General features: G+C 36.3%; 3 protein-coding genes across 10 annotated transcripts; 2 read left to right on the top strand and 1 right to left on the bottom strand.

The window, feature by feature from the left end:
- Positions 1-657: 657 nt before the first annotated feature.
- LOC309503084 (uncharacterized protein) lies at positions 658-12674 on the bottom strand. The gene is made up of 13 exons (XM_082175774.1): positions 12615-12674; positions 11244-11393; positions 10712-10872; positions 8761-8974; positions 8442-8542; positions 8038-8175; positions 7742-7828; positions 5499-5637; positions 5241-5401; positions 3407-3620; positions 2450-2553; positions 1454-1591; positions 658-1331 (listed from the first exon to the last, which is right to left on the bottom strand). The coding sequence occupies exons 1-13, from the start codon at positions 12657-12659 to the stop codon at positions 1238-1240; spliced, it is 1746 nt and encodes a 581-aa protein (XP_082031900.1). The 5' UTR covers positions 12660-12674; the 3' UTR covers positions 658-1237.
- Positions 12675-12745: 71 nt separating this feature from the next.
- On the top strand, positions 12746-17566 carry LOC309503645 (uncharacterized protein). Of its 2 annotated transcripts, none has more exons than XM_082176418.1 (8): positions 12746-13583; positions 13944-14180; positions 14378-14722; positions 14849-15151; positions 15301-15414; positions 16312-16395; positions 16477-16517; positions 16646-17566. In XM_082176418.1, exons 1-8 carry the CDS (start codon positions 13520-13522, stop codon positions 16694-16696), a joined length of 1239 nt encoding a protein of 412 aa, XP_082032544.1. In that variant the 5' UTR covers positions 12746-13519; the 3' UTR covers positions 16697-17566. The 2 variants fall into 2 exon arrangements, with proteins under 2 accessions (XP_082032544.1, XP_082032543.1); XM_082176417.1 differs by having other exon boundaries at positions 15298-15414.
- A 4562-nt stretch (positions 17567-22128) lies between these two features.
- LOC309503636 (uncharacterized protein) lies at positions 22129-40036 on the top strand. 7 transcript variants are annotated; one of them, XM_082176398.1, is made up of 10 exons: positions 22152-22236; positions 36493-36516; positions 36625-36861; positions 37083-37418; positions 37550-37876; positions 38159-38263; positions 38461-38526; positions 38690-38764; positions 38841-38869; positions 39010-40036. In XM_082176398.1, the coding sequence occupies exons 1-10, from the start codon at positions 22170-22172 to the stop codon at positions 39076-39078; spliced, it is 1335 nt and encodes a 444-aa protein (XP_082032524.1). In that variant the 5' UTR covers positions 22152-22169; the 3' UTR covers positions 39079-40036. The 7 variants fall into 7 exon arrangements, with proteins under 7 accessions (XP_082032527.1, XP_082032526.1, XP_082032524.1 ...); XM_082176396.1 differs by lacking the exon at positions 22152-22236 and adding an exon at positions 35027-35920 and having other exon boundaries at positions 38693-38764; XM_082176395.1 differs by lacking the exon at positions 22152-22236 and adding an exon at positions 35031-35920.
- The last annotated feature ends 20912 nt before the right edge of the window (positions 40037-60948 follow it).

Below are 60948 nucleotides of genomic sequence, written 5' to 3'. Positions count from 1 at the left end.
TCACGGGAATCAATAGCCTAATACAGCCCAGTTGTGCTAAAATAAATATCATGAGACGTCCATCATCAGATGAATGATATGGAAAAGTTAAGTTAGAGCCGCTAAAGCCAGTGCTACTACCCATGCGAACATGAACACTAAGCTTTTCCCTCCAAAAATATAGCTTAAAACTTATCTCCAAATGCAAAACTGACATTAACAAAATGCAGTAATGCAATAACAGCTGAAAAAGTACTTGGGTGTGTGTTTTATTTTATATTTACCGTTCAATAATGCAATCGCTGCTGTCTGTCCCATAGAAGAACATGACAGCCAGCGTACGTTTTGGAACTATTGGGGCTTACATGAACCACGTGACAGCCATAGCGGCGACATCAAAGAGTGTCGCAACTCTCTCTCTCTATGGCTCTGGTCCCAGGCAGGCAGCTGTACAGATGGATTGGGTAGACATGATGCTGCTTCTCTCTCAGCTACTGCTGCATGATCAAGTGAACACTGCACCCTGGTGGATGCTCTTTCAAATACACCTTGTACATGGACAATTACTGGACGATTTTTGTCTGAGTTCAGTAATTTATTCAAAAACATTAAATATACAATTCATAAAGAAAATGACTTGAATACACAATCTAATAGTATTAGATTTTTTTTAATTAAATTAAATTTCAAAATTCAAGATGAACCAAAATCATATCTACTTTTTAACTTGAAAAACATGTAAAATTTCGAAAATAATGATTAAAATCCCATGTGTATTGAAAGTGTAAAGAAATTACTGGTAACACTTATAGCCTTTATAATGCATTATAAAAGTATTTTTAATGCATTAATTATGCCTCGTAATGCATCTCATAATGCATTGTATGGTCTCATGAACAATTGTAACCGCAGGTATAATACATTATAATATTTATCTATTCATTGGTACACCTTTAGAAAGTATAACTCAATAAAACACATGACAAACGACCTATTTCAGATGTAATGAGAAATCTGCAAATATTGGTACAATTATTTATTAAAATATATAATGCATTATATAGATTATGAATACATTTATAATGCATTATACAGAGGCTTTAAGTTAAGTGTTACCATTAGTTTTTATTAGTTATGAAACCATCAGGTTTCAGTTAAATCAGTAATTAAATTAGCAGTTCATTGATCACGTTAGGAATATTAATGAATAACAAGGTGAAATCATACTAATCATATAATGAAGATTTAAAGAAAATCATTATTTTTCTGGCTTGCAGGCTAGAAAATAGAAGTATTTGACTCCCATGATAACTTCTGTCTCCGAGGATATCACGTCCATTGCACACAACAGTCTTTACAGGAAAATGAGAGTATGAGGGAAAAAGAAAGAAAGAGATGGTGTGATACACTCACAGTATATTACTGACATTTCAATCATGAATAGGTGTAGAGAACTCTACAGTATATATCATACCTTTTTTCAATGTCCTTTGAGATTCGTCTGGCCTCTTCTGGATCTTTTTTTAATAGTGCCTGGAAAGTGGAGAAAGACTCCACCATGCCGATGTAGTCAGAGAGAGGTACAGGCTTCCTCACCCAAAAAACCTCTTGCCTTGAGACAAAACACAGTTGCAGATCGGCTTCTGATTGGTCAATACAGCATTCCAGCCATGTTATAATCCACAATAAAGAAATAGCTTTGACATTATTTATTTATTTTTCTATTTATTTATGATCCTGCATAGCAACCGTCTGTTATGTCAGACACACATAATGAATTTGCTTAATAGCATTAAAATGAAAAATTGTGTCCTTAGTGTGACATCCATTTTATTGAAGCAATAAGGAACTCAAGGCAGAACAAGTCCTAACTGTGGATATAATCACAATATAACAGCTTCTCTTACATTATAGCTTAATAAAACCATCTCCAGTCACTAAACCTAAGACTGGTTGCACTTTGAACTGTCTTTACCTAACTACAAAATTGCCACAGTGACCAGAGTGCCCGTCATTGCCACCAGAGGGCAGTCCACCCCGGACTATTCCCTCTCAATCATGGACTTCATCCCCCATAATCCTCTGCCTGGACTCATCAACCATGATTACATCCACCTGTGTGTCATTACCTTGTTTAGCTCACTCTTTATAAGCCTGGTTTTCTCAGTCTTGAGACTTTCAAAGTCTTGTTTAGTGTTTCTACTGCAATTCTGAGCACTCTCTCTGGTGTTCCCATGTCCATGGTTTTGATCTCCGCCTGTCCTAGGATTTTCCTATTTTCCTGTGTCCCTGTGATTGTTTGGACTGCTTACTTTGTGTTTATGACCTCTTGCCTGTTTTCTGGATTACATCTTTGGATAACCCTCTGAACAATTTACTGCATTTGAATCCTCAACCTTCTTATCTCAGAGCAGTTCATAACAAAAATGAAAATTTTAACAGCTAGTTGGATAATGTAGAATTACATTACCATTCTTTAACTGGGTACTGGAGAGAGTCGTAGGTTTTCTTGTAAAGTTCGAGGGAGCTGGGACCCAGGTAAGGGTTCCGGAAAGGTTGTAGCACTGCATAAAACTGTAATAAGACATATATATATATAACTCTATAGTTGTTAGACAAAAATTGTAACACTTGTTTATGAGAGAAGATATCAAACAGCACATCAGGGTGGCCAAAATATATCAGATGCTACAGCACATCAGTGTGGCCTGTGAGTCACGCAACATGACAATGATTCAAAGCTCAGGAATAAACCAGTGGCTCAGACAGCAGTTTTTTTTTTTTTTTTACACTCTTAGAAGAAAAGGCTCTAGCTACATAGAACTGTAAAGGGTTCTGTCAGGTTCTTATGTATAGAACCTTTTAGAGGTTCCTATCATTTAATGGATTGTTTGAATTAATGTTTAATCAATTACATTTTATGAATTGATAATTAATTAGTAATAACATATTATGCAACAATTTAAGACCCTTCTTCTTATATAGAACATTTTTGGCATAAAGTCTTTAAAACTGAGTCAAGAATCCTATGGAACCCCATTGAATCTTTTTTTTAAGCGTGTAAAATGTAGAGAATAAGTCTGAGTTCTGACCCGTATTGAAATACTGTTTTAACATTTGGACTTTTCAGTGAAAATAATAGGCTTCATGAAAGTATAATGCTTACATAAATGATTATTTTGATCTTTGAACTAGTAGTTTAATCAGTCGTAGTGCTATAAAATAGGGTGGGCAATGTGTGTTGAGTAAATGTTTTATTGTTATGACTTAATAGAAGATCAGGTGTTCTTTATATTATTGGTCATGAACATTTTACATCATTTCAAAAAACTTCTAAAATGTCCTCAGTATATGTGGCACACACATAAATGTTCAGACAGTTGATAAGCATTTATAAGTCAGACATCTTAATTCTTATGATTCCTACCTCATTACAGATGTGGTTTAAAGTCTCTGAGCAGTCTCCATAGCTGAGCTCCATGTCCATGGTGTAGTTAAGAAGTGCGAGGCAGCCATGAGGCTTTAGCACTCTGTGAGCCTCCTGAAGAAAACGTGAATGGTCAAACCAATGGAACGCAGACATTGCCGTCACAAGATCTACAGAGCCATCTTCAAAAGGCAGTTCTTCAGCTGGACTCTCCCTTTGTGTTTCAAATAAGTGAAAACAGTAGCATGAATGACATGAAACTCATGAAGAGAACAAAATCAAGGGCATAATCATGATTTATTTCACCCCTTTTTTACAAAAACACTGAAATCAAATATTTTTAAATTGCAATGAATTACTTATTAATGATTCTCATTGCTGTAAAACAGTAAAGATAATCATCCTGTCTGGAATCCACTCTTTAATTAAAATTTAAAAAAATCATAAAGGCAGTACAACAAATATGATCATGATGTATAAATGCTTTGCAATTATATATATGTATGTGTATGTAAGTTATAATATATAATAATCTGCTAAAGAAATAAATTAATAAAATGTCATTTAAAAAAAAGAAGAAAAAAAAAAAACTCTAGATAAGCAAGTTTGATAATATTCCTCCTTGATTAGTTTGACATTTTTGTGCATATGCAGTGGCGTGTTTGATCCATTGTGACAGATATGCCATAGTGGCCCAGTTCCACAATGAATAGACAATAATTCCAAGCAATTTCTGAGGCTAAATTGCACAAATCCTCAGATTAACACTCCCTTTTGTAGTAAAACGACAGGATACTAAATGTTTCTGCATTAGTTTTAAAGCAAAGCAAGAAATACAAAAAACTGAAATACAGCACTCAATCACCTTAACTACTACTACTAATAACACAGAAAAACATGATTTGAGTCATGAAAATCCCTACATCAATATCCCTATCAGTATCACTCCAGTAATATTTCTGTGAATTGAATTAATCTAGCACTTGTTCATAGTTTTTGTATTATGTCTGAATATATTCAGTTGAATTTTGCCCATACTAATTGCCTTATCTGACCGTGTTTAAGTCCAAACTCAATGCCTCATATTATGGTCTTATTATTATTTATAAAGATTGCAAAACGTCAGAGATGACAGGTTTATGATATACAACTTTGTAAACAGTATACAAAATGTATTAACAATATGTTAAATGTCACCAAAATACACATGAGAAAAAGAGTTCCTCATATTATATATATATATATTTTTTATTTATTTTTTTTGAAAAGAAATAATCTGGATTGAATTGACAGATGGGGAAAAACTCGCTTCTAATAAAAAATAAAAAAATAATAGAAAAACGCTTAAATTTCGGTGTTGTTCGGTGCGTGCTGTGAGATTTTCAAATGCATGCTTGGTGCCGCCCCTCGAGCTGGCCGATTTTCATTGATCGACACCAGACCATTAATCTTTTAGATTTAGGTCTGGATTTCCAGGCTAGGTAACTGGGCCAACTACGCATGATTTGTAGTATGATTGCGTGCTGCAGCCACGTAAACAGAGTTTGCCCTTCCCCTACTGACTTTCACTTTCAGTGACCGAATGGAAGTGAATGAGGCTTTGCGATTTTTTTTTTATCTAGGCCTACGTGAAATTCTGCATCCATTGTACGATTTCTTTATTTTTCCCCTCGGAAGGGCAACGTGAGTCGAGAAGGGCATATGGGCAGTTGCCCGGCCAACCTGAGCAACCCCCCTGTGCACGTCCCTGAAAAAGTGTTTGTGTACTGTGTGGTTGATGGAAAGGTAACCGTGACAGCTGATTTATTTACAGAAAGGCAAGCTGTTTGCCTACCTGTAAGAGACATTTGGAATGTTGACATGTTTCCTCGCCATCTCCAGTTGAGCTGGGCTGATGTCTGTTCCCACCACACGAGTAAAATGTGGTGCTAAGAGCAACGTTCCCTGCCCTGACCCACAACCAACATCTACTGCCAGGTCATTGGATGCATTTTTCTGAGAAAATACAGTAAAGTGTACAATATGTCCAAACGTAAATATGGCATATATCGCAGGCAAATGAATAAATGAACAGTCATGACAAAAGTCTTACATTACTCGTGTGGAATTGTAGAACCTTGCTGATGAGCTCTTCATAAGGAGAAATTCTGTACTTCCAGTATGAGGTTGCATGTTCTTTACCCTCAAACAAACGTACAGACATTTTTGGAAAGCTGTACAGCCTCTCAAATCAGAAAGCTGGAGAGATTTGAACAGTCAGCATACCAACTTGAGGGAAAAGAAAATATAGGAAATGGGAGGAGCCATCTCAGGTTTCAGAGTCTACTTATTTCTTCACACGCTGACACAATATCAACTGTGACAAAAGCACAAAGCTGTTTAAAACATTCCTTTTGGCTAACCATTATGTGCTCAGTTTGCTAATGAGGACTTGTGGCTCACACACAGAGGTTTTAGCTCATTCACTGTGCAGTAGAATACTAAAAGTCCTTTCAAGGTTAATGAACATCTCCTTTTCAATGAGCAGAACGGGATCAAAGGTTTCCAGGCTAACTAGATGTCATGCTGGGAGGATGAAGTAAAATATTCACATCAGAGCAGGGAAAAACTTTACTCTCAAGTTTACCCTACAGTAATTTTGAAAGCCATCTCGGGTTAGTTTAAAATCATAAGATTGTTCGTAAAACAAGTGATGTAAGCAGGATAATATATATTTACAGAGATGCATAATGCTCAACCAACCTGTTGATGTTGATATTGATGATGAACAGGGAGTGTTGGGGAAAGTTACTTTTAAAAGTAATGCAGTACAATATTGCATCACTCCCTAAAAAGTAGGCTAACTAATTGCGTTACTTTTTATGGAAAGTAATTAATTATGTTACTTTTGCGATAGCTTTTCTCACCTGGGCTGGACTTTTTTGGAAAGAGATATTTTTAGCAAATGTTAAGGCATTTCACGCCAAAAGTGAAGTGACTCCGGAGAATATAGTTCAACACTATTCAGCAAAAAAATAAAATAATATATATATATATTATAATAATAATAATAATAATATATGACACTGTGACACCTGTCTTGGACTTTGTTTTGCCTTCTGTTTGTGCACCATGTGTTTTCTTGTTTATCAGTTTCACCTGTTACCTGTCATCATCCTCATCAGTCATCATCAGTCACCGTGTGCACCTGTTGTCACTTAATCTCGTCATTTGTCTGTGTTCTTCCTGGTCGGTTCTACGTCTTTACTGCTTGCTATGTTTGGTACGTGTCTTGTTCATAAATAATAAATAGAGTTTGATCGTTATCCGTCTTCCTGAACATGCCTCACACAGCCAAAGCGTGATATATATATATATATATATACACACAAACGTGTTTAACTAAAGTCATTTTTTGCTTTCAATATGGTTGAATTGGATCACCGAAGGTAAACAGCAAAGATATTGGTTAATAAAGCGAGATTAAATACATCAATAATGTATTATTTAACATTTAATTATTTCAGTTTTGTGTAATTTTGAGTTTGCATTTCAGTGTTTTTATTCATTTCGAGGAATACTGAACCTGTTTTTGTGCAGGTGAGATGAGTAAATGCATATCCACGTTTAGTCTAGAACTACAATAATCATCATGTTTACAGAGTGAACACAACACATTTGCCTCTTACTCCAGATTTCTCTCAACATGGGGACAGGAGAGGTGTCAGTCAATAAATGAGAAAGTCAATTGCGTTACTTATTTGAAAAAGTAACTCAGATATTTTGTTGTAAATTTAAAAGTAATGTGTTGCTTTACTCGTTACTTAAATAAAAAATTAAAAAGTAATCTGATTACCTAACTGATGTTACTTGTAATGTGTTACCCCCAGGCCCCAACACTGAGATAAAAAAAAAAAAGCTTAAGGTGAAGTGTGGGTGTTAAGAAAGATTAATTTACATTTTTACAAAACCTAGATTGGAGAAACATTTCTGTGACATCCAGGGAATGTTTACTGTTCATGTGAAAAAACTACACAACTGCAAAAAATGAAAATAAAACATTGATTTTATTGGGGTTTTTTTTAAACAACATTATATTAATGCATGTATGTTGTAGAGTAAATTACTTAAAAGTAACATTTTGCAACATCATAATACATAGTGAAAAACTAAGTGGTTTATATTTTCAGAATATTTCATGTGAAATTATAAAAAAATATTGTGTTTGTAGGCTCACAGATTTGTTAACAACTTGATTGATGAAGTAAGATTTAAACTTATGTATGAACTACATTAGATAAACACCTGGAATGACAACACAGGAGTGTTGGGTCATGTGACTGAGTCATGTGTCACTCAGGTTTACATGCAAGCACACAGAAGTACTCCATTATAAAGTCAACTTTGGCCTCTGTTGATGACTCTTTCAACTCATCTAGAATACTGGAACAGAATAAGTGACAGGTAAATATACCATCAATATCATATATCAAGGAAAAAAAGCATATTAGCGTAATCTAATATTTAGAAAAATGAATTAACATTGTTTTCTCAAAGAGAAACTTGCAGTACAATTTTGTGTTGCAAACAATAAATGCTGCATGACAGTAACATCCCTGAAGTGCTGAAGTTTTTGAGAAAGAAGTAATTACCGTGACGCTGTTTTCTCCAACAGCGCAGTTGCAGCATTTGGATCGGCTCTCAGATAGGCTTGGTACATGGAGAACGTCTGAATAAAACCAATTATGTTCTTGACGCTCAGCTGCAGCTTTATTGGAATTATTTCGATCCTTACAAAGACACAACAGAATATTACAAAGGTATCAGAAACCACAACTGCAACTCATATCACTTCAAAAATGGCATTATTTAAAATAAAATATGTAAAAAATTATGTTATTTTAACATAATAATGTATAGACAAAATATGTTTTATTTTAAACACAAATTGAGCTATACAAAAGAAAGCAAATGTGATAAGCAGATTTGTGTAGAGGCTCATTTTGACAAAGAAGGTTAATTATTCATTACAGTGCAGTGCTCTAGTTTACAGTACCTCTCTTTATCTGGGAAGGGTATGGCTTCAAATAAGTCCTTTAGCTTACTGTTGGCCCCAGTTACCCTAGTGCTTGTGTAGGGCAGCAGAATTTGCTTTACCTAGCAGGATAAATTAACATCAGAGTGCAGATATCACTATTCTGTGAGCACATTGCAGCAGTTAAATTTCAAATTTGATAAACATGCATTCAGGAAGCTGAAGCTTTGGTATTTAAATATTAAACAGTGTCAGTTTGTTACATAATTTACTATTAAATCAGCTCTGTGTACTCATATCCAATTCATATATACAGTACATAGTTCTGGTACATGCTTACTTCCTCATATATGTTATTAAGTCGATCACCACAGGACTCATGGTGCATTTTCATATTGTCTCCATAGCCAAAGAGAGCCAGGCAGCCATGAGGCTTTAGGACACGTACAGCCTCCTTTATAAAACCTTCAACGTCAAACCAATGAGCTGCAGAAGCAGCCGTCAGCAGATCCACCGAGCCATCTGGGAATGGCAGATCCTCTGCAGTGCCAACTCTGTCAATTAATGATAAACATGATAGGGCTAGACCACAGTAAACTGTTAGCAGTGGTGGAATGTAACCAAGTACAAATACTTCGTTACTTTACTTAAGTACATTTTTCACGTATCTGTACTTTACTTAAGTAGAATCAATAGTGCATACTTTTGACTTTTACTTCGTTACTTTTTGCAGCAATTATTATACTTTCTACTCCACTACATTTCTACAACGTTTCGTTACATTTTCGGATCAGTTTTTCCCCTGCCAAAACAGGGATTGAAAAAAATCTCCATGTTTTCGGTGCTGATCGCGTTGGTGGCGCTAACAATAAAGCACCTAAAAGCTATCACAAAGAACCAGCAAAAGTAATGAATATGTCAAATATAGCAAGAAGACATTTTAATTGTTTATTAATAAACAAGTGTTTTCTGTGTCGGCTGCAAAGATGAGGTTGACGATACTGATACGCGATCTTCGCAGTAGTGAACGCGCCAGAGAGAAATGCGCATTTCATACGGATTATAAGCAGAGAGCAGTCGGTTTTCTTTCGTTTTGAATTGTTCTGTTTAAAAGTACACATTTAAAGCTGTCTAAAGATATATTTATCAGGTCTGTGAGGCAAGTAGGATACCTTATAGCCTACGCTGAGTTTCGGTTCATTTATGAGACGAGCTCCAGTTCACTCGCCAGCGCCTACGTGTCGTGATTATCTATTTTCTACTTATTTATTAAATCCTGGCAATTGTTTGATGAAACATTGATTAAAATTGAGATACAATTAATACAAAACGAAATTCAAATTTAAAAAAGGCTTTGTGCTTTCTGTTTGAGGTCTCAGTGAAAGTTTTAAAGCAGTCTTTTAGTGCCTTTCAGAGCGGTCACGTCTGTAACATTGTTTTTTCCTCATAAATGGGAACACGAAAAATAAAATAAAATGAATATGTTATGTTCTGTGGAGAGCCAACCCTTCATCCGGTGGGTATTACTTTTGGTTTGCGCAGTGTAATTCACAGAATTAAAAAAAAAAAAATTTCGACCTAAAAGTTACATATTGTTTGTGTCCCGTAACGCATGTGTAGCCTAGATTTCCCATTAAATATAAAACGCATACTGATATTTTTCAATATGTATTAAATGCATTTTCTGAGAATTTATATTTCAAGTTTTTACTGCAAATGTCCCGTTTATAACGATGGAATTGCCAAATATTAAATAATTTATCCTCAACTAGTTTTGTGGTGTAGGTCTACGTATTGTATAATGTTAACTTCAAAAAAGGGGGGTGTCGCGATTCTGCCTTCTCCCTTCTCACACCGCGACACAGGTTCGTAGATCTGAGTGTAGCGATTTCGGATTCATATTGTTACAGCCCTAATTATTAGAATATAGACATTAAGAGAATAAATTGTTATGCAAGTACTTTTACTTTTAATACTTAAAGTACATTTAAAATCAGGTACTTTTTACTTAAGTAGGGTTTTCATTGTGGTACTTCTACTTTTACTAAAGTAAATATGTCTCTGGTTATTTGTACTTTTACTTAAGTACTGAGATTCAGTACTTCCTCCACCACTGACTGTTAGCATTGTATTGCACAATGCTGTGTCTCAAAGACCTAATTTCGTTCTTTCAAGGTTCTACAAAGGTATAAAGGTGCATTGTTCCATATCTTTTGCACAATCAGAGTCAAGAAGAGATGGGACAAGAATGAGTTGTTTGTTAAGGAAGAGTAGAAACATGCTTTACTGACCTGTAGCTGAGGTTAGGGAACCCTTGCACTGCTCTAGCTTCCTCCACCTGAGATTCACTGACATCAATGCCCACCACCTGCTGAAAATATGGTGTCAGCGAACGGGAGTTCTGCCCTGTTCCGCAGCCTAAATCCACAGCCAGCTGATGGGGCTTTCCTTTCTGTGAAGCATGTTTTAATATTTTATAAAAAAATTTATAACATTATATGAGAGAATAGAATTTTATAAATAAATGAGTAAATATGCATAGGTTATGTAACCTCAGTTACTGTATGACTTTGGATGGTATCTTATATCATATACATTTAGATAAGATAATATACTATTACAGCCACATAATAGTATGTGTTAATGAATAATTATTATTACTACTACTACAATAATGTATTATAATTGTATTATAGGCTTAATGTATTTTATGGATATTTTGTAAAGGACTTAGAGTTACCAAACAAACATTCAGCTGTCATGCACACAATAACGTGGACAAACATGTCAGATTGTTGCAGTCAAAATGTACAATAATATTACCTTTTTTTCCAGATACTGAAGAATAAGCTCCTTCAGCTCATCAGGTGGATCAAATCGATATTTTTGATATAGGGAGGCATGTTGTTTATCTTCAAACATTCTGAAAGTCATCTTCACTGTGAGTTCAGAGCAAATCTTCAGAGGAAAATTCTGCAAGAGAAGAGTTAATTATTACTGGACATTACAAGCAAGAGGCGGGACAAACCAATAGTGACCATGATAATAGTCTGAATAGAGTGGTGCAGGGAAGACGTCACAGCCGTTGTACACCAGGAGTGCCCAATCCTGTTCCTGGAGATCTAACTTCCAGCAAAGTTCAGCTCCAATCCTGATCTAACACAACTGAACCAGCTAATTAAGATCTTCATGAGCACTTGATAATTACAGACAGTGTGTTGGATCTGAACTCTGCAGACAGTAGATCTCCAGGAACAGGACTGGGCACCCTGATTTACACCAACACTGAAAAGATCATAAACTGATCATAAACCCATTCTTTGAACTATTTGTTTACATTAATTGATTCCATAGATTAATTTACGTCATCATTAAAAAGTGATAAGAAAACTATGGTACAAAGAAACGTCCAGAAAGCTTAATAGCTAGTTGAAACCATAGACTACCATATTCGGCATCAAAAGCGGATTTGTAAAGAAATCATATTACACAATGTCCGAATGTGCCGGAGTTTACTCATGATAAAAAGATAAAAAGATGTAGCCCAGTTTTCATTTAATGCCGTTGATGTATCTAGATGCGTAAAAACGAGGAGAGAGGGGCTAATATTTTGTATTAAACCTACATAAATTAATGAACATACTTAAAAAGCAAAAAAGGGAGTTACAAATCGAAATTTACAACATTATAATTTTTCGGCCGTCAGCAGATCCACCGATGAGCCATCTGGGAATGGCAGATCCTCTGCAGTGCCAACTCTGTCAATTAATGGTAAACATGATAGGGCTAGACCACAGTAAACTGTTAGCAGTGTATTGCACAATGCTGTGTCTCAAAGACCTAATTTCGTTCTTTCAAGGTTCTACAAAGGTATAAAGGTGCATTGTTCCATATCTTATGGAACAATGTATTTTAAATAAATAAATGTATTTAAAAACATTTTCAATAACATAACATTTCTTAATTTGTCTTTCACGTTGCGATATTCACACTTCTTGTCTCGTCCGTGACGTGTCTTCATGGGAACTCAGAGACAGAGATCATGCGAGCTGTGTGTCATCTATCAGCCGCTGTCTTTGTCTGTGCGTGCCGGTAAAATATCGCGCTAAACACTCCAAATCAAAGTTGCAGTCCGTTAATTCTTGTCTGACGAAAGAACTCTAGCCTCGACTGGACTCATTTGCTAAATAATACCATGTAAATTGTAATAAGACTGCGCAGTGCTATGGACGTCGCCATTGATATTTACTTTTTCAATTTCCAGTGTCAACAGCCAGATATCGCGAGAGTAGAAAATGGGTATATTTGTTCGTGCTCCAGGCGCTACTAAAATAATTTTAACTTTCTTAAATTTGATTAACTGTAGTTAAAACTGAGGAAAGTTTTAAATAATATCTTTACGTGTATTCTTAGAATATATTATTGTGAGTTCTATATATATTTATTATTATTAGACTGTATCATACAAAGCATCTTTATTCATTTTAGAATGTGAAGTGCTGTTCTCAATTTATTTTTATTTATTTATTTATTTTACTTTGATCACAGCACTGTAAAAAAAAATCACAGATGTGCTCGTTGAAAATGTGTTTATTAATACATCACCAGAGGGCAGCTGCAGTCAACACGCTGTGATGACCTAAAAGACGGAAGCACCTGAAGACACAGCAGCCGTGTGCAATGGTCATTCAATTATGGCTAAAGTGTGATATTATCTAAGCATTAGGAATGAAATACTACCACATCTGAAAGACACAAAAATAATTGTAAACTGAAATGTAAGCTAACTTTGGACTTGTGAACAACCCAGACTTAAACAATGTTACAACATTATCTAAAAATGTATAATTTTCAGTGATCCTGTTCTCAAATATCCAAAGTAGGCCTATGCCAAAAAGGTATGCCTACCTCAGCTGACCCAAACAGTCCATTTAAAACGTCAGTATTCTTTTGTTTATTTTAATATCTCTATTTGAAAATGTAAAGTCAAAAGTTATATATTAAAGGCAAAAAAGAAAAAAGAAAAGAAAGAACAGCACACTACATTCCCTTCCTACTTTCATTTCCCCTTGCTCTAAAATAAGACTGAACAAAACAGAATGCATATTATCTCCGTTTTAATTTTAATGTTGAGAAGTGGGTTTTGTTGCAAATCTCAAGAAGGTGAGTTTTACAAACCTGAACATAAATAAAAAATATTTTTTGTTTTATTTTATTATTGAATAAGTTGATTCTGTCCGGAAACTTGTCAGTTATGATTAGTTGAACAGGATATGTTAAGTTTTCTAAACCTGCCATTTTTATTTTAACAATACTCTGTGTTTGTAACATGATTAAGTTTACTTAAATCTAGCCAGGTAACTACAAAATGTATTATATTATTATTTAACATGTGAGTAAACATTATGCTTGTGACTATAATGATGTGATTGATTAACCCTATCCAAATCATAGGAATTCTAATATTTTGTTATAGGGACCCGCATATTTGTTCACTCTGTTTTAATTTAATTTCTCTAAAAGTTCAGCGTGGCGATGATGTGTCTTTGCGATGCGAGGTCTCTCTCCTGTCTGAATCCTCAACATTGCAGTGGGAGAGAGATGGAGAACCAACATCCAACACCACTCTACTGTACAACAACTCTGCTTACATCATTTTACACACCGTGGATGAACACAGTCAGGGGAAATATTACTGTAGATTAATGGAAGATGGAAGAGTAGAAACGGTTAGGAATCACACACTTAATGTCAGTTCACGTAAGTATATTATTTTATATTAAATATGTGGTGTATGCCTAAATAATAATATTTTCATTAAGAATACTAAATTAAACGTGCAGAAGTAATCTCAAAAAAAAAAAAAAAAAAAAATCTTTAGGCGTAAATACAGTGCTTTTTAAACCTAAAATGTACTGAGATGTATTCACTGACCATGTTACCTATTGTCTTTCCAGATTCTTATAATAGAAATAATAAAATGAATACCATTTACAGACAAAGCTCTGATAATAGTGACGTATCACTGATCTGCAAGTCTAAAAAGGAATACCATAGATGGAAATGGACCTGGGAGCCGAGGCCTAATTCACAGACTGATCTGATAGCAGTTGAAAAAGGAAGAGAAGTTCAAGTAAAAGGACCAATTAAACCAGGAAGACTTTCTTCAACCACATACAATAGTCAATCGTTTATCTTTCACATCTCACCTGTGAACTTCAATTATAGTGGGACATACAAGTGTATTACAAATGATAAAAAAAAAGATCCCTATACAACCACAATGCTTCGCACCATCAGAGGTTTGCAAATATCAATCAGTCAATCTATCAATAAAAATAAATACATTGATTTTTCTGCTACATTTTGCTCATCAGTACATTTGTTCAGTGCATTTAAAAAGTAATTGATGTTGTTGTTGATTTCAGTCTCAGTGGAGCCCCCTGATGGTGTGTTGAGGAATCAGTCAGTGATTCTTACCTGTGAAGTTTCTGAAGGGACTGATTCAGTGATGCTGGTCTGGCTCAGGATGGAGGGGAACAGAGGAGTGCTGGGAAAACAGCAAATTATGTATGAGAAAAACAAGAAGTTACAACTCGCAGTGAATCTGTCCAGCAGTGAAACAGAGCACTGGCAGTGTGCAGTCTTTACTGAGGATACACTCAGAGCTCTGGCTCCTATAACAATCAGTCTTTCCTCATCAACAGAAACCTCATCTGTACCAAACCAAGGTAATAAATTAACCATTAATTTACAGGGGTTTTTTTTCACCTTAACTCCATTTTAAGCGTACTAGCATACAAATAGTGAATTGTCACAGTGTAGTCATGACGCTGGGCAGTGTTGGTGTATTATCTGACTCCACATGTTTCTGCAGAAGATATGACACAGGAAAGTCATCTACAGATCGTGATCATCGTGGTGTGTGCTGTCACTGGCACTGTGCTGATTTTGCTGTTGGGACTTCTAGTTTCTAAACGTCAGCGAAAAACAGGTGAGCTAATCTCAGAGACAGTATGAGGAGGAGAAGATGCTCCATAGAAAAATAAACGGGACAAATTGTTACACTCAGTGTGGCAGCTGGATAATTGTCGTGACTTTCAGTTACAAAAGCGAATTGACTTTTTTAAAGAGACATTAGCCTGTTTTTTGTAGCCTACTCTATATGCATGCTTATTAACTCGATAAGCCTGAAAGAAACAGATTTTATCATGACTTGGGCTGTCTCCATTTAAGTAGATTGGAGCTGTACTTGAATACCTTTTTTTACATAAAAAAAAAAAAGTTACTAAAACAGCAGCCAAGCCAACTGATTTGCCTTAAAGGGACATTAGCTTATCTGCACATTAGCGTTGACACTGAGGCCGTTATCTTGATGAGGGTATAAGAGGGGGGTCGATTTTTGAGAACTTAAACGTGCTCTAAGTGATGTTGGGTGACGTCACTTCTTGTTGACGTTCGAAGTATGGCTGGAATATGACTGTTATTGGCTGGAACAGTCTTTGTTATGTTTCGTGGTCCAGGTTGGCCCAGTTTGTTTTTATTGCCGTTTGTGGAGCCTGGGCTGTCTACAGAGATCGAGTTTTTTTTCATTTTTTTTTTTTCATTGTGTTCAGGGGACAGGCAGCTAGCGGATAGTGAGGAGATGTTTGCTGTACGTGACAAAAAATGTTTCGGCCTAAAAAACGCGTCACATCGCTTAGAGCACCTTTAATGCCATTATACCTTTATGCCATTATAAATAACTAGAGGGCATGTTTCACATATAAACTTTAATTCATATCTTAAAATGTTTTGCATGTGTTATGTGTCTGTGTCCATGTTTATAATGCATGTTTTTATGATTGCAATGAGAATTGAAATGAGGGAAGTTGTTGTATTGTTTCGATAGATGAAGTTCATGTCACTGGATTAAAATCACAAGAAGATGAGGACATCCATTATGCTTCAGTGACGTTTGCAGGATCTAGTCAGGGTGAGGCAGGATGGAAGTTCACATTAACCTCTGTGTGCTCTTTATAGTGTGTTAAATCTATTACTTTGATTAATTTTCCAGGAGATGACAGCTGGTTTAAAACCGATCATGCAAGTTCAGAGGTCAGCTATGAAACCCCCTTTTTCATAAACATTTCAGAACATCATTTTGATTTGCTAATGATGTTCTATGTTTGTGATTTATGTAAAGATAATACACTCTTTAAGCTTGTATATCTCAATATCTACAGGTGTTGGACAGGAATTCTACAGTCATCTACTCAGCTGTTAAAGCACAGTGAACCATCACACTGGAAATGAATGTATAGAACTTTTTTCCATTGTTATATTACTAAATGGAAATGAAAACACCAAATTAATCCTGTATTAATACTAGCTGTCTAGTCATTCATTATTTTTGTATTTTAAAAATTAAAGAATTTATATTATTTTCTATGTTCAAGTGCATTTTGGGTTTGCTCTATCTGTAAGCAAAGGGTTTCATTTGTATCTCTGAGTATCAATCAATCTGTTTGCATGCCAGATCGAAACTTCATTGTGGTTTCATAACATAAAACTGTGTTAAAAATAGCACAGTATTTCCTGTAGTGGAAAACTGCAACAGATGTTTCAACTAGTCAAGTCAGATATAAAATGTGTGTATATATGTATATATGTATATATATATATATATATATATATGAGTTGCAACCTTTTTATACAGTGAAATATTAATTAAAGGAAGCCTGATGTCAGGCCTATTGTCGTTTTTTTTCTTCGGTTTTATTTAACAGTTTAGTCTCCATGTACTTGGTTGCTATGGTTTCTTATTGGTTGATCTGTCCCACAAATTGTTTTACCCCTCATTATCTTGTGTAATTATTGTTGTGTATTTTGTTAATGCTGCCAGTTTAACTTCATTTCCCATAATGCACAGTGTTACATGTGTTTCCGAAAAAACCCCCAAAAAACATGTACTGTTACATCTGTGAATACTGAAGTGAGTAAAAGAGCAGTCATGTTATGTCCATGTGTGTGTCGTACTTACCAGTCTAAGCGGTTGTATTCTTTGTATTCTCATCAGTTTTATATGGTTTGGTTTTCTGTTCTCCAGCATGTTCCTATTGGCCCTGACTATTTTGGTTTTTTAATAAATACACTTCTTGCTGTTAGATCCTCTACTCTCACTTTGTGGACTAACCTGTAACACTAGCAAAGTTTGTGGGTTTGTTATTTCCGTAATGGACCCTTTTCACATTTTCTGGGTTCTCAGAAGCAGAATTCATCATAGTTGGGTAAACTTTAATAGTGGTGAACAGGAGATGACAGCAAATAAGTTTTGTATTCAGATTTGCTCCAATAGCAAAAGAAACAATCCCTGATAGTATTTCCACAACTTTATAAAATAGGAAAAAAACATAGGCTACTACAGCAGTCTGGAGAGAGAATTATGTGAAATTTGCTGTCACTCCTTTGGCCATTAAAAACACTCTCGCAGCAGTTAATAAGATTTTGTTTTGTTTTTGTCATTTACTGCCAATGTAATACAACACATTGTATAGCATTATAAATGTATATTAAAAATGGAAATATGAAAAACTTGATACTAGATCTGCAATGTTGGTAACTGTGAGACAGTCAACACAGTCTGAGAGAAGTGTCCATTGTAACTGTTTTTCATTTCAAAATGGTTCAGACCCCAAATGAAGGTTGGCTGAGTTTTAGTATATTATTTTATTAGCATGCAACAGTAAAAAAAAAAGATATATATACAGTACCAGTCAAAAGTTTGGAAACATTATTTTTAATGTTTTTGAAAGAAGTCTCTTATGCTCATCAAGCCTGCAGTTAAAAAAAAAAAAAAAAACAGTAATATTATGAAATATTACAATTTAAAATAATGGTTCTCTTTTTTAATATATTTTAAAATGTAATTTATTTTTGTGATGCAAAGCTGAATTTTCATCAGCAAGTACTCCAGTCTTTGGTGTCTTATGATCCTTCAGAAATCATTCTAATATGATGATTTGATACTCAGTTATTATCAATGATGGAAACAGTTGTGCTGTTTAATGTATTTTTTTGGAATACTTTTTTCAGGATTCATTGATGAGTAAAACGTTAACAGCATTTATTCATAAAAACAGCATTTATTCAAAATAAAAACATTTCTAACAATATAAATCGTTACCATCACCTCTTACCAATTTAACGCATCCTTGTTGAATTAAAGTACTAATTTCTTTAGAAAAAAAATAGTTATTGTTCCCAAACTTTTGAACGGTAGTGTATATTGTTACAAAAGATTTCTATTCTAAATAAATACAGTTCTTTTTAACTTTTTATTCATCAAATAATCCTGAAAAAAGTATCTCAGGTTATAAAAAAAATATTAAGCAGCACAACTGTTTCCAACATTGATCATAAATCATCATATTAGAGTGATTTCTGAAGGATCATAAGACACCAAAGACTGGAGTACTTGCTGATGAAAATTCAGCTTTGCATCACAAAAATAAATTACATTTTAAAGTATATTAAAAAAGAGAACCATTATTTTAAATTGTAATAATATTTCATAATATTATTATTTTTATTTATTTTTTTTTTACTGCAGGCTTGATGAGCATAAGAGACTTCTTTCAAAAGCATTAAAAATAGTAATGTTTCCAAACTTTTGACTGGTAGTGTATATAGCCTATATAGGATATTACATTGCAGTGGGACAAAGACAGACAACAAAACTTGTTGTAGACTACTCTTCATATTTTACTGCAAATCCTAAAGAAGGCTTAATGGTAGGTTGTGACAAGGTCTTTGGGGCATGGGGGTTGTTGGGCAACAAAATGTCAGTTCAGATAAATTTCTTTGCACAATTTATAATGTTTTTCTTTTCACAATGCAAATGTATCGTGGTGGTGGGGGTAAACGATGGACCAATACCAGATCGTATAGTGGTAATTTAATATCACAAGCTGACTACGCCACCCCTTTCCAAAGAAAGGGGAAATACTACCCAATACAAATAGGGCACACAAGTTCGTTACCATGGAGGGCAAAAAGACGTGGATAATCAGTACAAAAGTTTGTTTATTAAGTTCACATCAATAGATAACACTCTCAGGTTAATGCAAGGCAGAATGTCACTCAAATGACTAGTACAGCACCGTTCATCTACACACACACACACACACACACACACACACACACACACACACACACACACACACACACACACACACACACACACACACAATAAAAGAAAATGATGATGGCTGAGGCTTACCCGTAGCGGGGTAGGCTAGCTAGGTATCGAATCCAAAAGCCACACGCACACACCAAGTGAGGTGCAAGGGGGTAGCCCAGAGCCATAGAGAGAGAAAAAGTGTAAAAGTGTTTTCTCTACCACTCTGGGGTAGCCTATAAGCGGCAAACCACACTCAGTGCTTGAAATACCACCACCAGAAGCCAAGAAAAGCTAGCCTCCCAGCCCGGGGTCCATCAGCCTAAAATAAACACAAAAAAAGGTTAATGAACACACGAATGATAGGACAAATAAAATTCTGATTGATGCAAAACCTTCACAAAGGGAGCACTAATTTGTAAACAAAACATAACAAATCACAGAGCAACAAAGTTGCAACTTAATGAATTACAAAATAATCAACAAACTAAAACAAAAACAAAGTAAAAAAAATTCTGAAACAAGACACAGGTGTTTGTCATTTGCACTTGACCCACTTACTCCCGACTTTCTCTCCCGTCACAGACCTCGCTGAGCCACTTCCGACGCATAAATTGTGATTTATAAAAACAAACTTGGCGGGAAAATTTGCGCACCTGCTCGCAAACTCTGACCCATGCGTACGAACATTTTGGAGACGGAGCAGTTTGGCGACACCGATGGTGAGCTGGAGTTAAATGTCTTTTTGGTCACTTTTAGACAGAACATTTTAAGAAAATTATAATTCAAGTTAAAGTTAAACATTCAAATTCATTGATTTAATTAAACCTATTAAGTTGCAAACGTTATTTTGAGTTCTGTTGACGTTATAATGTTGATCACTACATTTGGCCTACTTAATATTGTGTGTAATTTAAACAAAAATTAGTTTACACTATTATTATATTATAGAAACACTATTTACACAAGCAATGACTGGGCTAATGTCAGTGATAATAAGTAATATCTTTCTTGTTCATTAAATTCACATGCGAAATCAGTTACATTTGGCATGTGCTATGAAAGCAGTGTATTTTAAATAAAATAGGTAAGATTAATTGGTTCCAGGGCAACAACTCAAATAATTGGAACGACTTAAAGTAATTGAGTAATCACCTTAAAAATAATTGTGTTCATGCTACAAATTAAGTTCCTCTAATTCAATGCTGTTTGTTGGTTGAACAATTTCATTGGAAGTTGTCATAATAAAAATAAAAAAATTAATGCAAACTGTCACGTCAAATTATTATTTTATTTTTATTTTTTATTTTTTTTGAGCCAACACATTGTTTTAGTGTGTGGTCGGAATCTCCCAAAGAGAGCCTTTCAGGAAAGATGCAAGGTCCGAGAACCACACTTCAACTGGCCAAAAAGGAGCAACTAGCAATAGGCGAACTCCCTTTTGCCCGACTCTGGCCAGAACTCCCGGGAGCTGAGGGATTGAGGAAAAGGCATAAAATGAAGCCCTCGGCCACGTTTGTACCATGGAATCCAGTCCTAGTGGAGCTGGAGGTATGAGAGAAAACCAGAGGGGACAGTGGGTCGACTCCTCGGTGGCGAACAGATCCACTCTCTCTTTGCTGAACCTCTAGGTGGAGTCTCCAATCCCTGGGTCTCAGCACCTGCCTCGACAGATTGTCCTCTCCCACATTCAAATGCCCTGGAATATAAACTACTCTAAGTGATAGCAGTCTGCCTTGAGCCCAGAGTAACATCAGAATCATCAGCCTGAACAGGGAGAAAGAACACAGACAGACTACTGTAGAAGACTGCTGACATGTTGTCTGTCAGTATTAACGCATGTTAGCCTCTCAGATCTGGGAGAAAATATTTTAGAGCCAGAAATAAAACTTTCATCTCAAAGCAATTTAAGAGCCAAAGATTTTCCATGATCGCCCCCCAGCCAGTGAAGCAAGCATCTGTAGTCGACCATACCACCCCCAGAAAAATCTCAATGCCGAACCGCTACCTCTTCCAACTTGGTCATTACGAGCCAGTCGTCGATGTACTTGCGCATGTGAATGCCTTGGAGTCACCTGACCATCCTTTTGGCCAATCAAGATTGGCGTTTTTCACACATGCTTTAAACACCGGCTCACGCAAAAGCGTTCCAATAGCGTCAACGTCATGACGCAGCATCAAGTTTAATTTAAAAGGAAACTCATAGTTTAGTTTAGCAAATCATTTCCTGAACCGGAAATTAGCTAATCATGCAAACCAGACTAATCTAAAATAATATTTCTAAACATGCCTTCTTATATTGATACAAGATGACCTAAAATAGGTTTATTAGGGCTGTTTAAAGTCCTGTACAAACAGAAGATTTCAAAAAATTATATTTTCTTTCTTATGAGTTAGATCTTTAGGGCATTTGTTCATACAAATTAATTAGTTCTAGATAGTACTGTATCTCTCTGCATGGACATTTTGTTTAAAATTCATGTACTGGTTGTTTTCTATGACAGGCAGGTTTTGCACCGCCCATTAAAATGTACTGTCTAGCCGTTTCTTCAGAGTGCATTATTGTATCCGAGGCAGTGAAAAGAAGAATCATGTCACTTAAACCTTTTCAAATCTTTATATTGATGTGTGGATTTTGTTCCCGATTCCACGCCAACGGTGAGTCTCACTTTAACCAATTGATCATATCAAAAACTCTTCACTCTTTTGCTGTTTTTATTTTACTCACAACATACACTAATTAGAAATCGATAAATTATAAATTATGGAATGATTTAATAATGTTCAAACAATTAAAAAAAACATTTAAACATTATAATTTATACAGTGCAGTAATCTGTAGGTTTCGTAATCTCCATTGTCATCAAATTTAAATTAAATGTAAAGATAACGGTTTAATTCAAAACAAATTAACTAAAGTAAAAGATTTAAAAAAAAAAAAAGTTCAGAAATATCACTCATACACCCTCACAGGCACATAAACTACTGGAGTTGAACATTACATGACAGCAAATACTTAAACATGTCTGTGTGTCAATGTCAGCATACAGTATATAGGCCTACTGTAGCCGCTCTTTGTTTAAATGTTTTTAAAATTCTGATGAATACATACAGTACTGTGCAAAAGTCTTAGGCATGTTAATACCCCCCCCCCCCCCCCCCCCCCCAAAAAAATACGGTTTTAAGTCAGTTATTTATATCATTTGCTGTAGTGTGTCAGTAGGAAATATCAGTTTACATTTCCAAACATTCTTTTTGCCATTAATTGTAATAATCCAGTGAGATTTGTGTATGCACAAGGAGTCTGACAACAGCCGGTATGATCTGATCTCACCATCATCGAGTCCGTCTGTGATTACATGAAGAAACAGAAAAAACTGAGACAGACTAAATCCAGAAGAACTGCGGGAACGTCTCCAAGATGCTTGAAGAAACCTTCCTGCAAAGCCACCTGAAAAACTATGCGCAAGTGTACCTGGACAAAAGCCGTTTTAAACGCGAAGGGTCGTTACACCATATATTGATTTGAATTAGTTAATAGAAGTTAAATCATAAATAAATTATATTTATTTTTTATTCAAATTTTATTTTTGAAAGCATTCTCACTTTACAGCATTTTAACACAAGGGCCAGTACTTTTCACAGTACTGTAGCTTTGCAGGAAGGTTTCTTCTATTGTATATTAATATGGATATTAAGGGATATTAACATGCCTAAGACTTTTGCAAAGTACTGTATTTATGGAAAGTCCTCAGATGATGTATAGCACACTTTGTGTTTTGTCCAAGGTTTATTTTATGTAATTGTAATTGTTTTTTATCCTACTCAGCATTTCAAACTGCCCCAAAGGAATGTTAGTAGACAGCAAAAATATTTTAAAAGTAACAGTACATTTTGTTAAAAATGTAGGAAAGATACACAACATTTCTCACAGTCGGTTCTTCTAATACTCTATCTTCCAAAGTTCAGCGTGGCGTTGATGTGTCTTTGCGATGCAAGGTTTCTCTCCTGTCTGAATCCTCAACATTGCAGTGGGAGAGAGATGGAGAACCAACATCCAACACCACTCTACTGTACAAAAACTCTGCTTACATCATTTTACACACCGTTGATGAACACAGTCAGGGCAAATATTACTGTAGATTAATGGAAGATGGAAATGTATCAACGGTTAGGATTCACACGCTTAATGTCAGTTCAAGTAAGTATATTATTTTATATTAAATCTGTGGTGTATGCCTTTATAATAATGGTCTATAATATTTTCATAAAAAATATTAAGTTAAACGTGCAGAAGTCATCTAAAAAAAAAACAAAAAAACTTTAGGCCTACCCTAGTGAATTTTTTTTATACTTATGCACAATTTATTTGAATGTACTTTAGTTGAACTATTAAGTATTTGTGGCAGACTATAACTTAGTTTACTTAAAGGAACACTCCACCGTTTTTTGAAATAGGGCTTATTCACCTTCTTTCCTACATTTAGATAGGCAAATGCATTTTTGTCTCAGTGCATGCATTGTTTTAGTTTGACAGGGTCGGCGCTAGCTTAGCTTAGCATAATGAATGGAATCCTTTGTTGCCAGCTAGCATGTCCTGAGTAAAAGTGATATAATTTTTTTTTAAAACCCACCTAATTACTTCTTGTGGCCTGCGTATTCACAAGTACAAATAGCGATGCAGATTAACACTAGACGATTTCCTATGCAGATATTGACTTGGGACTATATTAGGGGGAAGCACAGGTGAAGCACTGCTACTTGGGCGCAGAGATATCACGCCCAAGTAGCAGTGCTTCGCCTGTGCTTCCCCCTAATATAGTCCTTAATATATAAATCAATATCTGCCTAGGAAATCGCCTAGTGTTAATCTGCATCGCTATTTGTACTTGTTGTGAATACGCAGGCCACAAGAAGTAATTAGGTGGGTTTTTAAAAAATTTTATATCACTTTTACTCAGGACATGCTAGCTGGCAACAAAGGATTCCATTCATTGTGCTAAGCTAAGCTAGCGCCGACCCTGTCAAACTAAAACAATGCATGCACTGAGACAAAAATGCATTTGCCCACCTATCTAAATGTAGGAAAGAAAGTGAATAAGCCCTATTTCAAAAAACGGTGGAGTGTTCCTTTAACGTCTGTTTAATTGGAAGCACTCATTTTGTATTCTAAATGCATTTTAGTTGTCCAAAAGCAGTGGTGAAGTTCAACGTAGTATGTATTAAATATACTTTTTTTGTGCTAAAGTGGAACAATTCCAAGTGTACTTAAGTACACTTTAAATATGTACTCCTATATTTAAGTTTTGAAATACAGAATTCACTCAGTATAAACTTCAAATGTATTTTGGTGACATTACAATTGTAATTCAATTACAAGGTCATACTTTTAGTGCTTTTAAAACACATTGCAATGGCATTCCAAATAAACTTGAAGAGTGCTACTAATGGTATTATTATTGTTTGCTTCAAACACAATAGCCTAAACTTTATAAATAATGAAATTTTACAGACACCCCAAAGTATACCAGTAAAGGCCCTTTCACACCGGATGCGTAACGAAAAAGCGAATAGTTCGTGTGCGAATAGTTCGCATCAAAACCATTCACATCAGCCGTCGCGGCTGATGTGAATGGTTTTGATGACGCGAATTTGCGACGTCTGTGACGTTCAGAGAGCTTCAACATTCCCAAACTTTCGCGCGAATCGCGCCGACAGCTGAGAAAACATGGACACTTCATCATCATCATCATCCAGTCATAGTCATAGCATCCAGTAAAGACGAGCTTTTCATTTTATTTAAAAGACAGAAAAGAAGGTTTTGGGTGCACCCAATCTTACAGAACAGAGAGAAGGGGAGTATGCTTATGTGCACTTTTTTTTTTTTTTTTTTGGCGTCTTCAACTAAACACAGTGCGTTTTGTAATGTAACTACACATTACATGTAACACACGAAGTAAGTTAAAAATCATTAGACTAGAAACTGTAGATATCACACAAAGAATGTATAGTAGCCTATACTAAAAGTAGCCCTAAATAGTCTCACTACATTTTGTTACGTGTTCAAAGTAAACACGGTCGACGATAATAGTGTTAGCTTTCTATCCCGAAATGTAGTTTGGCCTGCTAGCCTACACAGCACAGGACTGACTATGTGTGAAGTCGCTTGTTGGTAGTGCTGTCGCTCTAATGTTATTGGTAGACTGCTCGTCTGGCCACATCTATACAAAACGTATTTTAACTATATTATTTTAATTTGACTAGGAATTAGGCTCGAAAGAAACAGTATGCTGTTCGGGAGAGTGTTTTTATATTACCACACAGCAGTGTTCAGTGGATTAAATCATTTACTAGATTAACGATCGATCAATCTATAAATTAAACTCACTCATACTGTCATAAATTACTAAAACGTCATCCGAATTTGACAAATAATACATTTTCTTGTCCCTAATAGTCAACATAATGCAGGGGAAACTGTAAAATGAACTGCAGCAGTGCTAAACTTGCATCGTAAAACTACAACACTCGATCTATAAATGTATGAATTAAACTCACTGAGACTGTCGACAGTTTCTTTTCCATGCATCATTTTATTATATCCATGTTTGTGGTTAGTTACAGTCAAATCATATAAAACAGTGAAATCGCCCTTGAACTCTTCTGTCTTGCCTGCACTGCACTCGAGACGGTGACGGGAGCTGAGCGCCACTGAAAGGCTTCTTTCCTATTGGTTGTCGCTCGCAAAAATCGCTTCTCATTTGCATAAAGTTGAAATTTAGTTGCTGTGTGTGATTGTTAAATAAAGTGTCTTGTGTTTATGCTCAAGTGGGCTCAGTGATATGTTATTAACAATATTATGGTGTTTTCTGGCTCAAAGAGGGAAAACTCACTGTTGTAGGTCTCGAAAGAAACTAATGCATTTTGTGATGTAGATTACCTAGATATTAGCCTACACTTTTTTTAAATGAGACTCTATAAATCGAGGGGATGGGGGGCCTACAAAACCTCTCAGCCCCGGGGCCTAACATAGGTTAAGGCGGCTCTGGCTATAGATAAGCACTTTCACGAGAGTCTGGCAGAGTGGATCCTCATTTTCACCTCACGATGACGGTAAGATAATATTTCTTTCTTTTATGATTGTTTGGTAATTTACTGATCTGAATAGAATTTCGACATTAACGCTTGTCCGGGACACGTGCGTGTGTTTTTTAAGGGACAAGTGAAAGAGAATTGTACTTGCCCAACCGGACAAATGCCCTGATTAAAACAATTTTCAATATCAAAAAAATTTAATAAGAAATAACGTACTCGGTTACTAACGTATAACCTCAGTTCCCTGAGAGTAGGGAGAGAGTATAGAGAGTAAAAATTAGGGAAAGAAATGCCCTTTATAAAGCTAAAACATTATTATGATAAGAGTGTTTTCCAACAGTGATGTAATGAAACATTGACAATTTAAGTTTGAAGGGAGTAAAGCCTCTGTTTAGGCAGGAAATGTAATTTTGACAAAAGAAGAACTTTTATTTTAAATCAATCTTAATTTTAATCAGCCTACTTCAGTGTGATATTTTATCATATTATCATGCTTAACACTGAGAATTTGAATAATTGTAATGTGATGTGATGATGCAGATATCTAAATCAGAGAATATCATAGGTTCGGGAGGTTGGCGGGTGGATTATTTATTTTTAACAGCAGATTCGGGGGACTCAAAGTGCACCAGATTAATGAATTTATCTTTAAAATGTACAAAATTTTCTTCCGGGGGGGCATGCCCCCGGACCCCCCTAGAGGTACCGAGCACAACCCACAAAAATACTGTGGGAAACACAGTAGGCTATATGATGATCTACAAAAAATAGACATTTAATTATCTTATTAAAATACATGATCCGGATTTTAGCACCTACGCTTCATTTTGAGCCAGGAAAAACCCGGATTATTACATAGATTTTGAAAAGTCTTTGTTCATCAATTATGTAAGGAATAATTGACGACAGGCCGTTGAATTATTAGAAAAATAATGCACACCCGAGGTGGTAATGCGGTCACGACGCGAAGCGGAGTGGCCGTTACACCTCGGGTGGGCATTATTTTTCTAATAATTCAACGGCCTGAAGTCAATTATTCCGCTTATACTACAGTTACCACACCTCGAAACATTGTTCAGATTATGTATTTCAAGACGTTTGTAAAGTTTTTGTCATTAAAACGCTCTTGTATGTAGGACTAATTTCTTACGCATCTAATCCCATGCCTCCGTTGCTAATTCCAAAACGTCATTTCAGAGTTAGTAACGGAGGTTTGAGCCACTAAAGCCGCTTTTCCACCGACATTACCCGGAACAATTTGTCCCAGGAACTTTTTTCCCAGGAACTTTTTTTGCCCCAGACCGGTTGCTTTCTGCGTTTACACCGCGGTCTGAAGTACCGGGAAGGTAAACTGCGCGCAACTGCTCCTCCCAGTCTGCGACGGACAGTAATCAGTTTTGAGCGCCACATTTAAGTATGGAGGAGATTCAAACTGTGCTGCAGTTATGTATTGGTTTACTAACGAGGTAATTAACAAAACAAAATAGACGAGCACTGATACTAAAGCGTGTTCAGAAAGCTCGTATGCGTATAAAATTAGACAACGTATGTTATCAGTTATTGTGAGACGCCTGGGACGAACGCGCAAAAATTTCCTCTTTCGCAAATACGCTTAAAAAAAAGCCTGAACCCCGTCTATCAATCATAAATAGTGACAGTCTTGTAAATAGTTGTTTGTTACTAACCTCAAAGCGCTATTTCAATCCTGTTATGGTAAATTTGTAACATGGTTTGGAGTGCCTTGCAATAGATGACAATGTGTAAACATAATGACTTAATGATAAAAGCTGTGGCAGAAAAGAGACGAGCACTGATAAAGCGTGTTCAGTAAGCTCGTAATGCTAACGTTAGATATAACATTTGTATGTTATCAGCTATTGCGGACATTGACCGTGAGATGGCTGGGACGAACGCGCAGAAAGTTTCCTCTTCCACAAATACCCTTAATAAAGCCTGAAACTCGTCGCCAGTCCACTAGTTTTTTTATTAAATTCCATATTTGCAGACAGACAACTCTTACTGCATGAAGCCACGACACGAACCGCAATAGATTTTTTAAAAAGGGAGGTTAAAAATAAATAAAATGCTGCGTGGAATCATCCAACCAAAATGCGGCGTGAACACAATCAATCAGCTTGTGCAGCGCACAAGTCCCACCCCTGAAAGTTCCTGAACTTTGAAAAAGTACTACCTCGTGAGCAGGGACTATCGGAGGGGGAAATATTTACCCGGAACTTCATTTAGACCCTGGTTCCTGCGGTGTAAACACATCGAGTACCAGCCCAAAGTTCCTAGTTCCTGGGGAAAGTTCCTGCGGTGGAAACGCGGCTTAATGCTGGGGACACACGACTCGCTGACACATTCTCTGACTGGTTTCATCGACTGCAGCAGATTTTAAACACCGACTTTGAACACAGACTGAACGCGCTGAACACGCGTTTGGGCATGATCAGTCATAAGTATCAAATTACATTCATAACCGGCCTTAAAGTGTGTTCCCGGCTTTATGCAGTTATTAATGCAGTTATTAGAGAGAGATGTTGCAATAATGAGACAGAAAAGCATGTGCGTCATTATTATTATTTATTAATTAATTAATTCAATCGTTTTAATTAATTCGTTAATTCTTTTTTTTTCCTATTATTGACAGATGACAGTAGACTAGCCAAATAAATGAAACCCAAAGCCCTTTTAACAAGTAGGCCTATCAATAATTATTTATTTGTTAAATTATCTGCAATAAAAATCCGTGCTGCAGGACTATCCATTTATTTAGCCTATATTCAGTTTAATTTTCTATTGATTATAGATAGGACTTTATAGTTTATTTATTCAGATTAAACTGCATGTTTCTATTGATTGTGAAGCTAGACGTTGAAAATTGCAGATCAAGCGCATGGGGCGAAATGCTTTTTCTTGTTATGAATTGTATCCTATTTTCCGTTATTACAGTTGACTACGCGAAGTGATATGGAACTGTAATGCGGTCAAGACCTGCCTGGAACTACTTTAGCCGTGCGTTTCCCTGAAAATAATGCACACCTTAGAACGTTCGTCAACCAATCAGATTCAAGCATTCAACGGCCCTGTAGTATAAGCAGAGTTAATGCTCAGCTGGAAAAACATGTTCTGAAACACTAAAAGTTAAGTAAATGAAATTATAGTATTATATGAAATAAATAAATGAATATATGTATATTATTTGTATACAAGAGTATATGTATACAAGAGCTTTGACACAATTCGAACACTGACTAAAACTATCACACAACAAACTCACAGTCAAGATAACCGAGTTGGTTGGCAATGCTACGCCACACATTGTCTTTCAAATCGTTGTCCTTGTAGTATGTGATTGGCTGAAGTCTTATGTCGCCGCAAAAGTAAAAAAAAAAAAAAAATCGACATCGAAGCGAATAAAATAAAAGTCGTTTTTTCGCCGCTGCGCATTCGCGTTCGGTGTGGAAGCACTCATTGCACAAACAGCTGATCGAAAAATAAAACCATCGCGCGAATGATTCGAGCGTCAAAATCGCGTCCAGTGTGAAAGGGCCTTAACTCACTTATTTGGAGAACATTAGTCAGACAATGGGAACAGATATAAGTAAATTGAATGTAGGAAACATAAGCACACTCCGTTAACCAGTTGCGCCACCACGCAAAAACTGGGGTTACTTTGCGTTCTTTCTATACTGTTACAAGTACTGCTATAAGCAAACATATTTTTCCATCAATGACAGCACAAATTATATGGATTTAAAGACTGCGAATCGCCAAGAAAAGTCTCAATATAGGCGCAGTAGAAAATACTGGCATGAAAATAAACTTGAAACGGCCTGTATAGAACACGAAAGTGTATTAAACTTGAAACTGTTGAAGAAATAAAGCCAGCAGACACAACATTAAACTTTACCTTGTAACACCTGCTTTTAAAAACATGATGTTGCATAAAGAATTAAAGGACCAGAGACTTCCACGTTTCAATGAGCCATTAGCCTACACCACAAATCACCATACAGTCAGACATAGTCGTTCAGTTGCAAGGGGAACTTTTAGTTTTATAGTAGCATCTTTGGCTACCAAGAGCTCAGTCTTTAGAGTAATATAGGACCAAGATGAAACAGTACTTAAGTGCAACGTTGATAAATGCAATATGCAACGCTGAGAAGAGAGAACTGTTCTGGAGACCGGAGAGAGTTCAAACAGCCCGCATTCACTCAACCGTTGATTTGTAGTCACGTCGGAGGGTGGGGGAGGGGTGCATTGTCTTATTTCTTAAAGGAACAGTCCACCGTTTTTTGAAATAGGGCTTATTCACCTTCTTTCCTACATTTAGATAGGTGGGCAAATGCATTTTTGTCTCAGTGCATGCATTGTTTTAGTTTGACAGGGTTGGCGCTAGCTTAGCTTAGCATAATGAATGGAATCCTTTGTTGCCAGCTAGCATGTCCTGAGTAAAAGTAAAAAAAAAAAAAAAAAAAAACCACCTAATTACTTCTTGTAGCCTGCGTATTCACAACAAGTAAAAATAGCGATGCAGATTAACACTAGGCGATTTCCTATGCAGATATTGACTTGGGACTATATTAGGGGGAAGCACAGGTGAAGCACTGCTACTTGGGCGCAGAGATATCACGCCCAAGTAGCAGTGCTTCACCTGTGCTTCCCCCTAATATAGTCCTTAATATATAAGTCAATATCTGCCTAGGAAATCGCCTAGTGTTAATCTGCATCGCTATTTGTGCTTGTTGTGAATACGCAGGCCACAAGAAGTAATTAGGTAGGCCCTATTTCAAAAAACGGTGGAGTGTTCCTTTAAGAGTATGTTAAATATATTAATAATATTGATTTTAATTAAGTAATATTTGTGGTTCTTGAAACAGATCAGTTTTTATTCTCCATTCTCAAATATTTTGATAGAAATTTCACAAATATATTAAGTGTTTTATAAATAAATTATTTATTGCACAATACACATTTCTTAATATTAAAGCCTAAAATGTGTTTTAATATCACTATATAGGGATAGTATGATCTCTGTATAATGTCAGTCTTTAAATGCAAGATATTTAAAGTGTACCCAAAGTATACTTGCAATTGTTCCACTTTAGCACAATCAAATATAAGTATATAAATATAAATATATCTTTAGTTGGACCTCAGCACTATTTCTGGAAAACTACAGAGCATTAAGAACAAAATGAGTTATTCCAATTTAAGTATATAAATTTAGTATGCCAAAAGTACAATTGCAGGGTATTTATATTAAGTACATAAATATAAATGTATTTCAAATACATTTTAGTGTATTAATTTTCACTAGGGTATAAAGACAGTGCTTTTCAGAAATATGTTTAAAACTGAAATGTACTAACTGAGATGTATTCACTGAAATTCACCATGTTACCTATTGTCTTTCCAGCGTCATATAATGGAAATACTAAAATGAATACCATTTACAGACAAAGCTCTAATAATAGTGACGTATCACTGATCTGCAAGTCTAGAAAGGAATACGAGAGCTGGATGTGGACCTGGGAGCCGAGGCCTAATTCACAGACTGATCTGATAGCAGTTGAAAAAGGAAGAGAAGTTCAAGTTGAAGGACAAATTAAACCAGGAAGACTTTCTTCAACCACATACAATAATCAATCGTTTATCTTTCACATCTCACCTGTGAACTTCAATTATAGTGGGACATACAGGTGTATTACAAATACTGGTGTCTACACAACCACAATGCTACACACCATCAGAGGTTTGCAAATATTAATCAGTCAATCAATAATAAAAATAAATACATTGATTTTTCTGCTACATTTTGCTCATCAGTACATGTGTTCAGTGCATTTAAAAAGTAATTGATATTGTTGTTGATTTCAGTCTCAGTGGAGCCCCCTGATGGTGTGTTGAGGAATCAGTCAGTGATTCTTAACTGTGAAGTTTCTGAAGTGACTGATTCAGTGATGCTGGTCTGGCTCAGGATGGAGGGGAACAGAGGAGTGCTGGAAAAACAGCAAATTATGACTAAGAAAAACAACAAGTTACAACTCACAGTGAATCTATCCAGCAATGAAACAGAGCACTGGCAGTGTGCAGTCTTTACTGAGGATACACTCAGAGCTCTGGCTCCTATAACAATCAGTCTTTCCTCATTAACAGAAACCTCAACTGTACCAAACCAAGGTAATAAATTAACCATTAAGTTTACGTACTAGCATACAAATAGTGAATTGTCACAGTGTAGTCATGATGCTGGGCAGTGTTGGTGTATTATCTGACTCCACATGTTTCTGCAGAAGATATGACACAGGAAAGTCATCTCCAGATCGTGATCATCGTGGTGTGTGCTGTCACTGGCACTGTGCTGATTTTGCTGTTGGGACTTCTAGTTTTTAAACGTCAGCGAAAAACAGGTGAGCTAATCTCAGAGACCGTATGAGGAGGAGAAGATGCTCCATAGAAAAATAAACGGGACAAATTGTTACACTCAGTGTGGCAGCTGGATAATTGTTGTGACTTTCAGTTACAAAAGCGAATTGTTTTTTTTAAAGAGACATTAGCCTGTTTTTTGTAGCCTACTCTATATGCATGCTTATTAACTCGATAAGCCTGAAAGAAACAGATTTTATCATGACTTGGGCTGTCTCCATTCAAGTAGATTGGAGCTGTACTTGTATACCTTTTTTGCATACATAGCAAATATTTAATAAAATGGCTGCTAAATCAATTGGGCTTGTCTTAAAGGGACATTAGCTTATCTGCACATTATTATTGCACATTAACCTCTGTGTGTTCTTTACAATGACAAATATGCTAAATCCGTGACTATTTTCCAGGAGATGACAGCTGGTTTAAAACCAATTCTGCAAGTTCAGAGGTCAGCTGAAAACATGTTCTTTCATAAACATTTCAGATTGTCATTTTGATTTGCTAATGATACATGTGTTGTTTGTGATTTACAGTAAAAGTACACTCTTTAAGCTTGTATATCTCAATATCTACAGGATATGGACTGCAGTACTACAGTCATCTATTCAGCTACAGCACAATGAGTCTTCACTCTGGAAAAATCATGTACAGAACCTTGTTTTCCTTTTTTTTAAATTATCATCATTGAATGGAATTGAAGACATCAAATGATTCTTGTATTAATAATAACACGCTAGTCGTGCATTATTTTGGTATGATAGAAATTCATTAAGAGTAATAAAGCTTGTTCTGCTCAAGTGAGATTGTGAGTGTGCTCTATCTGTAAGTAAAGGGCTGTTGGGTTTATTTTCATAGAAGAAAACAAATGCCACAAACATCATCATCAGAGTATAATCAGACTTGTATCAATATGTTTGCATACCAGAAAGAAACCTCCATGTGGTTTCATGACACGCGATTCTGCTAAATGCTGCAACGTATTTCCTGGTATGGAAAAAAACGAAGATGTTTTGGTAACACTTTATTTTAAGGTGATGTAGTTACACGTACTACATGTACTTATTACTAAAGTAATAACAGTAAATTATGCATAACTGCAAGTAACTAACTCTAACCCAAACCCTAATCCTAACCGTAACTCTATATGTAGTTATTTAATATTACTCAGTAGCCTACTCATTTGAATAAGTACAATTTAACTACATCACCTTCATATAAAGTGTAACTGATTTTTATTTTTTTTTTTATTTTTTTTTTTTTGCTTTTAGCTCAACCAAAAGTAAGAATGCAAAAAGAAAATACTTAAGTGCAAGCATTTTAAACAAAGACATTCATAAAAATAAATGTAAAATGATTGCATTCCCTGTGTGAACTGAAGCCTATAAAAGTCATTTATATTGCTAATTTTGAGATATGAAATTTCATCAGGCACATTTGACTCTGTGAAGGCAAGGGATTTAATAAATAAAAAAACAGTAACACTTTAGTTTAGAATCCAATTCACACTAAAGTTGCTTATTAGCATACATATTACTAGGAGATTGGCTCTGTTTAGTAGCCTACTTATAAACCACATATTAATGCCTTATTCTGCATGACCATATTCTATGTCCCTAAATCCCATACCCATAAAATACCTAAACTTAACAACTACCTTACCATCTAATAAGCAGTACTTAGGAGTTGATTGAGGCAAAAGTCATAGTTAATAGTAAGTTAAAATTGAGAATCGGACCCTGAGTGTGACCTAAAAAAAAAACAATAGTAATGTTTCTTATGCCCCTTGTCTAACTATAACCACCTCAGACCAGCACTCAGAACTGGAACACGAAACACAAGTTCACATTTTTTTTTTAAATTCTTTTAATTTATTTCTGTTCTATTCAAATTCATTTTTGTACATTTTATTAAATTCATTTGTATTGCCAAAATCTATAGTTTGGTATTATTGTTTCCTTATATAAATATAGAATTTCATAATTTACTGTACTGTTCATTGAAAAGCCTATAAAGAAAGCTGTTTAATGGCAGGTTTTGACAAGGTTTTTGAGGCATGGGGGTTGTATATCAGTTCAGTTCAATTTATTTACACAATTTATAATGATTTTCACAATACATTGTTTATAGCTTAACAAAGGCTAGTGCCTTTAAAAAGCCCAGCAAAAAATAGACAGTGTTAATTTTTAATATTTTGTAGAGTTGTACTGCATGTGCCTTACAAATAAACTAAGTTCCAAAAATAGACCTCAAAAACGCTGGTTGTGAGTTTATATCACACTTTCGATCACAGATACGTGTGCCTGAGAGAAACCTCAAGTTAGTTCACTTTAGCAAATCATTTCCTGCACTGGAAATTAGATAATCGTGAAAACCAGACTACTCTAAAAAAATATATATGTGTTTCACGTGTCCAACTTGTTTTATTTTATTGATGCAAAAGAACCTAAAATGGGTTTATTAGAGCTGTTTAAACCATGTACAAACAGAAGATTTCAAAAAACATGATTTCTTTTTTATGAGTTAGATTTTTAGAAATTTGTTCAAACTTCTAAATGTAATTAATGATGCAAAATAAATGAGTGCTAGATAGTACAGTATCACTCTGCATGGACATTTTGTTTAAAATTCATGTGCTGGTTGTTTTCTATGACAGACAAATTTCTGAATATTGCACCGCCCATTAAAATGTACTGTCTAGCTGTTTCTTCAGAGTGCATCATTTTATCCGAGGCACTGACAAGAAGAATCATGTCACTTAAACCTTTTCAAATCTTTATATTGATGTTTGGATTTTTTTCCCGATTCCACGCCAACGGTGAGTCTCACTTTAACCAATTGATCATATCAAAAACTCTCTCTTTTGCTGTTCTTATTTTACTCACAACATACACTAATTAGAAATTGATAAATTATGGAATGATTTAATAATGTTCAAACTATTTAAAAAAACGTTTAAACATTATAATTTATACAGTACAGTAATCTGTAGGTTTCATAATCTCCATTGTAATCAAATTTAAATTAAATATCTATTTAAAGATAACGGTTTCATTCAAAACAAATTAACTAAGGTAAAAGATAAAAAAATATCACTCATACACTCTCACAGGCACATAAATCTACTGAAGTTGAACATTACTGTATGACAACAGATACTTAAACATGTCTGTGTGTCAACGTCAGTGATCAACAATCTGACAATCCAAAAAAAATATATATATATATTTATAAAGCATACATTCTGTAGCCTCTCTTTGTTCAAATGTTTTGAAAATGCTGGTGAACATATGTTGTATTTATGGAAAGTCCTCAGATGATGTATAGCACACTTTGTGTTTTGTCCAAGGTTTATTTTATGTAATTGTAATTGTTTTTTATCCTACTCAGCATTTCAAACTGCCCCAAAGGAAGGTTAGTAGACAGAAAAAATATTTTAAAAGTAACAGTAATTTTTGTTATAAATGTAGGAAAGATACACAACATTTCTCACAGTCGGTTCTAATACTCTATCTTCCAAAGTTCAGCGTGGCGATGATGTGTCTTTGCGATGCGAGGTCTCTCTCCTGTCTGAATCCTCAACATTGCAGTGGGAGAGAGATGGAGAACCAACATCCAACACCACTCTACTGTACAACAACTCTGCTTACATCATTTTACACACCGTGGATGAACACAGTCAGGGGAAATATTACTGTAGATTAATGGAAGATGGAAGAGTAGAAACGGTTAGGAATCACACGCTTAATGTCAGTTCACGTAAGTATATTATTTTATATTAAATATGTGGTGTATGCCTAAATAATAAAGATCTAAAATATTTTCATCAAGAATACTGCAAGTTAATAAATTAACTTATAATTAATAATGTGCAAAAGTCTTTGTCTTTATTGTAAAAGAAATGAAATATGTTTAAAACTGAAATGTACTAACTGAGATGTATTCACTGAAATTCACCGTGTTACCTATTGTCTTTCCAGATTCACATAATGGAAATACTAAAATGAATACCATTTACAGACAAAGCTCTGATAATAGTGACGTATCACTGATCTGCAAGTCTAGAAAGGAATACGAGAGCTGGAAGTGGACCTGGGAGCCGAGGCCTAATTCACAGACTGATCTGATAGCAGTTGAAAAAGGAAGAGAAGTTCAAGTAAAAGGACAAATTAAACCAGGAAGACTTTCTTCAACCACATACAATAGTCAATCGTTTATCTTTCACATCTCACCTGTGTACTTCAAATATAGTGGGAAATACAGGTGTATTACAAATACTGGTGTCTACACAACCACAATGCTACACACCATCAGAGGTTTGCAAATATCAATCAGTCAATCAATCAATAAAAATAAATACATTGATTTTTCAGCTACATTTTGCTCATCAGTACATGTGTTCATCGCATTTAAAAGTCAATGATGTTGATGTTGTTGTTGATTTCAGTCTCAGTGGAGCCCCCTGATGGTGTGTTGAGGAATCAGTCAGTGATTCTTACCTGTGAAGTTTCTGAAGGGACTGATTCAGTGATGCTGGTCTGGCTCAGGATGGAGGGGAACAGAGGAGTGCTGGGAAAACAGCAAATTATGAATGAGAAAAACAAGAAGTTACAACTCACAGTGAATCTGTCCAGCAATGAAACAGAGCACTGGCAGTGTGCAGTCTTTACTGAGGATACACTCAGAGCTCTGGCTCCTATAACAATCAGTCTTTCCTCATCAACTACTGATGCTCCAGTTACATCATCCGGAACCCCAACTGTAACAAACCAAAGTAATATATTTTAACCATTACTTTACAGTATTTTTTTTCACCCTTAACTCAGAGCTCTGGCTCCTATAACAATCAGTCTTTCCTCATCAACAGAAACCTCAACTGTACCAAACCAAGATAAAATCTTTAACCATTAATATACAGTACTTTTCACCTTATCGCAGAAAAAAAGTATGCTCAAAATGTACAATGTAACCTACAGCTCATTTTCAAATGATCCTGGTAAAGAAAAGTCAACAAATGAATTTAATTAATATAAATAAAGTCTCTATTTTCTTTTAGAATTCAACAAATATGCAAAGGCTACTGTATCCTCTGTTTTGGTTCTGTGTACTGGGATTCTGCTTGGAGCAATATTCTATTACCTTTACAGAAAACGAATGTCAGGTAAAAAACATCTGTGTATCTGTATTTTCTGTCTTTTCACAGTATATGAGGGAATCACTTCTTTCTTTCCTTCTTTCTTTCTTTCTTTCTTTCTTTCTTTCTTTCTTTCTTTCTTTCTTTCTTTCTTTCTTTCTTTCTTTCTTTCTTTCTTTCTTTCTTTCTTTCTTTCTAAACTATAACTCTTGCTGTATTTGCAGTGCACTCGGACCCTCAGGAGTCTGAACCAGTCTATATCAACATCAGCCAAATGAGGAAAGATAGAGGTATTCAAATCGGCTAAATATATTTCATTTCATATAGCCTATCCATTAGCTGCAAGCTATGTTTACTATTTTTCTGAAATAACTTAACATAAAAAAATTCACAATTACAACAACAACAAATTTCCCCCCAAAAAATGAAGGTCTGGTTTTCTTCTTTCTCCTGTAGAGTTCAGCAGCACACTGGGAAACAGAGAAAAGAGTCCTGAAATGTATCGCCATGTAAAAAGGAACAGATATGGTAAGATATTTTACATCCAAAAATTCCAAAATGCCATCTCAACTCAACATCATCTCATAAAGATCTTTTTCTGCAGAAAAAACAAACATAAATAAAAGAGATGAGGTAAGTGCAGATGTTTATTAATATGTTACAGTCCAAAACATTATATTATATAATGTTGTTCATTTAATGTGCTGCCAATTGTGATTGACATTTTCCCAAAATAATTTTCTTTGCTGTTAATTTGTCTCATCTCTCCACAGACACCAGCTACATCAGACAATGTGACATACGCAACCATTTATTTCAACAAATCCAGGTTCCAGACTTAAAGATATAATTTCCCCACGCTGTCATGAAAATCTAAACGAGAGAGAATTTTGTCATTTATTCATATACCCCCAGTTTCACAGACGAGGCTTCATCTTAAAGGAACACTCCACCTTATTTTATTTTTATTTTGTGTCACCATACTTGGTCGTGTAACTACTCGTGTAACTGTATTTAAATAGGGAAAACGTGGAGGTGTTTGGTCGCTTCTAACTTCATCTCTGTTTGGATCCTAATGAATGAACTGGGCTAAGCTAAGTGCTATCAAAGTGTCGCCGCGCACCAGAGCGATTGTATACGAGAGAGATATGTATCAACCCGTCTTAGTTAAGGGAATAACATAGTTTAATATGAAAAAACGGTGGAGTGTTCCTTTAAACAGTTTGAGCTGTTTTAACTGAAAGCAACTTGCACTGACATATCTTTAAATATGTCACTGCCATTGTTTTGTCTCAAGATGCACACCAGTAATGTTTTTTTCTAAGGCATGTTTATAAGCTAAATGTCCTAATTGAACTAAGGCCTAATCCTGTCTGTGAAACCAGGTCATGGTGTTTTATTTATACAAGCCTCAAACTATTGTCTCATGGAGAAAGTATGATCACTTTCTAAATTAAACAGCAGATGGCGCTGTCTGATTACAAACTATAATCTGAGACTGTTTCGTGGTGTTGTGAGAAACACACCTAACTGCCTAATGTACACTACACAAATAATAATCTGTCAGACTGAAACTGGATAGTTGCCTTTCTTGATTAATTTTGAGTGGAGTCACATTTTTACAAGCATCAACTAAATAGCCAACTATTATTATGACTTAGCATTTGTTAAAGCCTAATGTTATAGCATCTTTCATACAAGTGCATGTACGCTGGTGAAATGGCCATTTGATGGCACTGTTTGAAAACATACTTGAAATATAATGATAATAAAAAAAAGTGTAAGTACAAAAAAGGAAAATGCAGTTACACATCCTCTTCTCTCTCGCTCTCTCTGTCTGTCACTTTCATCCTCCTGGAATCCACCCAGAACATGCTGCTTCAATGTACTTCAATCTAAAACACAAAAGTGTGGGGGGAAAAAAGTAGTTTGAATAGGATGTCTTTATGGACGAGGGATAACGCTCCACACTAACTCAAGGTTGCTCTGCTTTGTATAAATGCGTGTCTTTATTTAAACGTGGGGGGATTTTTAAACGCTTCTCAAGGTCTGCTAAGTAGAACCATTGAGTGATGAATTACAGTATGACAGGATCAAAATGTTCATAAACGATGTTCTGTGGGGAGGGAAAGGCAGATGTTGACAGAATAGGCTGCGTTTAGAAAAAAAAATATATAACCAAGGTTAACACATGCTCTGACTCACATCTTTGTCACCAAAATGTAGGCGTCAGATAATCCCATTTTATTAAGGTCTTGACCACATCATGCAGTAAAGACGCATTACAAGGAGCACCATAAATACGGTCAAGATGGGTAGAATCTTATCCAAAGTCTTACTTTCAACTACTGACAATCACAGCACCTTTTTAGCTTTTCTGCTCGGCTTAATCTCCTTCACTTTGAATTAATATGTTCTAAAATCGCTTTATTCTGTCCATCACTCCAAACACTTCAGCTGTTTCTGCCCACACACACACACACACACACACACACACACACACACACACACACACACACACACACACACACACACACACACACACACACACACACACACACACACACACACACACACACACACACACGAATTGGTGGTAAACTACTCACCATTACCTGTCCTATCTAAAATATACTGTTTCTGCTGTGCTGAGCAACACTAGAAGAAATTCATAGCCACAAAGCACTGCTCACATCAAACATATTCCTCTGTTGTCCAACCCATCTGCGAATGCCCTGAAACTACATACACTACTATATTTTATGTCAGACTCACATTATGTTATAATGTTACAAAATCCTGCACCACTTCTAATTCTTTAAGCAGCACTTTGAGGAGTATACATACAAGTAAGTTAAATAAACAAACGATATTACTGACAGTAGTTCAGACAGATATTCCAGTGGCTCCATTTTTATGCGAGCTCACATTTTTCATTCATATGGTTGGGGATGAAGGATAACATACAAATGTCAGAATGTAGATTGTGAGGAAGAAAAAAAAAGAATAATATCCAGAATGTAACCCTCAATATTGAATCTGAGTTATATATTTCATTGCTTTATAGTCTCATTAGATCATAAAGCAATGAAATATATAACTGTTGCCTTTATAACTATAATTTGCCACATTATAAAATGTAAAAAAAAATTCAACATGAGTCATGATTGGATTTAGGTGATTTGAGCCAAAAATGATCAAAATCATGTCAATCTAAAACTCAATGGGAATCCTATAATATTGCTTGAGCAAGTGCATGCTTTTTATTTCATTAAAGCTAGCATTCTGTATTTCCAAGCCTGATAAAACCATTTTAGACAAGCATGAATTTACAAGCAGGTTAATGCTGGATACATGCTGGTGTGGACCAGTATAGCAATGCAAAAATGCTGGTCCAACTGTATGAGGCCGGTTGCCCAATGGAGACTTGCTGGTTAAGACGCTTGGTAGGGACACTAGCATCCAAAAAACTGTTTTTGTACTTTCCCCCCTTTTTTTTTTTCAAAATCTTGAGGTCACCCATGCTTTGCATAACAATGTGTGGTAGTCAGAAATGTAATGACAGAATATGAAAAACTGATATTCAGAAATTCTGAGCAAGTCACAAACTAGATTCTCAACAGCCGAAGAGGATTTAGCAGTGCTTGCATACGGCTGATAAGGTACGCCTTGGGATGTCTATGGCACCAGATGTCTGTTGTCTGGGTTTCTCACGTGCAGATACATTCCTGGGGCATGAATCTTGAGTATGTTGGAGGAAATGTGTCCTTGTGAATCTATTATTCTTTTGTAATGGAACAAGAGCCCTGTCGCTGAACGGCTGTTGTTACGGAGAACAAGCCTTTATTGTCGGAGCTTCGCTAATATGCTAATTAACGAGTGCAAAGAGAGCGGAAAACCAGTATGAACAGAGAGGACCGAACCTGATCTACGAGTTTAATCAGACGCGTTGCAGCATTTTATTAGTGTAAATAATGTCATGCAGCATTTCACCTGCTTTTTACGGCCACATAATATTTGCACGTTGCCTATATAAGTACTGATATAAAATGGTGAGTTTCAGGGGGGAAAACACAGTGTTTGAGCATGCAGTGAAGTGTAGCTCGCTGGCAGACAGTGAGAGAGTGAATGAGAGCACAGGGGATGCTGGGATACTGGGACTCAAGGCTGATGCGTTATGATGGACATGTCGCTGACTCTGTCTGCCCCCACTGAAAAGGAACTTCCAGGAACAGCACACCTCCTTTTGGAATAGAATGCTCCTGATAGTACATTCAGGCTACTTCCTATTCCTATAAGATAGAAAGGAGGGAATGTGGTCATAATCTTAATGTTAAACAGGGAATAGTAGTTTCACATCAGCACTAAAGGGCATGTTTGCTCTAATGTCTTGTGTTACTGAACATGGAAAGGTCAAAGAGGCTAGTGTGACATTTCATTAGCAGTTTTGTTTTTAGAATTCAGGATTTTAGGAACTAAGGTGTCTATACAGTGTTTCATAAGAGGAAAATGCTTCATTTTATCACATTTATATTAAGACCAGGTGTTTCTTCTTTAATAACCAGTTTCCATTTGACATAACTGAGACAAAAATCACTTTGAGATAATGAGAATTACACAGTAACTTGAGGTATACAATGTTACTGAAAATGTGAACATATATTTTAAAGATTCAGATATCATCATGTCCAGGGATCATATGTTCATCTTTAGAGACCAATGCCTGATATCCAACAGATTCAATAGTGTTAGTGAGATGCAGACAGACTAGCTCTCCTTGAGTAGCGGTTAAGCTAGGACACAGCAGGGTCGATGGCGTGGAGACGCCACTGCAACACATGTGTGAATAGCTTATGAGCCTGTTGTGTAACGGTGTCTCTGAGCTGCAGTCTCAAACACAGCAAGACAAACAGGGTTTCCATGTTTTATGGGGACTTCCATAGACATAATGATTTTTATACTGTACAAATTGTATATTCTATCTCCTAACCCTAACCGTAAACATACCCATCACAAAACGTAGGGTATACCTGTACCACACACACATTAGCCTTGGTACTTGAATTATTGCTGTGAGCCAGGAAGTGCATCGACACACTCTCTTTGAGTTCACTACATTCATTACAGAGGAAGCAGTTGATGTACTTTGCTGTATACTAATTACTTAAGAGTATGCTCAGAATATTAGACTACTTTAAAAAAAAAATGTTTTGTTGCATTATGCAGTATTATGGGATGTAGCATTTCCAGTAGCACATCTAGTGTACATAATGCATAAAATATATATGTTCAAAAAAATGTAACTTCACCTTGCATTTTAAGAATGACGACTGAAAAAGTGGCATCAGCCGCAAATCTGAACTTCTTCTTGATTTGAATATTTAATCTGACCAAATCTATTCAAAATTGGATTAAAGATGCAAAATGACACTTGTTTTCATAATAAATGGATGGCATTTACTTCATTAAAAATGCAATACGAAGTAATTGTGTGAAAATATAACACAGTTTAGTTTGAAATGATTATTACAGCATTGCATTAAATTAGGAAATGTGCAGTATATATTCTGTAGTATGCTATTTTCCCACTTCAAACACGCCCTGATTGAAGTTAATGAAGTTTATTTATTTATTCATTCATTTATTTTAGAAATATAAATGTGCATTACTAAGTTATACCTTGTAAGCCAAAGTTACACTGACATTGGATGTTAAAATTGGATATTTGATCAATCATAAGAGTCATTTTAACTAATTACAGCCAAAATGAGAGGCGTGTGAGACTATAATTATGATGAGCATATCCTAGCCTACTGTTAATATTGCTTTCCTCAATTCTAGTTCGCTCTATTACGAGCTCTCTTGCGGCGACAAAGGTTCATTCATTGTACAGATAAAGCGCTGGACAGAAAATCCTGTGCTAATTTTAGAGTCACTCCTCATCTTCCACATTCGCACTTTAATTTTAATTTAATGAGTTCACTTCCCTCCTTATCCAGCCCTTATGAAAAATATTTGCATACGGTCATCGGTTATTTCAAATGTGCCTCAGTTCTCATGATCTTTGAGAGTGATTTTGCATACATGGTACATGAAACACTGATCCGACTACCTCACTTAAAATGTTATTTAGTAGCTTTACTCTCTTTTGGGTTGTTTTACAGTTCAATGGCTGCAAAAAATGTGCCCGCTGGACAGAGCTGCAGTTACGCAAAAGGCCGGTGTTTAGATCCTAAAGTGGAAGCGTGCTCCTCATGGCTGCTGTCTCTCCAGTGTCCTGCCGCTGAGGCTGTTATAATGATCAACTGTCAAACTGATGACGCAGCTTACCGGCATCTCAAGAGGTGGAAATGAATATTTAATGCCCTCTGCTATGTGGCCGCATTGTGGAATGGAACTGTTTGCTGTTAAGTGTTACGGGCCTATTATGTGTCATTAGGTGCAGGACTCTCTCTCCTCATTGTGTTCTCGTCTCCCCAGAGAATTGCATTCTTTTCCTCCTCCCATCAATCTGAGCATCCTATCTGTGCCTTCAACATCTCAGAATGTCCCATTCGTCTGGCAGATCTGCGATTGATTGTTCTTTTCTCTGCTCCTTCTTCCTTCTCTGTGCGCCATCTTCTTTCTTGCGCTTGCTTGTTGATAAATGTTCAACATTTCAGTCTCTCTTTCTCTACCTTCCTTCTCTCCCTTTATCTATCCTCTCATCCCTGGCTTCTTTTCTCTCGTCGATGATTCCTTTTGCCTTGTTTTCTGTGTCTGGACATATCTCCTCCTCTCCCTCTCTCTCCGTAATGGATTTTTCTCTGTCGGTAGGGCCTCTGTTACTCCTGAAGAGACTGCAGCAGACATGCTCTGTGGAAATGACTGGAAATTGATTTTCAGTGCAGGCTTGAGCACAGCCAGCTATTAAACGGGAACAGGATCCCTCATTAACATGAAACCTGAGGAAGTTAATGTGGAGCGAACTCTACGCGAGCAGGCAAAGGCGAGCTGCTCTGCTCGGCGTGATTGCAGAATATTGTGTTTATGGCGCTGAGAGTGAGTTTAGCACGTCTGCTCGCGTTGAGCGGTTTGTGTCCGAACGAGAGGCTTTTACGCAAACATTTGCCTTCCGTGCTGTTAACCCTCACGGTCTGTGTGAGGCCTGAGAGACCCCACGGCCATTTTAACAGCTCGAAAAAATTACTTAACACCTAAGTATCAGGTTGACACTTTTCATGGCTTTTCTTAATCATACAATAAATTATTAGACAAAACTTAAAGGGATGGTTCTCCCCAAAAGGACAACTCTGTCATCATTTCCTCACCCTCATGTCGCCCCAAAGCTGTATCACTTTCTTTCTTCTGCAGAACATATAAGAAAATAGTTTGTTGGTAACCAGTTGGTTACCATCGCCTTTCCACTTTGTGGAAAAAGAAAAAAACTGAGACATTTCTATTCAATTATTTGTGTTCGACAAAAATAAAAGTAATACAGGTTTGGAATGACATGAGGATGAATAACATAATTTTCATTTCTGGGTGAACTATCCCTTTAACATTCATCATATGTCCTCTGACAAACTGACAAAGGAACAGAAACATCACTTTACTGGAGAACATTTCTAAAAAGTTTTTTTGAATAACATGGAGGTTTTCACAGCAGTCAAAGTTAATGGGTTCACATACTAATCAAATTATAATGTTAATAATTTTAATTTTACATTCAGCAAATTTGATAATACAACTAATTAAATTAGCTTTTCTTGAGATTAATGATATTAATTGTGTTTTATTCAATTAACAGCACTACATTTTAACAGTGCAAAATAAAACAAAATTAATTTGTATATTTTTCAGCTTATCTCAGGTATATTGTACATTTAGAATAATATTATTTTTAGTAAATATATATTAACAAGTTGCTTTAGTGATATTACAAATGTCAATTATGTAATTTTTTTAACAATTGTTATTTATTTTTTTGCTTTTATAATACCACAATATAAAACTGCACAGTACAAATGTTTTTTATACATTAAAACATATAACTGCCTTTGTATTTTAGTCTATCACAAGGGGACCATCATACAGTACTTGAGTACTTTTAAAACCCCTGATATAAATCTTCACTATATGCCTGGGTTTTGATTAGGTCAACGAAACATGCAGTATAAAAAGTATTCAAATGAGAAAATAAGTAGACATGCCATTATTATTGTCACACAAACAGCACTGAGATGTCTGACCCCCCCAAACATAAATAACATTGAGTAAATCTGAACAGTAAACAAGGTTTATAATAAACCAGGCAAAATTGACAGGGCAACATGAAAATGTCCACTAACATAAAGTGAGGAGGCGCATGAGGGAGAGAAAGCATGAGTGTGCTTGAAGTGCTTCCTTGCTTTTTGTGCGTTAATCAAATAACTAACCCTCTTGCTAATTTGATTTTGCCAAAGTAAAGCATCTGCATCGAGATAGACAGAGAGAGGGAGGGAGAGAGCGAGAGAGAGAGTGGTCAGGAGAGAGAGAGAGATGGAGAGACACAGAAGCATTTATAATTGGCACTATTCTTCCATCTGATAACATGCAGCCTGAATCAACAATAACAAACATAATGGCTTTTTGCGCACTGTTATTCTTGCCATCGTCTGAATTACATGCGATCGCCTTCTTCCCTCTTCCTCATGTACCTAATTTGTGTTTTTTTCTTTAATTTTGTGCCTAGCGGCTGAGTCATGATTAGACTGTGGCGAGGCTATTGTTAGCCGCAGGAGGGGCGCATGTACCACGCTGCTGTCACCATGCCAACACACACTCCACGGCAACAACAAGCAGCCGGGAGATCACTGTAGATGCTTTCTGATGATGAACCTCAGGGGCCCCCACCCCCTCCATGAGCTACATTAATGGACAAATTTCATCAAATGCCTTGCGTGTTTATGTTTTCCCTCACAGTGGCCCGGCATAAATCTGCAATGCTGATGTCTCGGCTCAGAGAGGGGAGCTCTGGGCGCACGGCGTCTCTTAAATACAACCCTGCTTAAGTATTCATTGCTGTGAAATATGCATATTGGAACGCAGTTTGCCAATTAGACCTGCGACTGTTCTTAGGGGGGTAATAAAACCTGCAGCTCATGTGCCTGTAGCTGGTGGCGTCCTGCGGTGCGCGGTTCGGCTGATTGAAGATCAGGTGGTGCTGGGGGTGTTGGGTTCAGGTTGTCAAGCTTTTATTTTGCCATCCGTCACTCGGCCACCGATCAATAGCCCTCTTTAGGCCTCTCCGCTCACAGCGTGGACATACTACAGGTTGTGCTTTTTCAGTTTTAAACCCCAAACATGGGGGTTCGTTGGGTTTGAGAGCGTGAGTCTGGGACGGAGGTGGTTTCGACAAAGCATGCATGTGATAAATATGTAATGGATTGGCTAAAGAAGAGTGATGCATCATGGGATGTGAAGTAATGTGCAATTGATGTGATTAGAATAGATCATCCGCACACAGGCACAGGGGGAGGAAGACGCATGGCCCCCACCGTCCGACAGATGAAGGGTCCCGCAGCCATCCTTCTCAGTAAATGAGAAGATATTATTGCTGTAGATTGATATCAGAGGGGGAGGCAGGGATGAGACAGAACAGCCTTATTCATTAAGCCCTCACAACAGACTTCATCTGTTTAGTGTGGCAGTTGATGCAAATTGTGTCACAGTCAAGTAGCAAAATGGTATGTTTGTATAACAGGAGCAGACAGGTTCACATCAGTAATTTAATATACGATCCTTGCGCATGTGAAAGTCACAGAAACATACCTCATCATTTATGTCCTGTTAGAAGATTGCAAGTGGTTGAATGTCGGTGAACAGAAAATTATGCACAGGCTTAACGGACAAAATCTAGAAAACAGGCTGAACATCTTAAAGGGACACCGCAACCAAAAATTGTAATTCTGTAATAATTTATTCATGCTGTATACTTATTTTAATGTAATTGGTAACACTCTACAATAAGGTCTCATTTGTTAACATTAGTTAGTGTATTATTAACTAACATGAACTAACCATGAGCAATATTTGTTACTGTATTTGTTCATCTTTGTTAGTGTTAGTTAATAAAAAGACAGCTGTTCATTGTTTGTTAATGTTAGTTCACAGTGCATTAACTGATGTTAACAAATACAACTTTTGATTTTTATAACGTATTAGTAAATGTTGAAATGTTAAATAAAGTGTAAAGTGTTACCATTACATTTATTTATTTTTGTCCAGGAAACACAAAGAACACCATAAACACACCATGAAATGGCCCATTTGGCTTTAGCACTATATTACAAGCGTAAGGAACTTTTCAGACATTACTGAAAATCATAAGTCATCTGAACTTTTGTGCTTTTATTATGTTTTTGTCCTTTCCATTGCTTGACAGACATAAATGGTAAATGGACTACATTTATATAGCGCTTTCAACAGACCCATGGCCACCAAAGCGCTTTACATATTGCCTCACATTCACCCATTCATTCACTCATTCATACACCGACGGCTGTGTCAGCCATGCAAGGCGCCATCCAGCTCGTCGGGAGCAGCTGGGGTTAGGTGTCTTGCTCATGGACACCTCGACACTTGGTCAAGTGGAACCGGGGATGGAACCACCAACCTTCCAGTTTGTAGACAACCTACATGAACCACTGAGCCACTGACATGGTTCCTATGAACTGGGACTGCGCTTAAGTGGGAAATAATTGCATAAATATATTGGTTTGAAACGACATGAAGGTGAATAAATGACAGAATAACATTTTTTTAAGTGAACTAATCCGATGTTGTTTTATAATTTTATAATTTTCAGGTGTTAAAAATGAAGCTGAAATAAAATAATATAAATGTAAACGAAAATTAGACAAATTGAAAGCTGAAATAAATAAAAAGCTAGGTTACACTTTATTTTACGGTGTCAGTATTACAGTGTAATTATATAATTATAATGATATAATATGTAATAATAATTCACTACATGTATTTACTATAGGATTAGGATTGGGGTTTGGTTTAGGGTTAGGGTTAGTTGCATGTAATTATGCATAATTTATAGAAGCTACATGTAACGTGTAACAAGGACACTGTAAAATAAAGTGTTACCAAAAGCTATATAGAAATATTATACTAACTAATTCAAAAAATTAATACTAAAATAGTATTAATTAATACTAAAATAACACTGAACTAATCCTATACAAAGCGTTGTGAACATTAGATGTGATTTTATAAACCTATGGAATCTGCTCAGTGGATTAAGACTCATATTTTTTATATCGTGTTGTGTTTCTCCAAATCATGGTGCATTTTCAAAAAGCATACCACTGCAAGGTGCTTATTGATGTAAAATAGATTATATATAATCAATAACAGTTCACTGCTGCATTGCGTTCATATCAACAGCAAACCATACTGCACACAATGAACCCCAATCTTCCCCTCTTTTGAACCCCCTCTTTTTAAAAAAACAACTTAAGCGCGGTTACTTGGTGCAAAACATGTTTTTCCATAGTATAGCCAGGAAGATCTCCTCCTGTTCTCACAGCTAGGCCATTATCATGTGGCCCTGGAGTCGCCCTCATGCAAAACTGAACGATGTCCTTCGCTGTAGCGTACAATGTCAACAGGATGTAAGAACCCACCCACTGCATTGCCAGCAAACCAATTCTAAAAAGGTTAATTAAATCAGAGTGCTTAATTTATTGTAATTAACCGGCTGGTTGGATTGACCGGAAAGTACTCGTCGTGTTTCATCAGAGGAGAAAAATTAGGGAACGGCGAAAAAGAGAAACACCTTAAGTGGGCACAAACTGGCCAAATCATTTGGTGGCGAGCAGCATGGCAGACTGTTGGCATGTCAGAGTTATGAAGAGAATGAAAGACGGCATGTTAAAGTGTTTGCGAATGTGTGTGTGGGTGGATGGGGGGAGGGGGGTGTAGAAGGGATAAATTGGTGCTTTTGAATGAGTTTGGTGTATTTTAGTATTATAGCGTTTCCTTTGTGCATACAAACATAATTACCTCCCTACAAAGCAGGGCAGCAAACAGGGAGTTTGTCTTCTTTCAAGACAACCACATTAAAAGGCAAAGCACATCGGCAGTAAAGTGAGCTCGCAACAGCAGCCCCCACAAAATGAACCCTGCCAGGGATCTCTCTCTCGTTCTCTATTTTTTTTTCTCCCCATCTATTCTACCCCAGCACCCCATTCCTCCCTCTCTTGCTCCTTTTTTCACGCTCTGCAGATTATCATAAGTCGCTGCAGTGGAGTTCTGGTGTGAACACACCACTTGACCTCCAAAGCCTTTCATCCTCTCTTGTAGTCCAAACATACCGTGCCCTTCTCTCATTCCCCGACATGCCGAGGCCTCCGACGTTCTCCGCCCATAAAAGGAAACAAAATCAGCAGCCGAGGACCAAGGAGGATTCAAACAAATCCGATTCAGCATACTTCAAGCTGTCATTTTTCCACCCCGACTATATAAGATATAGCAGACGTGACCGCACACGATGCAAGCTCTGAATTATGTGGAAATATTACAACAGTTTGATGTCTGATAGGTTCTTAGAATAGTATGGTTGCAATAAGGTTGCATGGTATTCCAGTACTAAAAATGTATAGTACAATATATGATACAATGTAGTTTTGAAAGATTTGGTACACTATCGTTCAAAATATTGGTGTCAGTAAGACCCCAAAGAAATACACAACAACAACAACAACAACAACAACATTTATTTATAAAGCACACTTAAACACAATATAGATTGATACAAAGTGCTGTACAGAGTATAAAGCAGGTCTACACAACAATAGCAAGACAGTATGGCACAAGAAGATCACTTATTGGTGCACGGCCAGACAACGCCTTATTACAAACATAAGGATTTTAACATCAACTTTATTGGGAAGCCAGTGACGGGATGCTAAAATAGGGGAGATATGGTCCCTCTTTTTAGACCCAGTCAAAAGCCTTCGAACAACTTGCAATCATGATAATGAAGATTGGGTGAGACCAGAGTAAAGAGAGTTGCAATAATCTAATCGTGATGTTACAAGTGCATGAATCAAAACTTCTACATTTTTGCTTGAAAGAAGATTCTTCAACTTCACAATAGATCTTAAATGGAAAAAGCTTCCTCTAATAACAGGACTAATTTTTTTTTTCCAAAAATAGTGAAGAGTCGAAGATCACTCCAAGGTTTTTGATTTTTTGTTTGCTTACATTGATTGAGAGAGGACCTAACTGGACTTCCAGAGCAGGAATTTGCAGGACAACCTAGAAATAAAACCTCTGTTTTATCATTTAGCTGCAGAAAATTATTTGACATCCACCTCTTGATATCATTTACACATTTCAATAGCAGTGGTGTCAAGCCTTACTAAATGTTGTATTTCTGAAAAATGTGGGCTAAGGGAAGCATATGAAGAGAAAATAATAAAGTTCCCAAAATGGATCCCTGGGGCTCACCACACAATTTTTCTGCCTAAATTTACAGAAAAAGTTCTATTCTCAAGGTAAGAAGCAAACCATAGTAATACAGTGCCTCTGACACCATCCATACGTTGAAGAAGAATGTTATGGTCAATGGTATCAAATGTATACTTTTATTGAGCAAGGAAGCATTAAATTGATCAAATTTAGTGACAGTACAAGACAAAATGCTGTTCTTTTGAACTTTTTATTAATCAAAGAACACTTACAAATAAAAAAAATATTAAGCACAACAACTGTTTTCAACATTGATAATAATGCGAAAAATATCTTGAGCTGCAAATCAGCATATTAGAATAATTTCTGAAGGATCATGTGACACTGAAGACTGGAGTAATGATGCTGCAAATTCAGTTTTCCATCACAGGAATAAATGACATTTTAATATATATTTAAACAGAAAACAGTTATTCTAAATTGTAATAACATTTTACAGTTTTACTGTTTTGATCAAATAAATACAGCTTTGGTGAGCACAAGATACTTTCTAAAAACAAAAAAAGCTCCAAACTTCTGAACAGTATTGTACCTGACCTGGACTACAAAGTACATCACACAGCGATCTGGACTGTGACAAGTAGAAGAAAAAACAACAACAAAAAAAAAAACCATGCGAGATTCATTAAATATGTTTAAATACTATGAATAATAATACTGTTTAACTATTTTGGTAATTTAGCTCAAATCAAGGTAGGACATGTAGCTTAAGTAAAATATTTTTTTTATTTTGTATGACCTTAGTTAGTTTAATTATCACCATAATTAAAGAGAGCCAATTATCACCATAAGCTATAAGTAAGAAATGTCGTATTTATTTGTACATTAATAAGAAGACCATCAGTTGACAAAAAAGCTACCTCTATAGTGTCCATTTATGTATGCACATACATTTCATTCCATACAGTACAGTGCATGAATTGCTGAATAAAAACATAAAAATGCATATATACTGACCTTATTAATCTATTGAAAACTCTCATCAGTAACCTAAGGTATCGGATTCATATCAGTACCAAAGTACCAGAGCCTGATACTCAGTTGTTCATTCTAGAGAGCAATGAAAGAACGAAGAAAGATCAAAAAGAGACTTTTCTTGTCTCCTGTCTCCTCTTGTCTCCTGAGAAAAAGACCCTTGTTTTTCTTCTAGGGTTTTTCTAGAAGAGATCTCAACAATATTAAACTGTGCTCCGATTTGACAAGATAAGTCTGTATTTAAAATTCAATATGAATTAAAACTTTTTTCCCCTGCAAATTCTTCCAAGATCAATCATCTGAGCTAAAAAATGCTGTTGTTAAGACATTATTGTCTACTCTAAGACTTTCTTAGTCTTAAATCATTGCTTGAAGCTTTAAAGGTTCAGCATTGATATGTACAACCATCTACAGCTATACACCATATTTTAATACATGGGATTTAGATTGAAATCAAAGAGGGCAAATTTCAGTACTCTTGATTGCTCAATTGTAGCAAAATGAGCTGAACCCATGTGCTCTGCTGTCCTTCAAGATGACCTTGTTAACATATCAAAGGAAGAGGGTCCTGACCTCGTTAGACACATGGATTCAATTAAAGCTGTGCTTTTTCAAATGGACATCAGAGAAGAACTAAATAGTCTTCAACATGACCTGAGACAATGTCATGCAGAGGTCCTTCTAAAATAAGCAAGCAAAAGGTTTTTTTTGTGATTGAGGGCCTTGTTGGGAAGCAGCTCAGTGAGGAAGCATTGTGCATAACTTCACACGTTCCAGACAGCGAATAGACTCGTTCCTTCAGTGTTGCCATCAATCTTTGTAATAGCTTATCTGTTTTTATTTCTCCCCCACACATTCAGTACATGGCTCGGAAGTCTTTTTAATGCATTTCTATTAGGGCACTATTTCAACATACAGTGCCTACTTTAAAGAGAGACAGAGGGAGAAAAAGAGCAGGAGAGTGAGCTTGGTGAGCCATGCGTGCCGCTCCAGCTGTGGGAAATAAGGAAAATTGATCTGACATTGATTTTCCATGCCTGGCTCACACTTTATTCTGGCACGGAGGTAAGGTGCGTTCCTGTGTGTGTGTATGTGAAGGGTTTCCCTTGGGACATAAGGCTGGCTGCTGAATCAGTATCCCAGTATTCACGTTCATAACGGCCGGTAATGGGGTTAAACGTATTTATACAGAAGCACTGACCTGCATCCCGTCTCACTTGTTAAAGGCAGATTGAAACCCCAGCCACCTCTGTCTTCAACGGGAATACGGGGGAATGGAAAATAAAAGATTCCTAACCAGACCTGATGAGTGCTTTTCCTCTCCGTCTCCCTCACGCTTCGGTTTTCACTTCTAGGGGTAGAAAACAAGGCACAGCCGTGCGAGTTAATACCGGCATCACTATTAATAATGGTGGCCATTATACAACCAAATGGACTGGCCCATTGCTATTTACTCAGAGGAGATGGCGGCCTGATATTTTGTGCTGATAAACTGGCAGTGGAACACTGATTAGAAGCCGTGTGCCTTCTTTATCGCTTAATGAGAAAAGACTGGCGACTTTCTCCATTCTCTGCCTGTCTCTCTCTTTCATATTTCTTTGCATTCTGTCCTGCTCTGCCTCCCCCATTCACCCCCCCCCCCCCCCAGCCCGTCTGGGTTGCCATGACAATGGTGCGTCGCTACGGCAACGGTGAGAGCTGACAGGTTGGTGTAAAAAGAGATACAGCGATCTGAGCAACCCAGGCTACATACAGTAGGTATAGAAAACAGGAGAGAGAGAGAGAGAGGGGGGGGGGGGGGGGGGGGGGATGTTGAGGGTAAGATGGTGCTAGTAGTTGTAAAAGACAGAAGAGGAGACAGAAAAAGAGATGAAGGGGAAGATAACTGACATCTGAAAAGGGGTAGTGTGGTCCCTTTTGAAGTGGAGAGAATCTGAGAGCACAGAACACACTGAAACATTCTGTCCAGCAACATCAGACAAGAGCTGCTTCTTCACTTTCACAGCTCTGTCCTGTCATGCAAACCCAGCAGAACATTTCTGAGGTTGCTCTTATGGCCTAGTATTATATGAAACAGAATCAGAACTACAAAAAATTCTGTCATAATTGAATTGCCATCATGTCATTCATTCTAAACCTGTGTGACTTTCTTTCTTCTGTGGAACATAAAATACATACAATGGAAGTCAGTGAGGACAAAACAACATTGGACAGAAGTGACGTTCATATGGACTAAAACATTGAGAAAATGTTCAAAATATCTTCTTTTGTGTTCTTCAGAAGACAAAAAGTCATACAGGTTTGAAACGACATGAGAGTGAGTAAATGATGGCATGAGTGAACTATCTTCAACTATCTGATGAATTTGAGTTCATATTGCAACATCTGACGTTTGACTGCAAACTTTGGTATCTGGGTAAATCCGAGCACAGTTTGAGACAGTGTTGAGATTATCAGGGCCTTTTCCTCAGGAGATGAATCTGGGAAGCAGGACACAAAAGTTTACACTGTCACAAAACAACTTGGTTTCACTTTATTTTGATGTTCCCTTTAACACATTCTGTTGACTATATGTAACTCTGCACCTACATGTCTACTAACTCTCATTAGAGTGTTATTAGTAGACTGGCAGGGTTAGGGTTACAATAAGTTGACAGTAGTTAGCAGATATTAAGCAGACAGTCTAATACTAATACTCTAATGAGAGTTATTTGACATGTAGTTGCAAAGTTACTTATAGTCAACAGAATGTTCAAAGAGACGTTATCGACAACTCTGCAAAAATAGTTAGCTACACTGCAAGCTACTAGCAAAAAAGTAGCTAACTTCATTGAAGCTACTTATAAGGGGGCAATATCTTCTTATTATCCTATTACATAACTTCATAATTTTTTGGGGGGTATAAAAACATTTTGAATGAATAAACTCAACTTGAATTGGTAAATATACACTAAATACATCTAGAAAGCACCCTAATTTATGTGACTGAAACTTAGAAAGCATAGTAATGGACAAAAGCGGTTAACTGAATGTTCCTCTATATAAAATAAGCAACATATAAGAGAGAGGACCATTTAGGATAAATCAATTCATTTACATTCATGCATATGAGAGATGATTTTATCCAAAGCACTATTCTTTACTGTTTAAGCTATATGAACACACTGATTCACTGTGAGCCACTGCAATTCAACGCTACAATGATTCATACATTTCAATCCTACATATATACAGAGAGACGATTGATTATTCCCTCAGCTCGCTCGACTGTACACCACAATGTGACTTTAAAAACCCCATTGTAGCATTTGCTCATGGAACACTTATTCGGAAAAGTTAGTCCCTAGGAAAATGAAACTACCGTCACGCTACTGAAAAATGTAGTTTGTATAAGTCGATACTTTTAGTTAATTACTCCTCCAACTTCGGCTCAGCCCTTTCAAATATTGCTTTCCAGCCATTTCAGCCACTGCTCTCATCTCTTTCAGATTTTGAGAGGACGGCTCACTGCTTTTTCTGCAGTGTAGGGTGAGAAGGAGCCATGATTCGATTACACAACAGACGCACAGCAAGGTTATAGTGCTAAAGAAAGAAAAATCCGGGTATGTAGCCTTTGTCAGCCCTTTCCTCTAAGTATCAGAGAAAGGCACCACAGCACTCAAATTTGGCAAGCACACACTCATTCATACAGACACAACACACACTTATTGTAAAAAAAATTGCTGCCTTAAAGTTTTAAGTATACAATCAACTTGGATGTTTAAGTCATTTCAAATTAAATTACATTAAACTGACTTAAATTAGTTGAATCTTGTATAACATAAAAAAGTAGAAAATTGCTTAACTTATTTTGATGAGTTGAAGCAATGTAAAAAAATTTTTTTTTTTAAATAGCAATGTAATATCTTGTCTTAACTTATTGATCATATAATTTTTTACAATGTATGGTTTCTTTACACCTTCACTCCAAGTGCTTTTCCCTTAGGGAAGAATAATTTGTAAGAAGGTAGTAACTTGGCAAGCTACTGTTTCAAACACTGCGATGGTCAAGAAAAAGAGAGGATGTGAGAAGAAAAGAAGGCAGTAGGAGAGGATTATGAGTCGGAAACTTAGCTAGGACAGTAAGAAGTTGCAAAGAGGCAAAGGAGAGAGGAATGAGAGTGAGAGAAATGCTGAGAGAGTAACAGGAGAAAAGAGGGATGTGAGAGGAAGAGAGGTTTTCTCTCCTCCGTTTGAAAGCTTTCAGCTCTGTCCTGTGTCTTGACCTTGAGCACAGTGCTGAAACCCCAGGGGTAGACGCTAATGTGGCCCGTGCGGATCAGCAATTCCCACATCACATCACTTAAAATCTGCTTCACGCTGACCCCAGCACAGTCCAAGCAGCACCGATTCCCATAGCGCTCTGCTTCATACCACTCCGTCTCACTGACTTGAGTGCAGTGTGGCCCATCAGGTCAAAACACACAGCGCTAAACAGATTTCTGTCTCAATGAACCCAGAACAGCCCAAATGACAGAAGAATATAGTACAATTTTTGTTAGTAAATTTACAATGTACTATCTTTTAATATATTAAAAGTATATTAGCATCATGCTTTTACCTATTTTTACAATACAACTTTTAACACACTTTAAAATAATTGTACTTTCGTATATTTTCTAACAATATATTTAAAAAATATATATACTTGAAGTGAAAATTCAGTTTATTTTTTAAAAGTGTATTTATTTGCACTTTAACATTTTAACTGTGTGCTGGAAATGATCATTGTAACAATGCATTGAAATTATACTTTCAAAATACATTATAATATAAAATAGTATTTTGTACAAAGTATAGCTAAGTATTATTTGTCTATTAATGTGCATTTGTTAATGAAGACAAAGTGTACAATTTGTAGTATGCACTTCGGTCGGCGTCGATGGCCTCGTGGGCAAGTGCACCAACATGTAGCGCCATTGTGCTTCGGGCGACCTGAGTTCGAGTCCCGGCTCGTGGTCCTTTCACGATTCTGTCCCCCCTCTCTCTCTCCCACCTCACTTACAGTCCTATCCTAATAAAAGGCAAAAACGATAAATCTTTTAAAAATAAAAATATACATATAGAAATACACTTACGGTATATTGCTTATATGTTTCGAAGACACTCGTAATGAATTTGTAATATACTTGTAACACAAATAAAGTACACTTTAATATCACTAATCAAGCATGTAAGTAGTCCCTACACAGACATAGGCTACTTAACTTGAAGTAGTTCCAATTTAGTACACAAAAGTACACTAAATACACTTAAAGTTATGCTTTACTACAATTTAATTACAACTAAAATATACTTTGTACAAAATTTGTTGTTTCAATATAGCACACTTCAGGTTAACTAATCATTAACACACTTGAAGTATACTGAATTAGTCTTGCTGCAAGTATACTTACAATATATAAAAATACAATGTAACAGAATATGTGACATTAAAAAAGGGGGAAAACAAGATACCAAAAAAGATACCAAAGATACCAAGATTTGTCTGGTTAGCCTTAGCCCCTGCTGGTAGATGCCATAACTACACTGTCTGGCAACAAAAAGCATATTTTTCCTGATTAATATTGACATGCTTATTTGGTAACTGAGGAAGCAGACTTGATGGAACATTATATCTTCAAGGAACCCTAATATGTCTTCTACATAACGAGTAATTGCTGAATTTGTTAACTTTAAAGGGTTAGTTCACCCAAAAATAAAAATTCTGTCATTAATTACTCACCCTCATGTCGTTGGAGACCTTCACCCTCAAACCTGTAAGACCTTCGTTCATCTTCGGAACAAAAATGAAGATATTTACGATGAAATCTGAGAGATTTCTCACCCCCCATAGACTGCAACATTATTACCACTTTCAAGGCCCAGAAAGGTAGTAAAGACATTGTTAAAATAGTCTGTGTGACTACAGTGGTTCAACCTTGTTATGAAGTGACGGGAATACTTTTTGTACGCAAAACCCCCCAAAATGGCAACTTTATTCAACAATTTCTTCTCTTCCGTGTCTCTGACGCTGATCACGTGAGCACCACGGCGCATGCGTGTGATGCTGACGCAGGAGTCAGTCAATACTGAGTCTGCATTTTGACATAGAACCTGGAAGCGCTGCAGTGTGTTTACAACGTGAACAGCGTCAGAGACTGACACGGAAGAAAATAAATTGTTGAATAAAGTCTTTTTTTTTTTGGTGCACAAAAAGTATTCTCGTCGCTTCATATTAAGGTTGAACCACTGTAGTCACATGGACTATTTTAACAATGTATTATACCTTTCTGGGCCTTGAAAGTGGTAACAACGTTGCAGTGTGGGGTAAGAAAGCTCTCAGATTTCATCAAAATATCTTTATTTGTGTTCCAAAGATGGGTAAGTAATTGATGAAATAATTTAAATTTCTGAGTAAACTATCCTTTTAAGAGGGGGTGTACTCATTTATGCTAAGTACTGTATATCCAGGTATTATAAACCTCCTTGATTACAATCAATGACACTCTCATTATAATCAACTTAACTGTCTACAATACATTATAATCAATGTTGCACACTTTTTTTCATTTCTTCAAGGATATTTGACTCCTTTTGCACTCAACAGAAGTGTAAAAAAAAAAAAAAAGATTTGCTATGTTCGGGAGAACTGTTCCATTAAAACAAAGCAGCATTTGCAGAGACGAGATCGGTTTTAGTTTACCAATAACAGCGAGCAAATTCCATGTTGGGAGATGTTTTTCAAAATGTGCAGATCAAAGATGATTTTTGTTTGGTTGGAATGCTGTAAGCCATGAATCAGCCTCACTGATGGTAGAAAAACTTGAAATTCATCAATATTCAGAGGAGCTGAAGGGCAGAGTTTAGTAAGTTGAATCACACACGCTGTGGTTTACACACCGCGTTGAGAGGAAAAAACAGTGTGAGAAAACATATGACTACAGGCCTTCAATCTATTGTTCTCACTCCGTTTCTCTCACAATCTCTCTCGCTTTGTCTGATTTTTGCAAAAATCCAACTGTTTAAAGAAATAAACAACTGAAAACAAAAGCTATCTTCACTCTCACTCTTCATCACTGCCATCGCTCATCATTAAATCTCTATTTCTCTCAGAGCTCTGTTTTTATCTTTATCACTCTTTTCTTCACTCAATTTCTTTTTTCCCTCATATATCTGTTTTGGTATATTGTAGTTGCTTTATTTGTTATGATGCATGGTGTCACCGGGCGTACGGATATGATGAATGCTACATAAAGACTAAGAGCCCGGGGCTGTCCATGAGTAGTTTGCCACGTGCTTGCTCCCAAACGGAAACCATTTCCTCATGCCCCCTGGGGTCTCGCAAAATCATGTTACCAACCTAAAATGGCTCCCCCTGAAGCTTTCAACCACCCCCCACAATACATCTAGTTCGCCAGCAAAGCGCTAATAAAACAGCTCTCCATCACAGAGCGAATCGTTACCTGTGAAAATATGAGACGGCTTATCTAATGTAAGTCTATGGAAGTGTGTTTGGATGGTTTTTGAACTTAATTTTACAGAAATTACTGAGAAATATGATAAAATTGCAAGGGCTCTTGAAATAGTGTCACAAGAAACCCAGGGAGAATTTAGCTTTTTGCTGTATATATATATATATATATATATAAAAACATTTTTAAATTCACAGCATGTACAGTACTGTTAAAGATGTAATATCAATGTTAATTCATTTAACATTGTAATAGGACTAAAGATTTCACAGTAACTGCATTGTAGAAACATTAGAAACATTAACTTTGAAAAGAACTGTTATCACTTGTACAGTAGTCATTTTTAAATGAGGCTTCTCTGTGATAAGCATTTCCTCAGTTCTGATTTGCAGTCTTCAAAGTTTTTATGTCACATTATTGTGTCATTTAACAATTTCTTTAAAGAAAAGCAGATTAAAAATGCTTCATAATGTCAAACTTCATTCCACACCACATAAGAATAATATCCGTTCAGTTAAAGGACGCTTAGTAAGGCTTCTCTGAGCAAGTAACAGCTACCAAGGAGGGATAGCAAAAGGTCAATTGCAACAGTTTAAATCAATGAGTATCACTGTGGGAGGCTGACACAAATGCTGCATTATAATTTGCATATTATTTGTCCTATATATTATGCATCAATGTGCCCCAAATCATTGTGAGAGCAAATTTTGCCCACAACCCCTTGCGCTATGGAAGAGG

Source organism: Leuciscus leuciscus, assembly GCF_965113295.1.
Source record: "Leuciscus leuciscus genome assembly, chromosome: 7".
Classification (NCBI taxonomy): Eukaryota; Metazoa; Chordata; class Actinopteri; order Cypriniformes; family Leuciscidae; genus Leuciscus; species Leuciscus leuciscus.
This window is presented reverse-complemented; position numbering and strand designations above follow the sequence as displayed.

Coding starts and splice junctions, on each gene's coding strand:
- LOC309503084 (XM_082175774.1), bottom strand. CDS start 12,659: ATGGCGACGTCCATAGCACTGCGCAGTCTTATTACAATTTACATG. Junction 8,543..8,760: donor TTAATAACATATATGAGGAA/GTAAGCATGTAC, acceptor TTATCCTGCTAG/GTAAAGCAAATTCTGCTGCC. Junction 5,402..5,498: donor TACAATTCCACACGAGTAAT/GTAAGACTTTTG, acceptor GTATTTTCTCAG/AAAAATGCATCCAATGACCT.
- LOC309503645 (XM_082176417.1), top strand. CDS start 13,520: ATGCATATTATCTCCGTTTTAATTTTAATGTTGAGAAGTGGGTTTTGT. Junction 13,584..13,943: donor TTGTTGCAAATCTCAAGAAG/GTGAGTTTTACA, acceptor TTTCTCTAAAAG/TTCAGCGTGGCGATGATGTG. Junction 14,723..14,848: donor AATGCTTCGCACCATCAGAG/GTTTGCAAATAT, acceptor TGTTGATTTCAG/TCTCAGTGGAGCCCCCTGAT.
- LOC309503636 (XM_082176395.1), top strand. CDS start 35,734: ATGTGCTGGTTGTTTTCTATGACAGACAAATTTCTGAATATTGCACCG. Junction 36,862..37,082: donor CACGCTTAATGTCAGTTCAC/GTAAGTATATTA, acceptor TTGTCTTTCCAG/ATTCACATAATGGAAATACT. Junction 38,870..39,009: donor ACATAAATAAAAGAGATGAG/GTAAGTGCAGAT, acceptor ATCTCTCCACAG/ACACCAGCTACATCAGACAA.